This window comes from Setaria italica, chromosome III (genome assembly GCF_000263155.2).
Source record: "Setaria italica strain Yugu1 chromosome III, Setaria_italica_v2.0, whole genome shotgun sequence".
In the NCBI taxonomy this organism is placed as follows: domain Eukaryota; kingdom Viridiplantae; phylum Streptophyta; class Magnoliopsida; order Poales; family Poaceae; genus Setaria; species Setaria italica.
In genome coordinates, this window is record NC_028452.1 from 9001084 (window position 1) to 9057816 (window position 56733).

General features: G+C 43.5%; 5 protein-coding genes, 2 long non-coding RNA genes and 1 pseudogene across 11 annotated transcripts; 5 read left to right on the plus strand and 3 right to left on the minus strand.

The window, feature by feature from the left end:
- Positions 1-3785: 3785 nt before the first annotated feature.
- LOC101753079 lies at positions 3786-6066 on the plus strand. The gene is made up of 3 exons (XR_002677063.1): positions 3786-4285; positions 4644-4703; positions 5569-6066. It is a non-coding gene; the product is annotated as an uncharacterized LOC101753079 (long non-coding RNA).
- A 531-nt stretch (positions 6067-6597) lies between these two features.
- LOC101778109 (NDR1/HIN1-like protein 6) lies at positions 6598-7885 on the plus strand. The gene is made up of 2 exons (XM_004963503.3): positions 6598-6906; positions 7079-7885. Exons 1-2 carry the CDS (start codon positions 6598-6600, stop codon positions 7670-7672), a joined length of 903 nt encoding a protein of 300 aa, XP_004963560.1. The 3' UTR covers positions 7673-7885.
- Positions 7886-14794: 6909 nt separating this feature from the next.
- LOC101753359 (histone deacetylase 2-like) lies at positions 14795-16466 on the minus strand. Its single transcript, XM_012844467.1, has 5 exons — positions 16392-16466; positions 16141-16304; positions 15822-15886; positions 15684-15730; positions 14795-14869 (listed from the first exon to the last, which is right to left on the minus strand). The coding sequence occupies exons 1-5, from the start codon at positions 16464-16466 to the stop codon at positions 14795-14797; spliced, it is 426 nt and encodes a 141-aa protein (XP_012699921.1).
- A 5298-nt stretch (positions 16467-21764) lies between these two features.
- On the minus strand, positions 21765-24659 carry LOC101753625. Of its 4 annotated transcripts, none has more exons than XM_004961022.3 (2): positions 23160-24659; positions 21765-22156 (listed from the first exon to the last, which is right to left on the minus strand). In XM_004961022.3, exon 1 carries the CDS (start codon positions 24497-24499, stop codon positions 23171-23173), a length of 1329 nt encoding a protein of 442 aa, XP_004961079.1. In that variant the 5' UTR covers positions 24500-24659; the 3' UTR covers positions 21765-22156; positions 23160-23170. The 4 variants fall into 4 exon arrangements, with proteins under 4 accessions (XP_004961079.1, XP_012700429.1, XP_004961078.1 ...); XM_012844975.2 differs by having other exon boundaries at positions 23143-24659; XM_004961021.3 differs by having other exon boundaries at positions 21765-22160; positions 23160-24658.
- A 2264-nt stretch (positions 24660-26923) lies between these two features.
- Positions 26924-37145, minus strand: LOC101754965. Of its 2 annotated transcripts, XM_004961024.3 has the most exons (31): positions 36910-37145; positions 36400-36791; positions 35885-36025; positions 35666-35815; positions 35383-35535; positions 35130-35265; positions 34809-34911; positions 33848-33962; positions 33290-33452; positions 32909-33027; positions 32729-32826; positions 32559-32646; positions 32253-32442; positions 32107-32155; positions 31948-32029; positions 31775-31858; positions 31633-31701; positions 31348-31536; positions 31173-31275; positions 30979-31094; positions 30814-30899; positions 30633-30717; positions 30449-30521; positions 30322-30370; positions 30133-30214; positions 29961-30038; positions 29810-29881; positions 29316-29465; positions 28012-28944; positions 27781-27941; positions 26924-27377 (listed from the first exon to the last, which is right to left on the minus strand). In XM_004961024.3, the coding sequence occupies exons 2-31, from the start codon at positions 36757-36759 to the stop codon at positions 27143-27145; spliced, it is 4512 nt and encodes a 1503-aa protein (XP_004961081.2). In that variant the 5' UTR covers positions 36760-36791; positions 36910-37145; the 3' UTR covers positions 26924-27142. The 2 variants fall into 2 exon arrangements, with proteins under 2 accessions (XP_004961081.2, XP_022680737.1); XM_022825002.1 differs by lacking the exon at positions 35383-35535.
- A 6235-nt stretch (positions 37146-43380) lies between these two features.
- LOC101755375 lies at positions 43381-44657 on the plus strand. Its single transcript, XR_214820.2, has 3 exons — positions 43381-43405; positions 44149-44238; positions 44335-44657. It is a non-coding gene; the product is annotated as an uncharacterized LOC101755375 (long non-coding RNA).
- A 2466-nt stretch (positions 44658-47123) lies between these two features.
- LOC101779324 lies at positions 47124-50424 on the plus strand (annotated as a pseudogene).
- A 4537-nt stretch (positions 50425-54961) lies between these two features.
- Positions 54962-55878, plus strand: LOC101755645 (late embryogenesis abundant protein Lea14-A-like). Its single transcript, NM_001310054.1, has 2 exons — positions 54962-55293; positions 55416-55878. Exons 1-2 carry the CDS (start codon positions 55058-55060, stop codon positions 55690-55692), a joined length of 513 nt encoding a protein of 170 aa, NP_001296983.1. The 5' UTR covers positions 54962-55057; the 3' UTR covers positions 55693-55878.
- Positions 55879-56733: the final 855 nt, after the last annotated feature.

Sequence of the window (56733 nt, forward strand, 5' to 3'; positions counted from 1 at the left end):
AAGTAAATACATACTTTTCTTAGCGGTTTACAAGAACAGCCAAGGAAATGCACACTTGCCTTGGCCGTGTATAAGAACGGTCAAGGAAATATGCAATTTCCTTGGCTGCTTACAATGCAAAGACCACCATGAAATTACATTTTCTTAGCTGTTTGCAAGTACTGCCAAGGAAAACGCTATATACCTTGGCGGCTTCAATTTGCCACCAAGGAAATCCGTAGCCACCAAGGCAATTCCAGTTTGGTGTAGTGCACGCACTAGAATGTATATATCTATATAAGGCCCAGCAGCACACTCTCAGTTACCTCACCCTATCCTTTGCCTTAACCCTAATATATCCTTCCACACGCCGCCGCTTGCATCCTCTCCTCCTCCTCCTCCATTGTGGCAATGTAAGCGGCGGCCACATTCATTGGCGATGTAAGCAACAGCATAGTTATGAACTTAATGACCTTTTGTTCAGATAGGCTTATCTTTCAAATAAATAAGTACTTAGTTTAATCTTAGGTTCTTATATATGTGAACTTGATCAATCTTAGGTTCCTATGTGGACTTGTTTATGTGCGCTTGGTTAATATGATGTAATCTAGACATGTTTATGTGTGTTGAATCCTTGATAAATCTTAGATTATGTGGACCTATTAATCTTAGATTATATGGACTAGGTAAATATTATTGTCTGAATTCATAATGGACTAGTTTAGTTTGTGTTTATGATTATGAATTTGGTATTCTAGTGCATGATGAACTAGATCAAGTACTAATTCTAGTGCATCCAATGATATTAATGTTGCTAAATTTGATTTTTTTGTGATGTTGATGATGATATTTCCATGCATATATATAACGTCAAAAACGGACTCCGTATTATGATGCTATGATATTGATTCCGTTGACTTAGATGGAATTTTAATATGAGATCAGTACCATTGGAAAGTGTATCTTCTCAGCTTTTCATGCATATATAGCGCGTCCAAAACGGACTCCGTATGTGATCTGGGCATCAATTTTAAGGTGGACTGCTCCTGAACTCCGAGGTGGACTCGAACTCGATATAGTGTGGGCCTCCAACTTGGCTTGGATGCTTTGCTGGTTCTCTCCGCCTCCATGCCTCTCTTCAAGTACTTAATGGTCCTCTCCATGGTTCCTAATTACAATAATATCTTTAGATAGCAATTTATTCTCAAAATAACTAAAAAGAATACATTGGAACGAGCTCACCTTATCTTTAGCACGAATGGCCATATCTAAGTGTGTCATGTCCTCACCAGACAACTTAACAAACAATTTATATAATGGGTTGTGTTTTTAAGTTGTCTCGTAGTAATCCTATTTCCTTAATTATTGCATAGAAAAAATATTATGAGTTGCAGGACAACCACAACTCATACAATATTATGGTGGAGTAGTAGTCTCATAATCCTAAAATCTAGCCTATGAGCTGGTTGTTTCGCAAACAATAACCTCTTTCTCTTTCCTCATACTCTCTCCTCCACATCAGCAAAAGTCATATGTGGCACTGCATGAGATGACCTATGAGATTGTTGAGGTGCAGCAATGTACTTTCTAATTGGTAATAAAACGAGTTAACTCTCACTACTAGGGAAGTGACATTTTGTACCGGTCAGTAACCCCTTTAGTACCGGGCGCCTGACCGGTACCACTTGTTACTAAATGCCATGCCATTTAGTACCGGTCAAAATGCAGTAATAGTAGATCTATTGCCCACAAACTGATTATGGAGAGCTGTAATAGGCTTTTGTTTTTTGTCGACAGTTCGAGAAAAATATATAAATAAATAGACAAATAAACATATTGATTATATATAGGATTATACTATACAATACCCTGGGTACGGAATAATCTATTCCGTACCCGAGCCAATCGGTGCGGTCAGGCGGCCGGTTTCCGCTTCACGCCGGTCCAGTTTATTTTCGCGAACGTGATTTTCCGATTTTTTTTATCAGCTCCTCCGAACGTGGTTCCATTCCTGGAACTGCCCAGCCCGCCATCCCCGCCGCTCGCCATCCCTCCCCGCCGCCGCCGCCTGCCGCCGCTGCTCGCCATCCCACCCGCCGCCGCCGCTCGCCATCCCTCCCCGAGCGGCACTCCCAGACCCTCAACACGCCGCGCGCCGCCGCTCGCCATCCCCCGCCGCCGCCGCTCCCACACCCTAAGCACGCCGCGCTCCGCCGTCGTCGCGTCCTCTGATCCTCGCGTCACCGCCAGTCGCCATCCCTCGCCACCGCCGCCGCCGCTCGGCATCCCCCGCATCCGCCGCTCGCTCCATCGACGATCTGCGCCGCCTCGACCTCTGCTCGTGTAGAGCATGCCTATCCCCCGGCCGATTCGCAGCGTGGCTGGAGAAGGAAGCTCGAGGCCTCGAGCGCTGCCGCCCATTCATCTCCCGAGCCCAAGTGCCGCCGGCCGATTGGAGCCTGTCCTTCGCCGATTCGAGCCAGTCCGCGCCGATTCGTCGTCCTCCACAGGTGGTCCTCTCCTCCCCCGCTCGAGCGCGGCTGCCGCTGTGTGAGCTACACCCCCGCTCAAGCCCATCTCTGCCCCAAGCTTGACGCCGGTGTCGCTGCTGCCCACAGGCCCTCCGCCCCAAGGTTGTCAGGCTGGAGGTCCCGCAGGTCCACTGCGGAGCTCGCTCACGCAGGCCCGAAGTCTGGATCTCGCACGGATCCGGCAAGGACTGGTCCGGCAGCTCCCTGCTACGACGTTCTTATCGGGTGGCTTTCCATTGGAGGCAGTGGTGAGGTCGTTGAACTCCTCAGTCCCCTTCCCCTTTCCTCGATGTCACAGCTCGGTCTTTCATTGTTCTGCATACACGTGTGTGGTTCAGTGGACAATTCGATTGTTCAGAAAGTCAGAACCATATCTACATAGTCGATTTGAGTTGCTCCCTGAGATTCTGCATCATGGGTTGGTGCCGGAGCTTGTATTGTGAATTTGTGATCCAGATTATTGGATTCTTGTTTTTGTAACCTGTAAATGTCAATTGAGCTGGACAGAATATTTGGTTTAAGTTTCTATTTTTCTAAGTCTGAACTAATTGATGAAAACCAGATGTTCTACGATGCTGCTAGTGTTATAATACAACCTATATGTTTTCTTAGACATGTATACACTCTCGCTAGTCCAATTGCAATCCTCCAATGAAATCTCCCAGTAATGTAGGAATTATAATTGTTCTATATTAGTGTAGAAGAAACAGACAACTCTTACCTTGCCTTGTTTGTTTGTTTTGTTGTTTTTTATCTTGCAAGTGAATCTTCGGTTCATGGATGCTGTTGCCATTTGTTGATCTCGTGAATGACTTATTAAATTCTCAAACTCATTTCTCTTCTGTATGCCTGCAGATTGAAGCCTTAGGGGCTAGGTAAGAGGCCGAGAGCAATGAGCTTCAAGGGTGTACAAAGGCGCGGCCAGGATGACAAATGCGGAAGAGAGACCTGGACCGGAGAGATACTGCAGACTTCGGGCCCGCCGTCCCAGACCCTACTTCTTCATCCCAGTGCTGATTCCATTTTGTGCTAACATTGATGCTTCAAGCAGTCGATTTGCTTGTTTCGGCTGCGCAGCAACTGCTACATGGCGCAGCCGATGGCTTGCTCGGTGGGCAAGCTGCCTGACAGCCTTGCTGGCAGGGATCCTTAATGATGCGGGCAACACAGATCTAGCGACAGCCAGCACATGATTGATGCTAGTGACGCATCATCTTGTGCAAGACCAAGAACAGCAACATCGAATCCGTACTGGACAAAGCACGAGAGGTTCTTATTTTTCATATCCCTATTCTTATTTTTCATATTCCATAATTTGAGCTCTTTAGGCTTGTTGAACTTTACAATTGTTCTTATGTTTGATAATTTCTGGTAATGGGAATTGCGACCAGGCTCCTCAACACAGCTATCATCTTTCTAATGAATAGGATATCATGATTTGTGTCTGGATATGTTGGGCTTAGCGTGTAATCAATTTTGAATTGGATTTATAATTTTTCCAGTTAGATCTATTATTTCTCTTAAGAATGCTGATAGGAACCACTCTAGCCAGTGATGCATAGATTTCCTATTCTGATTTTGGTATTCTAATTTTTCTTCTCTTATCATCTGAGTGATTAATTGATTCCTACTCCTAAACTCTCATGTGAGTGAAGATATGTTCTGCAAACTCCTTCAAGAACCACTCCAAGCTAGGTCCTCTCCTTCGCATGGGTTTTCACCTGGTTCACCGCACGTCGCACAAAACTGACGTTGGGGAGACGAACAGACGTTTAGTGAGCAATCATTTGTTTTGTGAACAACCATATGTCCTTCAGATTTAGTGCATTAGTAATTATAATATATAAACAATTATTTGTTTTGTGAGCAATGTTATTTGTTTTTTTCGAAATGTCAGTTTGATTGCCATTTGCATTCAATACTTGATTTCTTTGTTCTCAGTTATCTCTGGCACTTGTGTGTACTGTGTAGTCTGAAAAATTTGTAATATTTTTTTCAATTCTCAGTGCAGATCATGAGTACATCAGCATAGGTGTCTTTGCCAGTACATTTGTTATTTGCAATGAGGAACCTAATTTAGTGACGTGCACATGATTACTCTATTATTCATTACTAATTTCCCTGTGTGTGCAGATTGGAGAGAGGGTCAAAGCATCTTCGGCAGGCATGACTATGTGACTGCTCAACTAGAAGGTCCTTTCTTCCACAATATGCTTCTGTTATTTAACATTATATTCATGAAATTGGTGTCTTGATAACCGCTTGATCAAATTAGGCATGTCCACATGTCCTTGAGGTTTTAGTGCATTAGTTAATACAGTATATAAACATTCATTTGCTATGTGAGCAATATCCACGTTTCCTGCTTATGTGAGCAATATCCATTGGAGTCTGGAGAAGTGGAATCAACAGAAAGGCCAGAGTTGATGCATTGAACATAAACCATTAGAGAAGACATCACATGGTACACATAGTAACATCAAAAAGTTAATGTCAGAACTCACATAAAAATTAACAATTATTGCCGAGAATATTCTTAACTGTTGCACCACATGCCTTGTTATTCCTCTTTGTCAGGGCTACTAAATTGCTAAGCATGGCTACCAGCAAATAGTAGTATAAAGTAGATCCCATCAAAAGATCAAATCCATATTTATAATTTAATACTCACTTCATCATGTTTGGAAGGAGAAAGGAACTACTCACAACACAAAAACAAAAGGAACTACCAAATAGCTAGCATGTTGCGGCTTCCTGTGCTGCCCTGTTTGGTGCATTAGATACATCTAAGTATTTGTATATAAAATCCTAGCACATGACTAGCTCCTTATAAGTTTTACTTGTTTAACTATTTTTTTAAAAGTGGGTCTTGAAGTTGGCAGAACTACCATAGGCTATTGTAACTGCTAAACATGAAACAGAAGAAAGACTGCAATTATGAACCTCACCAGGCAATGAAAAAGATCTTGCTTTCACGCACATTCTCACCAGGCAATGAAAAAGATCTTTTTTGGTATGTCATTTCTCACTTTGCATGCCTATATGTATTTAATTTCAGGATCGATCCAAAGAGCTGCATGCTGAGACATTGTACTACCTCACTTTTCATAAGCAGAACAAGATTGTCACGCTGCCTGACGAAATACTTCAATACCGTCGAGATGATCATCACCCTTTTTTCTATCAATTTTTTTTGTTTCATTACAACCTTTTCCTATTTCAATTTTTATTCATTTGTACCTCTACAGATTTCACATTCTATGTCTACTTGAATAGTCTTCTGAAATGTTGTGTATCTTGTCGGGGCAATTGGCGGTTCGCAAAGCTTATGCGAGAATTGGCTCGCGAGATAGGTGTGGCTGGAGTCATTTGTTACCATGTAGTACACTTTTGAGGAGACATGTCTTGATGTAGTTTTTTGTTCTGTTTTAAGCATGTATGCCTCTCCTACGAGGCCGCTGCACCTGGCTTTCCTATCACTATTGCTTTCCTCTTGCTACTGCAATGGAAATGTGACACCAGTAATGTAGCACAAGGTTTCACCTTTTTTGTCGTATATCTGAAGTGCCATATTTGTGGATGTACGCCTTTTACTTTTCGTGTTTGTGATGCTCTGTTACTCTAGATAAAATTACGCCAAATATTTCCACAGTAAAACAAGAGCTCGATTATTGCTAATACTGATTTTGTCTCTTTGCACGTTGAGGGACAGAGGGAGGGATAGAAACATTTTTAAGCCTCTAAGCAGCACAGAAATTCAAAGAAACAAACTATTTCAGTGAAAACAAGCTGCTACTGCATATGAGTGGAACCTAATCATCAGTTTTCTCATGTTAGCGTGAGTTGAAAAATGGCTGGGGACACATTTCCTCAGTCTGCAACATCACATTATCCATCTTGAAACAAGCACAACTGAAATCATGTACCGAACACTGCATAGGGATGCGATCCTTTAAGCTAATTCTTACATATTCTCACACCTTGTCCAAATTATATCAGCAATGTTTGGGTGTGTATGTTCAGGAGTGCGACCCTGGTTTGCAGGATGCTCCTGAACACCTTGTCACTCCCGGCTTCCATGTTGGCGATGCATTCGTCGAGTCCTTCCAACCTGTCGAGCGCTGCCATCTCCTTGTCCTCGTCGGAGGAGGCAGCAGCCGCCTTGCTGCTCCTCGTGACCAGAGAGATGAGGCTCGCTGATGGCTTCTTGGACGAAGACGCGACGGCGATGGTCGCGGCCGACGAGATGGAAGCGACGGCCGAGAACACGGCATCGAAGGCCGACGCGATGGCGGCCACGGACTCGGCGAGCACGCCGGAGACCTCAACCTCGGCGAGGGTGGCGGAGGATCCGGCGAGCTGCGGGAAGTACTTGGCGGCGTTGCGCACGGAGGAGGCGAGGCGGGCGAGGCGCTCGCACCGAAAAAAAACGCGACTGGGGAGGTGCGGAGACTCGTGCGGGGGCTGTGCGCGGGTGGACTCGGGTACCGAATAACTATTCTGTACCCTGGGTACCGAATAGCGGAGGCCTATATATATATATATAAATTATAATCCATGGCCCTGAGGACGAGGACAAGGGCGGCTGCTGCGGGTGCCTGTGCTGGTGCTGCTGCTTCCTGCTCCTGATCGTGGCGGCGCTGGCCGGCACGGCGGCCTACTTCTTCTTCGTGTACAAGCCCAAGGCGCCGTCCTACTCGGTCAGCAACATGTCGGTGTCGCAGTTCGACTTCAGCTCCAAGGACCTGACGCTGTACGTGAAGCTCACGGCCGCCGTGCGCGCCGAAAACCCCAACGACATGATCGGCATCAAGTACGGCGAGGGGTCCCACACCGTGGTCTCCTACCGGGGCACGCCGCTGTGCTCAGGGAAGCTCCCGGCCTTCTTCCAGGGCTACAAGAACGTCACCGTCATGGACATCTCCATGGAGGGACGCCAGGGGTTCGGCTCCGGCCTGCAGCAGGCGCTGGAGGAGAGCGAGAAGCTCGGGGACATCCCGCTCGACGTCTTCGTCAGCGTCCCCGTCGAGCTGCGACTCGGCACCGTCGACCTCCGGCAGGTCAAGGTCAACGTGCACTGCGCGCTCGTCCTCGACAGCATCTCGCCCAAGAAGAGGCCCACCATCAAGTCCGCAACCTACCAGGCCAACGTAGAGTTCTAATTACTTAACCTCATCCATATATGCTAGCTACTCCAATATATATTTCCAGTTGATGGGCACATGTCACTCTTGTATGCACGTTTGTATGTATAGTACTGATTGCTCGACCGCTATTCAGTGGAGCTGGGGAGGATTTAACCCTATATACATATGCATATGTGTTCGTTAATTGTATTGTAAGTTTTATTTGTTAACATTGATTCTAGTCAAAGGGATTGCTGCAAAACTACATTGTTTGGTTCATTTTGCATCTATAGACGTATGATTGGGCAAAATGGATTTAACCTTACGCAATCGTTGCAACGAATCAACGCCTGATGCACATTTGTTTCATTTCGTCGATGTACCGTTGTATTCACACTTTTTTTTCTTCGAAACGCATGGCAACTATACGCATGCACACACCCACCCTTATAAATACACGTATCACTAGTAGAGAACTGACTTTCGATGCGACCCCTTTTATCCCGATTTAAAGTAGACCCAGGAGAAAAGGGAGTGCACCATGGTAGGTAAGAATGGAGGGGAGATTTACTCCTGGTTGGTATTTGCAACCGGGACTAAAGGCCCCCCTTTAGTCCCGGTTGTAACGACTACTTCCGGGGTGTCGGGTGCACAAAAGGGTGGACCTTTTATCCGGTTGGAACCTCCAACCGGGAGTAAACTTCCAACCAGGACAAAAGGTGTTCCTTTTTATCTCGGTTGGAGTTTTTAACCGGGATAAAAACTCATCCCTATTATATACCAAGACAGAGGCCTTTCTTCCTCCTCCAGCCCGAGCCAGTCCACCACAAAGACAGAGAGTTGAGCTTCACCTACTCTCCGGTGGTGCCGAAGCAAGGGAGGTGCTACCCAAATTTTTTCCCCTCATTTTCGTGGAAATTTCACTCATCCAACACAAGTGTTGTGAAGGTTTGCTACTTCATCCTCGTGTTACGCTTTGATTTATGCTTTGGAGATGGATAGTTTATTTGCTAGAATGTCATGAAGTAGAAAATGGAGAGGTATTTTGAGCTATAATGTGAGGAAGATTGATGTGTCATTTATAGTATGTATTCTTGGAGTGGTTTAAGAATGATGCTACCTTGTCTAGACGGTTTATCTTGTTAAATTCAATATGATTTTTCAAATCCATACTTGTTGAACTTGCATACCGTGTTCATCTCGGTGAGAATGTTCTCCGCCGAGCAGCAATGTATGTCAAGGAGGAGGTCCGATTCTACGAGAAAGAGTGGATATGGACATCGTGACTGTGTCCCCTTTTTCGTAGAATCGAACCTCTTCCATGACGAAGTGTGGTGCCACCCAGTTGAGAACATGCTCGCTAGATGATCACGGTCTTCAAGTTCAACAAGTTCTGCAGGCATATCGTGTTCATCTTGGTAAGCATGTTCTCCGTGGAGCAGCAACGAACGTCAAGGAGGAGCTTCAATTTTACGAGAAAGAGTATCAACAGACATCGTGGAAGACTGTGTCCCCTTTCTCGTAAAATTGAAGCTCTTCCATGACGAAGTACGGTGCCGCCCAATTGAGACCATGCTCGCCGAGATGATCACGGTCTTCAAGTTCAACAAGTTCTGCAGTGCTAAGGTAAGAATTTTTGTACATAGATGACTTCTGCTACTGGAGGAAGTGGCGATGGTGGGGGTGATCGTCGTTCCTCTTTCGGCAAGGGTAAAAATCATAGTTGGCCCTCAGGATAAGCCGAAGAAAATGAGCACGTTGGAGAAAGCAATGCTTCGTTATTTGCAGAAATGTCATGAAGATGCTGTTGCAGCAGATCAGGAACCTCCTTTTGGTGGTCGTTATGCTCCACCCTCAGTCCCGGGTGTTTCACGTCCACTTAGTACTACCATTTCAGGCCTCACAAATAAACCACAGGATGAGGTTGGGTCAGCGGAACATTCGTCTTCACCGCCCAAGTATGCTTAAAATCCTCCTAGATAATAACCAATGGATGGCTTGTCGTGTTGTATCATGTTGTTTCGATCTTTAATTTAAATATGTGTATTTGTATCTATATCTAAACTTTCAACATTATTTGCACTACAACATTTGATATGCTTTCAATCGTGAATCCAATTTCATATGTAATCAATTTTCAAGTGTAATCTATTTTCACGCGTAATCCATTTTCAAGTGTAATCCTTGTTCATGCGTAATCAATTTTCACGCGTAATCTATTTTCAAGTGTAATCCATTTTCATACGTAATACGATGCAGATGGACCGGCAATGGATGTATAATGCAGACAGATGGAGCAAGGTGTTTATTGATGGCTTGCATTATTTTCTCGAAGTGGTCAAAGCGAACAAGCCAGAGAATGGGTTCATATGTTGTCCATGCTTCCAATGCAATAACAAGAAGGATTATTCAAAGGATTCCTGGGGGACTATTCATAGCCAGATACAGTTTCATGCCTAACTATTTGGTTTGGACATGACTAGTTGAAGGGATCTAATCGATCAACCACAAAAAAATCTACTACATTTTAACATTTTATCTTTTTCTAAACAATTACTTTTTCAAGCCCATGCTTGCTGTTCTTCCATCATCTTTACATTGCATGAGTACATTTTAGCTGTCCTACCAATTCTAGAGCAAGGCTAGGTGCACCAGCCCTGATGGGATCCCTCCCGCCCTCCCAAGCAGGATTTCATAGGTTTTCATGCATGATGAAACTTAAAAAAACTAGTCTGGCCTATTTTAGAAAACAGGTTGTGCCTATTTTTGTAGATTCACGCCAAGATCCATTTCTAATTCACAAGTTCTAGTACTTTTAGTATGTGACCAAATTTGCATCAACACACATTTTGGTGACTCCATTAGGAAAGAGGAAGAGGATACATTTGACTACAATGCCTGATGAGGATGACCTTTCCAAGTTCAACAACAAAGAATGTAATCAAGCTGATGTTAAAGCAACTTCCTAAAGAGATCCACAAGAAGATGGAGGAGCCCAAGAAGAAGCGCACTGGGAAGGACTTGCAATCAGTAATTGAAAGCTTTTATTTATTCAATGGCTAGATTCTATTTTTGTAATACCTTCTCCTTCTTCCCCCTCCCCCTCCCCCCTCCTCCCTCTGTATGTGCTCCGCGCCTTTTATTAATTTATAAAATCGAAGTGTTGTGAGGAACTCCCCCACAGTTTGCCTTAAAAAAAGCTTTGAAGTGGACCAAAGAGGCACTATTATTAAGATTAAGGAGATCGACTTCACCTCTACCTCCAATATTCCAACCAAATCATGTTTGCATTGAACTTCATCAGGTTTCATATTTCGTGAGGCCTTGGGAGTTTTGGGACCGTATACCAAAGTTGGTTATTAAACTTGTAGGGAGAGAGTAGAATGTAGTTGCCCATGAGCTCGCTCAACTAGCTAAATGCTTGGTCCATTATGCTGTATGCCGTGAGCATGTGCTGGTGTGTGTCGAGCAATTGGTTGCTTAAGATTGTAATGATACTCTAAGTAATCAATAAAATTATAAAAAGCACTCTCCTTACTCGGAAAAAATGTATATGAGGTTTTCATGTTTGAATTTCATGTATTGATTTATATATAGCACCAAATTTTCATGATTTAGAGAGGATTTCTTTGGAGAATCGTAGCTCCTACGTGTAAAATTTACATAGCAAGCGCGTGGTTTTAGGCTAGTGACATTGGTTGGCGCGATTCTAAATTTATTTTTCCTGTAGATGTAGCATTGCACGTGCATTAAATTAGTAAGCAGGAAGTGAGAATAAGTGGCAGTGGCATGACAAGCTGTGCGGAGGCAGTGAAATTGGAGCAGAACATGATTTAAGAAAGAACTAGGGTTGTGACTAATGACACCTATAGTCCTATATCTGATGGTTTTTTTCCTGTATATTAGATAACTTGTTCACAATGAGAGAGATTTCTATAAGCAATATTTCCTTGGAAATGGCAGGGGACGACAAGGAATTCGGCTCACATGGCCTCGAATGCCATTGACATAATGAAACAGGAAAATAGTTTGTATCAACAAATTTTTTTTCTAAATTTTTATAGCAATATATCAAGGGAATAAAAACAAAAAACATTATATTGAGCATATCTTCTGTGGGAACCTCCCTCTGGGAGTCCCGCTGATCACTTGTATTAGTCCTTGGATCAGTAGGCTCAGTTACCATCACAGTTCAGTATTTTAAGCAATAAAAGGTGTATAATTTAATAAAAGGAAGGTTTTCACCTTAGCGCAGTGAAGGGAAGCGTAGGTGCCCATCCACTAGCAAGATGGTCTAAAACACGTGGAGACTTATATGATGAAAGAAAAGCTGAGTACACTTATGGTTGGTAGCAAATCCCAACCTTAACTAGTATATTAAATACAATATGGGAGGTGGTTAAGGAATATGGTTGAGAGGCAAAACCTATGCCTAAAGCATCTCACATATGCAAGTAGATTTAAAATGGTGAGTTTTATAAAGACTCTCTAATAGGTTATTATTATATTATATAATGAAAGTTGTGGTCCTCAAGGCGGAAGACTACCTCCCCTACCAGTCCTCAGGTTTTAGTTCTGGAGTTCGGTCCATGACCTTCATCCAGCATATTTAGTACACTAATTCCCACCCAAAGACTAATCATGGGGGCTTTAACAAAGTGGGCTCGTAACCATGAACCTCGACTATCGATAGATCAAAACTTTGCACAGATGTGTACATATCCATACGTTCGATCAGTCCATACCTTGTTCCTAGGCAGTACTGACCTACGAGGCCCATGCCCGCCCGTGTCTATCTCTATATAGCATTCTCTAGGTCCATCCACAGATATATTGGGATCTAAACAGGGGCCACTAACCATCCGCTACGCAAATCCAATCCCGGAAAATGTGCACAAATATATAAAATAGGGCCTCCGGCCCTTAGGGTCTTCGACCCTCCAAATAGTCAACTCGTGCCAACCGAACTTGGGACTATGCAAAGTTCCTGCTCCAGCATACCCGTTGCCCACCTTGGCCCCTTAGGATGGATGACTAGGTTCAGCTAGCAGGGTTCGAATCAAGGCCTCACATGAATAGGCACTCCTGAATGTTGTACCTTTTTGGCACATATGCCAATACATGTCACAAGAAAGACTATCCCAATGAACCGGTCCTTACATGACCAGGTTAAGCGTCAGGGCAGCATGTCCTCCATAGAGGCTATCCTCTTACCCGCAGGTTCAATATACACCCTAGGGGTTTAGTTACTATCATTTTATAATTAACTCATGCATTCCCAAAGGAAAAACCCTTCATAAGTCTTTTTATAAAAACATAAATATTTAAGGTGGGGTGTTAGATCCTTAGAGAGAATCCAACCAGGTTTTATTTCCATTTATGGGACGTGACTCAACTTGCCTAGCATATCTATTATAGGGAGGGTTGGAAGGACAGGTGGTTTTTCTGGGGTGGTGTGGCTTGTGGCATTTTAATAGCAAAAAGGGGGAATCTAGCCGGCACGTATCCTAGAGAAATAATTTGGAAAACAATGCAATCCATTTTAAGGTGGTCATGTTATTACTCTTGCACTTAATGGGATAAAGTATGCCCTAGGAGTTCGGACTTGCCTTTATCGAAGAATCCTTAACGTCTCCTAGGGCGACAAGGGTTCTTGGCTTTGAGCCCTTCTGGATCCTTAGCTTGGGCAAAGCCTAGTCGTCTATCGTCTGACAAACGCATATAAAATAATAATCAATAAAACAATACTCCAATCAATTCCTAAGAAATGAAAAGAAAGGAAAAGGATGAATATTTTGGGAATTACCTTATAATTAAAGGTGAATTCTTGGATATTTGAAAAATAATTAATGGGTTGGGAGGCCAGATTTTTAGGAAATTCTAGAGAATTTAATGATCAATTGCCTATGGTTGTTTAGGGTTTTGGTCGAGCGGCACAACGGCTAGGTTTGGGCAATAATTGAGATTTTGATCAAGTTGCATAACGGCTTAGGTGGGGTGGTATCTCTGGTTTTAGATTGGGTGGCATAATGACTATGCCGAGATGATATCTGGGATTTTTATTGGGCAGCATGACGGCTATGTTTGGTTAAGGATTAGGCTTTTAATCGGGTAGCATCTCAGCTAGAATGGACCTTAGATATGATTTGGGTGCTGGGTGGTAGAAATGGAAACTTGTATGATAAACTTGGCTTTGTCTCGGGGCTCAGCCCTATGGCCGGTGGAGTTCGGCAAGTTTCTTTTAGGAGCAGAACTTGAGAGCTTGCTTGACGGACACCGCTTCGACCTGACCTGGTGATAGTCACCCGGCAATAGGTGGGGCCTATGAAAGATCAAGCAGGTGCGTGGCAGCGATAGGGTTAGCGACGTCGATAGGGTAGCGAGGAACAACCAGCTTGGTGCTATTGCAGTCGTGGGTAATAGTGGCTAAAGGCCGCACGACGCACTTGACTTCGACCCGAGGCCTTCAGCCTTATGACGGGTGGAGGCGGTGCGGCATCTCTTCCTAATAAAGTTGGGCTCTAAGATCATAGTAAAAGATAGAAGAGGGACTCATATAAGGTGAACTATAGAAAAGAAAGGTATGAATAGGCTTGAATGGCTTTGTAGTATTTTTAGGAATTTTCTGGGAATTTTTGGGAGAAGAACGACCAATGCGCAAATTCTTGTGTACACAGAAGAGGAGTTTTTCTATTGGAGAAAATGAGGAGTGTATGGATAACATGATTTGAAATGAACAGTGTCAAAGTAAAGCATGGGTAGGTTTATGATATCTCCTAGTATTTTTGAAGAATTTTGGAGAATTTTTGGAAAAAGAGAAGGGCTCTAGTGAATGATTGTGTACATTAACTGAGTGGATCTAGCAAATTCACACAGGCTTACACGTGAGGTGGGGTCTGGCCTCGGCACTTTGCCGTGGATCGGTGGATCAGGGCGGTGGACTGGGGGCGCTGCTGTGTCATGGGTTCATGTGGACCAGGCGCACGCGATGGAAGAGAGGGGTGGATGACGGCTGATGGCGTCAGGCTTGCTCGGGCCCACGCGTCTGATGGTGGTGAACGGGCGGTTGGAACAGCCCGGCTCTGCGTCAGCAGAGACAAGTTTAATTTTGCTTAATTTAAGTGGGATAAATAAAAGAGTAACATATTTCCATAATTCTTACATATGCATAAAAATTATGTTAATTACATCTAACTTGACCTTTTGATCAATGTATTTCTTAGCCACATGATCCTGAAACAAAATGATGTCCCTTTATACTAAAAAAGAAAAGGAACAAAAATGGACCAGGCACATTTTTTATGGATAGGCCTTCATGCGCTCTGAAGGTTAACAGTGCATCTGCTGAACCTCCTAAGTTACAAAACTGGATATACTGCACCCAAAACTTCCAATAGGTATGCAAATACCCCCCCCCCCCAAAGTTGGATGAACCCCACCCGAAAACCAAAATAGAGCACAAATACGGCACAGCCCTCCATCCCGCTCTCCCAACTCTCTTGCACCACTAACGGGGGAAAGTTTAGGGTATAGGAACTATGAAGCACAATTCTCAATTTTGCAGTTCAGGCTGAGACCAGATGCAATGTAAAAGTTCAGGGAATTAATATAGCATTTTTTGTTTATTACAAATGAACATTTAACTTCAGTTTGGAGTTAATTGCAATGCAGAAGACTGACTTGAAAGATACAGAATTATCAATGTCAGTCACACAGACAAAGCTAGCTGTCCTGTTCTTATGTCGTACAACTTACAAGTATTAAGTTCCAGTGCCCTGCAGGATGCAGAACTTGGTATGCCATATGTGGTAGACAAAATCCCATGATAATAATTTATATTTCTCAGAATGAAATATATGCACTATCAGCAAGAAAAAAAAACAAGAAATTCAGAAGGGAGGGGGGGTGCAGAGATTAGCTAAATATCAAACAGCAGTACACATTTGTTATTTATACTTTATAATAAGTTAATGAACAGCCTCAGGAAGGAGGTATCATGGTGATAGATGTAGGAACCGTTTCAGGGTTAACAGGGTTAAGTACTTACAAAAGGATATATTCCAGAATTGTACATGTCCAAAGTGTAAACCCTTCCTGCAAATGAAGAATAAATGCCAACGAGCCATGAAATAGTAGCACGTACAAAAGTATGAACAAGAAAATAATAGAGCACTCAGCCTCTCACCATCACCGCCAAAGTCTTTTTCATGACCATTTCCTTGGTGAGCATCTAGATCAATGATCATTACTCTGAAAATGAGAAGAGTGAGTGAGTGACTCATGAAATAAAGATAGCTCTATCATAGTCTCATATCAATAGTTTCCATCATTCCTTAGAGTACTTTTAGCAGACAGTGATAAATTATAATGCCAAGGGAACTGCCTTTTTTGCATTACAGAAAAAAGGAAGCATAATGATAGGTCAACATACTTATCAGTTATCAGTGCATATAGTTACAGGAGATATGCTGTAGATGTCTAGTACAGCTGAATAGTTATCCTACCTTGAAATATTTAAACGGACGAAAGCAAAATGGATGCACAGGGAAATATCAGCATATGCACAAAATCCACCCCCTTCCTCTGCTGAACAGTGATGGCCTCCACCAATGTTGATAGCCCATCCCCTTTCTAGTGCAAGTTTGGCTGATAAAACAGAGCCACCCACCTAAAAGGTAAAAGCTCACTTCAGCATGCTCTTTGAACATCCCAAATTAAGAGCCAAAGGAGCACCAAAAGACAACAAAACATTTACCTGCTTCCGAAATGGGTAAAGAAGTTTTTGCTGAACAAGCAAGTTAGGGAGGTCGCTGATGTGCATCCTCTCCATGGATCGATAGGGAAGGCCGGAGTCGGGGCCCCGCCGCGTCGCCGTGACGGCCACGAGGCACGACAGCCCCGCCGCCCTGGTGCCCCTGTCAAGCCCGCTCTTCAAGTCGGCGGAGCCGATGAGGCGAACCAGCTCCGCGAGCTGCGGCTCGGCGCATCACGCGTGCCAGGGACACCGCCGTGGATGCGGCCGCCGTGTTATCCTCCTCGATGCAGTCGGACGTGGCGACCACGCGCACGGCGGCCTCCGTTGCCTCGAGGCCCCTCTCGTCCTCATCCTTCTCCGTCCGCCAGAACACGTGCCCCCCGGAGACAGGGGCGCGGCCGCCGGGCACCGGCGCGGATCGAGGCCGGGTCGGCTCGAACCGCTGGAGTCGCGGCGCGGCAGCGGCCGCCGCCGCCAATCCACGCCGCCTCCCGCGCGGGGGCGCCGAGGCCGAGATGGAGCAGGCGCGATGGAGGGAGGGGGGAGGCGGAGACGGGAGCGGAGGTCGCGACGCCCCACCGCTGCCCCACCGCCGTCAATCTCCCACCCCGCGCGCCGCTCACCGGGGGGGAGCGATGGGGCACTCCGATCTGCGACGGCACCAAACCGTGGGTGGCGCAGATGGGGTGGGTTTGTGGGGGGGTGGCGGCGTAATTTAGAGAAGAACTTTCCCTATAAACCCCCTCTCTTTCCTCCTTTTTCAATCCGACACCCAGACTATTCATAATAATGGACTGCGGGTTGATTACATAAAACGTCAGGGGTTTTTTTGCAAAATGACCACGACGTACGAAAACCCAGGCAGAGGCGTTACTTGCTTTAATAATAGGTAAAGATTCTTTTCATTCATTCGACGAGTGTCGTGTAGATTGTTTAAATTTCTTTAGTTGACTAACTATTTAGCTAGCCATAGAATTCTTGATCACATGCATATGTCTACACGTGTAAAGTGATGGTATATCGATTGGTCGTATACCCCTACCGCTAGTCTTAGTCATGCGTAAGCGGTACATATACTATGCTACAGTTCTTACGACCATACATGCACATATTTTTATCTCTCATGGCTGATATGAGATTATATTGATTGATTTCATAGTTCTTTATTTATTTCATATTTAAATGGAATTTAGCTATCAATATTATTTTATTATATTATAATTCATGTATCTTGGGCAAGGCCAAAACCCGTGTCAAAAGCGCTAGGTTAAAAACCGGCGGGGCGGCGTGGGGGGGAGGCAGGTGCTGGCGGAACGAACGTCACCGGCTGCGGCGCTGGGCGAGCGGGGTGCGGATGAGCTAGGCCGGCTTGCGTTAGTGGGCTATAGCGAGGAGGTGGAGCAAGCCAGGGCGGAAGGATGAGTGGGCCGTGTGGTGAGATGGGCCAGGCAAGCGGATTGGGAGTCCGGGCTAGGCCGCAGCGAAAAGTGGAGGAGAGGTGGGTTGCGAGCTGGGCCAAGTGAGAAGCGGGCTGGAATTCGTGTTGCTGGCCCATGAGAGATAGAGAAGGGTTTTTGATTTATTTGATGCGGGTTTTAGATCCAATTTAATTTGGATTTCGAATTTGGGTGGGATTCAAAGTATGGGCTTGAAATATAAGAATGGGGCTTTTGAAAGGGTTTTGGAGATTAGAAATAGTTGAGCATGACTATGATGGCTAGTGTTTTTATGGTGTTTTGAATAGAATTAATATTCAAATTAGATTTGTGTATTAGCTTCGGGTTTTTTTAAGAAAGGGAATATTTTTAAAAGGTTTCTAGAACTTTTGGGGAGGTTTAAAGGGTTTAATTGATGAGAGGAAATGTTTGAATATTTCATAGGTTTTAATGGAGTTACTATTTGAATAGAATTCGAATATTGATTCAAAGGGTTCGGAAGGAAAAGTTTAAGAGGGATCGCTAGAGCAATCAAACGCAACATGCCAGTATTTTATGCAAGGTCTATTTATAAAAAGGTTTTGGTATTCGGGGAAGAGAGGATGTGTTTAGTTTAAGAAAAATTTCATAAAGTCCTTATTTTTAAGAGAAGTGATTAGGGGTAAGTGAAGAGCCTATACACATATTATGCCATTCTAAACTGGCTATTAAGGAGGACCCTTACACCTAGAGATGGAAATACTTCTGATGTGACACTGTTCCAAAGGAACTTAATGGTGGCTTTGAAACCGGGAGAACCTCAATTTAGTGTGGGTGACCTTATTTGGCAAGAAATCAAGAATTTATCAGAAAATCCTCAAAAGATTTGCAGCTATAGTCCCTACATCATGTATATGATTGAGAAGATAGCAAAGACTAAATATCCTAGGGACATGAAGCACAAGCCAGTGAGACCTCCTGTGAGCAAGACACCTAGAATTCCATCTCCTCCAGCTGAAATAGAACCTGAGTAGCAAGGACAAGGGACAGAAGAGCTTGAGCAGCAGCAGTTTCAGCAGCCGGCTGTGACCAAGGCAGGGACCGGTCTGACCAGTTTGGGTCTGGGCAGCGCAGCCACACTCATAGGTAGCATGAGAAGCCCTCGTCTCCAATAAAGAGGTTCATAAATTTTCTTGTTAGCATGTATAAGAGTCAGAGGGACATTGAGGTGGAACAACAACGATAGTGGAGAGCTAGCAAGAAGGAGCGAGATTCCATTAAGATGATGCACAGTTCCATGAATCTTCAACCTCCTCGCTCTCCCATGTATCCTTCACCTCCAGACAGATTCCATCAGTTGAGGCAAGAATTGAAGGATACATGTCATCCGGGTACTTTGATAAGTATTACAGCATGTTCTATCTGGATACTGGTGGTTCATCTTTGGCTCCTCCACCTTTTCAACCACACCCAGCAGGAGGATTCGATGCATTTGTCTCATATCTGAGTGTTCATGAAGGTCCTTATCCTTTTTATCCGGCATCTGCCTTTGGGTCTTTTTCAGGAGCTTTATCTTCAACAGCAGCTAGTGGCAGTATTCCGAGTTCTTCCTATGCAGCAGCTCCTCCACCTGCTTCGGATACGGCCGAGTTTGCAGTACAATCTATCTTTGGACCTCCTCCTCCTCCTCCATTCACTCAGGGTATGTTAGATAGCACTCTTGCTCCTCTCTCTGAAATCACAGTGCCGGATTCTACTTATCTTATCTCTCCTATAGATTGGATGCATGAAGGCACTCATTGGGAAGGGCACCCACCAGGAGGGAGTGGACATGGACATGAGGATCAGTGACTGCAGCTACATCTTCTCCAGGCCCTTTTATGGATGCTTGATGACAAGATGGAGAAGAAGAGGATTAAAGCTTCATCTTCAGAACTTGGCATAGTAGAGTAGGTTTGACTGGTCAGCAAGACCGGTCTGACTGGTCTGTCAGTTGGCTAAGAAACTTCTCTGTAATAATTGGAATTTGAACCTTTGTGGACTTGAGAACTTGTAGTGTGTGCTAATGTGTGTGTAGACCTTACTTATGCACTTAAGTGACTTTGTGATAGTTTGATATGCATGATTGGATGATGAATGTTTTATGTGTGTGCTGACCCGTCTAGCCCATGATAGCACGCATACTCTTATCTCTTGTTGAGTGTTTTCATGTCATATGTATCATGGATTTTATTTGTTACACACACTTGTTGCACCCCACGAATTATAAGATATAGGGGGAGCTTCCATGTTCTTCTTGTCTATGTGTGTTGGTGTTTCATACCGCTGACTAGTGATTATACGTCGCGCTCTTCTCACTTCCGATGGCTAGCACACAAGATCCAAAGAATTATACTAGTTCGGGAATGTCCCTACGTCCAGCTTCGGTAGGAGTCATGTTCCTTGGATTGTATGCTTAGGGGCTTACAACGGGGTGCTTGCAAGTGGGTGTTCGTGCGAGCGAATGTTGTGTGTTGCGAGGGTGTGTGTAAGAGAGTCTATCTATCGAGAGAGAAGGCCTAGTTCCCTTTATATAGGCCAGGGATCGGGTGACAATGTTTTTAGAAGAGGAGGGGGTCCCCAACCTTAGAGGTCGGGGCAATGCCGTGGACGAGGTCTTCCTTGTCATGTATTCTTGGCTTGGTCATGGGCTTCGCACGCCCTTGTAAGACAACTCCTGTGCGGCGTGGGCTGCCTACGCAAGGCCAGGCTTGCTCTGTGGCATACTCCTTATCACAAAAGTGAATCGTCAACTTATATACCAAACATTAAGAAAACCTTCACCAGCATAGGCTTAGAGGTTTAATGCTAACTATTTCCACAAGCTTTGGTGAAGTATTGTATGCAGGACCCATAGGTGAATAAAGAGAAGAAATGGGCTAAAGTAAAGAAGAAACACATCACTCAAACAAGCTCATACACCCCTAACGGAAAGAAGGCCCACAAACCAAATCAAAACAGCCGAAATCCACAAAGACCAAGGACAAAGCCCTCCAAGAGGCCCACCTGCCAAAGGTGGTGGCCAGCTGGGCTAGCCCAGAGGTACGCGCACAACGCGAGCCTATCTGAGTCAGAGATCTCGCGGGTGCTGCGGACGGTGGTGGGGCCTAGCAAGCAGGCGCGCACACGATTTTTTCTTTGGACCAAACCAGTCCGTATTTTATAAGTAGTGTTTATTTATGTATACATGTAATAAATATAATAGTAAGCCACAAACAAAATAAAAGATATTTACACAACTTTTTAATAAGACAAATGATCAAACGTTACGAGAAAAAGTCAACAACGAATAGAAATTTGGAACGGAGGTATTACATTAGTATCACAGATTGAAAAATATGAATTATTATAGCATTCTCTAGCTCGATAATTCTTAAAAGCTTTTACTAGAATTTTAAGTACCATTTCTTTCCATCATCTTTGCCATGTATTTAGTTACTGAAAATGTTTCTATTATTTTCTTGCAATAGTTTTAGAATGATTTTTTTTTAATTTCGCGTAGCATCGCATGGACCATCACCTAGTCAGAAATAAATCCTAGGATCGAAGTCAACTGTAGATACACTGATGCGATTCTCACGAATCACAACAGCTACCACCGCATCTTGGATCATCACCTTACCCTTGCACAGTTCGAGCCAGTAAACATCATCTCATCTTTGCCTGACGAACCCAGGTTATTTACAGGCAAACGGGCCTAAAATGCTGTACCAGAGACAGAGAGGGGATTGCTGAAGAGCTTAACCAACACCACCAGGTAGTCAGGAACCATCAAAATGGCTGACGAACTGAAGCAGCTAGCAGCCGTCATGCAGGTAGGGCGGCGGTGCTTGCTATGAACCGCAGCGTCATATATTATAACAGCTTTTGTTTTGAACTGCAGTATCAACAAATAAATGTAAATTGAGGAAGTAGTACATTTAAATCAATAAACCATTAGATAGACATTACGTGGGATGCTAGGAACAAAAGAGAAAATGTGCATACAGAAAAATTTAAAACCAAATCATAACACATACAAACATGGTTCAACCAAAACATTTAGCCCACACAAGTTCACTGGTACATAATAAAGTACCTGTATCTGCATACTGCAAGCAACATAATCCAGATAGTTGCATTACACATAATTTTCATAAATCAACTCAAGAAGTTCAATCTCCAATGTCTGCATCCAGATTCTTTGTACCATGTTTCAACAAACAGGTTGACGCTTCTTTGTCCTAGCCAGTTCTTCGCATGCACCTCAGATGGTTTACCCTGTTTAGTTTGTTTGATAGCTACTTTTCAGCTCACTTCAGTGCTTCGCTTCTATCTGCATCAAAGAGAATAGCTCATGTTTTGAATGAGAAAAAAATTCTCTACAGCAAGAATTATTATTTTTATCCAACAAGAACAAGTCTTATGTTTATCAGTAACTAGCACAAAAAATAGAAAGAAACATAAAAAAAGAACAAATTATGCATGTTTGTTTTGGTCAAATATAATATTCTTGAAGTGAAAACCCAGAGGAACTTAGTTTCTGTCATAAACACAACTCAATACCATGTCCAATAAGAATGCATTTGGTTCCCTGCAGATGCCCCAGCCAGGCTCTGTGGGTGCAGCTTTTGGGCGTTTGGTTGCCTGGGGGAAGGTCTAAGCCTGTCCCATGGCATACAAAAGTAGCCAGCGAGCCTGGCTCCCAGGAAACGAGATTGAAATCCGTTTCTCCCAAGCCAGGCTCGTGAGATGCAGGGTATTAACATGCCAATGATGGTATTAGCAAATAATTATCATGTTTTAAGGCATATTAGTATATTTCAAAGTAGATTAAGAATTAATGACACAAATAAGTATTGTACGGACGATTCAAGCAAAATAAAAATAATCTTAATATTTCTTTTTATTTCAATATAAGCTGTTTAGTATTGATTGACAGAACTCCACCACAGTTAAAGAAAACTGAGCTGTGGTCTTGTTTACTTCCATAACAGTTTTGCTAACATTTCACAGGAAGGATCGCACACAAACAACAAAAATTCAGCTTAACACAAACTTATTTTTATTGGATTGCCAGGATTTGTTTGATCAACTGATATACAACATCAACAACACTGTACAGAACAAGTCATATCAATAACCCTCCATTGAATCACACTGTCATCAAGCCATAGCTCCTGAATTAGATGCACTAACTTGCTAAGCTCTAGACCCTACTGAAACCAGAATGGTACCAACACAGTGATTCACTAGTTCTCATGGCAAGCATGGCATTCATACATATAGTCGCACATAAAAACATAAAGGGAACTTACCAGCATACAGAAGTTACCTTAATACTGCTCAGGTACCCCTGCAGATCTCACTTGTGCAGAAGTTCGGGAAGAAAATGGTGCTCTTCTGGACATCAAGCTCAGCCAATCCTTGCAATGTTGCCTTCCTCACATCAATAGCAAATATCACTGCCAACTTGTCCATGTACCTGGGTCTGGTTTGAGAAAGCAAGTAAACGACATCATCATCCATGCTTAGGATGGGGCATGCCACTGGAAGTTCCTTCCATGTTCGTGTGGTCTTGCTGCTCAGCATAGCCATGAGATCAGAAAGACATGGGTCACTAGCCTCCAAGTTGACGTCTTTAACGTCAATTACACAGTCACGGTGCCAGCCCTCCCCCAAACCAACCGGTATTGCCATGTTCCATGTTGTGGACTTCCAGCCATCACGGATGACCTGGGATTTCCTTGAGTTATTGCACACCCAGTCAGTGTGGGAAACAGGGGTGGCATTCAGCTCTTCTCGGTACAAGAATTCCAACTCTACATACTTGATCGAGTCTTTGTTTCGGCTGATAGTTACGTCCCGCAAATAGCTGGGGTTACAATGTCTGAGGCGGCAATCCCAGTCACCCCTTGCCGGCACTGGCAGTGGGACATCCTGGAGCAGTGGGCATTCCTTGAGCACGTCGCAAAAGAAGATGCCACGCCAGAGGTCCACCCAGGCGACCGTGCCATGCTCACCACCAATTGTGATGGTCTTCTCCGTCTCGTGGTACAGCCTGTCGACTGCTCGAGGTAAAGGGATAAGCTTGTCCCTCTCGAACTCATTCACTGACAACCGCTTGGAGATCCACCCTTTGGAATCTGAGGATCTGTACAGGTGGAGGTCGAAGTCCCACCTAATGAGCGCGCGGCCATCGTACAGGGGGAGCCTAACACCGAGAGCAGCAACGACATACCAAGCGCCGTCTTCGCGGCTAATGAGGGCAGTTGCGGAGTCGTCGAGCACCCTGGGGTGCGGGTTCGGTAGCAGATTTAGCCACTGGGCGCGCGGCCTGTAGACGAAGTAGTCCCAGTCCAATCCTCTGTTGGTGCTGTTGGGGTCGATGGGAACGCGGAGGAGGACGAGATCTGCGTCGGTGGCGACAATCTTGGGCCCTATTTTGCGGAAGTCCAGGCCAGGGCAGTGGACACAAAAGTGGGAGAGAAGTGGCGGGCGGGCGGCGCGGAAGGTCACCTTGATAGGCAAGCCGCTGCTCGTGGTGCTCTCGGCGGTGGTGTTGTTGGGGAGGTCGGCGATGTAGCACCACCTGTCGAGGAGAACCAAGCCTGAGGCGGCGGCGGACTCGGGAAGAGAAGGTGGAACGCAGGAGGAGACGGTGGAGGCAGCCATGTCCGTGAAGGGCGAGGAAGCAGAGGAGGTGAACAGATCCAATCCAAGTAGAGGCAAGGGGATCGGATGCGATGGCAGCAGGCGGCGAGATTTGGGAACGAAATTTGGGGCTAGGGACCTAGGGTTCACCTTTGGGTTTGGAGCCGCGGCCGCGTCAGGACGTCACACGTGTGCGGTTAGTGCTTTCTGCAGGCCGGGCCGGGCCGGGCCGCACCGATAAGGCCCGAAAACTTCCACGAAGCTTCAGATCCAAAAAAAAAAAACACACCTCAGCTAATACGAAAAACAACAAAACCCAAAACATCACTTGGGCCGAGGCGTCGACACGCCGTGCGGCCTGGTGGCACGGCTCTGAGGTGCGCACGCCCAGTCCCCCACTCTGACGAAACTGAATCAAAGGGGTTCAGTTATAATTGCTCGGGAAACACATATTCAGGTGGCCAAAACTTTCATAAACAATATACAACCCGACCCTAGTAGCTATATCAAAGTTAGATCTAGTATATAGGACTTCAACTTTTAGTAAGGAAGTTTGGTCAAATTCGAATTTGTTTTGGAGATAGGAAGGCTCAAAGTTGAGGAAAACTCACTGAATCCTAGGTTCAGTTAACTGGTTTCAAAATTGCTGTTTGACCAAATTTTGACTAAGATTTTTAAACCTTTAAACTTGGAATCACATAACAAGGTTACATACTATGAAACTAGATAGTTTTTTATTTCCATTTTGACCATAAAACGTATAGGTTTTTTGAAGGAATTTAAATTGGCAAGCACTCAAACATGGCTAATTTAAACATTTTGCTCCTATAAGAAAATTCAGAACTCCTATTTTCACATATATCACGTATATGCTTTCTAATAATCATGTTTATGAGAAAAATAACATTTCAACAATTCACATCCACATGTTTCTCATGAACTTTTAGTTTGGCTTTTAAATTTAATTTTCAAACTTGAAATTTGCAAAAATTTAAACATAAACATATAAGATGACCGTTTGGCTTATGAACAATATGAGATGCAATGACACGTTTAATTTTAATTAAACTTGCTTAAAGTTTTCTAAACACCAGAGGTGTTACATGCTGTCTCCAGTGAAGGCGGACTTCATCTCAAGATCCCTTGCACAATGCTACACTAGCTCCCGCAGTCATCTTCTGAGAATGTGCTTGGTACCCTGATCGAATTCCACACGAAACACAAGAAGGGAATGAGTAGCATGCCGCCCAATCTCGCAAACTCTAAATCTCAACACCCCTCGCGTCAAGCCGTAAGTCTCAATTTGTGCTTAGCATGGAATGGAATGGGAGAACATTGGTTTATAGGACATGCAGGGCTGCCATGTCTGTTGGACGTCGGGTGAAGGAACAGCCACACTGCATGGATAGGCAGTGTAGGCGCATTGCAGGTGTTCCGTTTTTCCATTCTCCTTCAGGGGTGTTTGGATACAAGGTACTAAACTTTAGGAGGGTCACGTCAAATATTCGAACGCTAATTAGGAGGACTAAACATGAGCTAATTATAAAACTAACTGCAGAACCCCTGTACTAATTCGAGAGACGAATCTATTAAGCCTAATTAATCCATCATTAGCAAATGGTTACTGTAGCCCGCCTCTGTCCTTTCACTGGCATCACTGTCGAGTGTCCAGAGCCTTCTCTCCTTGCTTCTCTGTTGCTGTTGAAAGGTTGAATATAAGCTTGCCAGTTTGGTTGAGTTCTAAACCACTTCATACTCCAATCTGTTTCCAGTGATCAGTTTTTAACCTGGAAACCAGTGAACCTGCTCAAAACCAGTTCCACTTTTCTGGTCTGGATTGGTTTGCGGGTTGAGCTGGTGTCAAACCAACCCATGAAAACCATTGATATTCAGCAAAGCTAAGCCATGCTTCAGTTACGGTTGCAGTTATTATATACTGAGTACTACCATTGAATTCTTTGGAAGTATATTGTTAACTAGGGCTGTCATTGTTTAGAAATTCTCTTAAAAATAAGAACATAATAATGGGTCACTGGCTTGGTGCAAGCTTGCTGATTGCAGTGGCAGTTTGTCGAAAATAAGTTCCCGTCGGCAGCCCTAGTATTGCAACAACCGTGTGCGGAGGGACGTGCGGCGGCATCAACCGCACACGCGTCGAGCAGCAAACATGAAATACTTGAACAGCAGCAGTAAAGTAGCAATAAAAATCTCCAATAATCTTCGGTTAAACAACCCAGAGCTTATTTCCCTCCGGCTTATAATAATAATCAACCACCAATAAACTACGGCAGCTAATAATAATAATAATCTAGATGGTAAACAAACAGAGCATAAGAAATCTGAACAGTACAAATTTTCACATATATTTTCAATTGAATACCTAGCATGCTCCACCGCTTGTGCGGAGACCATCAATTTCTTTGAGTTCCAGTCTGCGAACGTGACTAATGGTAAACAAAGAGGACATAAGAAATCTGAACAGGGTAGATTTTACACAGATTTTCAGCGATTGGGAATTCATACACGAGGAGAATTTGCATCAGGGTCAGGACAGCTCACCTGTCTCAGTGATAGTGATCACCACAGTTCGCCGGTTACATACACTATGAATATATGCGGACGATCACACTCCATATCTCGTGCTAACAATGCTATATAACACGTCTACAATCGATACTTCACAGGAGCTGCTCCGAAACCACGGGCACGACCACGACCACGGTGTCCGAAACCACGGGCACGACCACGACCACGACCACGTCCGAAATCACGGCAGCGGACACGGCGGTGGAGGTTCCAGGTTTCATGACCATGGTTTCTGAAAACACGGCGGCGGAGGTCCCAGGTTCCACGACCAAGGACTTCTGGTCGGGTGTAATCCTCCAGGACCTCTTTCAACCTGCAATCCAGATTTTATATAAAAAAATTAAGATTTATTGGAAGTTGCTCAAACGTGCTGGCTGTAGCTTGTGCTACAGCTGCAGCAGCCAGCATCAGCCAGGGCTTGCTTGGTTGATGCCTTGGGAAACCTGCCTGTACCAGGCAGTATCAAGCAAGCACAATCAGATGCCAGATGATGCTGCCTGGCGCAGGCAGCTTTCTCAGGATTCAAAGCCAACACGCCCGCAAAGCAGTTGAGCTGTCAAAAAAATATTGAAGGATATGGAGCTGCAGCTGCTTAGACCAGTGGACGAGCGACTGGGCCAAGCAGCTGCAGCAAGCAGAAGTGAAGAGGCTGATTAATCCTAACTTAGACTAAACTAAAAGCTAAGACAGTGCCATAAAAATTTATTGGCCCTTACCATTCCCACAATTTAGCTGTCATAAGATGATCAGAGCATAGCAATTTTTCCAAGATAATAGGAAGTCGGTCTTCGAGATAATGAGAGGTTAGAAGATCCAACTCTGAAAGTTTGTTAAAAGGTTCTTTCCCCTCTTGTTGCCATTCCTGTCCCAGACCCCCCTTCACAGCAATAATTCTGGTATCAAAATCAGTGAAACAAACAGAAAACAGAAAAAAAACAAATATTCACCTTAGACTTTCCATGTTCGTTTACTTGTCTTGGAAAAACAGACAAGCTAACATCATCAGATTGATAAATCCCAAACTTCCTATGATCATCTTCATTCTCCTGAAGCTTTTCATTGCTTCCATCTAAAACACCAGGTATGTACCGTAAAACCTTTTTGAGGACTGGATGTCCTTCTAAAGCAATTCGCTGTCTCCAATCTTCTCCAAGGGTCTGAGGACTTGTCAATACAACTTTTAGAGGTTGTCTCACTTTCTTTGGCGCGAAGCGGCGTATCTTATGTATTCCAGAAAATAATCCAGCTCTCGCCAATGAGGACCTCAGCGCCAGAGTGGTCAATACACAATCCCAGAAACCATGAAGTCGATGTCGGAACCCCTCCAGTTGAGATGGGGTACACACTGAAGGTCTGACAGGAGGGTTTGACAGCTTACCGGTCAAATGGGTAAAAAATGCTGGCAGACCAAATCCTTTTATCCGAAATAGCTCAACAATCGTATAAATGTAACTGCTGTAGTCATTCAATCTTGCCTTTTCACAGAATTTGCTACAATACGGTGCACGTATTTCTGCACGGACTCCATCAGTGATAAAAATGGTGCTCAAGTCAAAGTTCCCGTTCCAACTTAACCCCGCATCATGAGAAAAAACAAGTTCTTCCAGTAAATCCAATCCAATAACTCTCCCAATCTTCGTGGTATCAGCAACATCTAAGGAAGTGCCACCAGCAAATATAGTTTTTAACTCAGAGAACTCATTACCAGGTATTTGAACAAACTCCTCGAGTGATATTTCCCTTGTTTCAGGAACAATTTGACAACCAGGCACAGACTTTTCATGTGATATATCCTCTTCTGTATATGGTCTCATGGAATAGGTACATGATCTTGGAGTCCATGTTTTAGGAACAAAGTGAGAGCCATGAAGATTCTCTCTCTGAAAAAAAAAACACAATTTCAGCCTTCGCATAATACAACAATGAGGACAAAATGCATTGCTTATTGCCACAACCGATTGTACACTAATTTTCTTCAATGTAAAATGCACTTTCAAACAAAAAACGTGACATGACTTGCAAGAAAGATAAGATTTCATGTATACAGTAATAGTATGTATACAGCATACAGATATCACCGGTAGAAATAGAATGGAAAAAGGAAGATCTGTTATAAATCAAATGTGATGGTAACATAGTAAAAAATGAGACACAAAGTCATTGCAATTACAGATATATTTGATTTCGCCAACCAGTAAAAAATTGTAACAAAGCATAAAATGATTCATTTTATGGTCAATGTTTTGCATACCAAAAGAGCTGCATCGGGTCCTGAATACAATCCTGTAAAGCTGCAGTCCAAATATAATCCATCACCATGTGATGTAATGCCTTCCGAATCTGGCTTCATGAATGAGGTAGATGCTTCGGAGGTACTTGTTTCAGGAACAAAGTAAGAACCCTGAAGAGAGAGCACACAATTTAATCCTCAGTATAATATAACAATGAACAAGACAAAATGCATAGTTTATTGCTATCATCAATTGAAATAATGCTAATATTCTTCAATGCAAAATGAATTTTCAAACAAGAACAAAGGCAACATGACTTGCAAGGAAGATAAAATTTCATGTATATGGGGAGAATAAATTGCATCTGGCTATGTCTACGGCATACATATATCACAGATAGAAATAGAAATGGAAAAGGAAAAGATTACACGATGATAACAAAGCATTGCAGGTATAGATACATTTGATTTCGCCAACATAGTAAATGATTTTTTTTGGTCCACATTATACATACCGAAGGAGCAGCATCAAGCCCCGTATAAATTGGTGTGAAGTTGCTGTCCAAATATACTCCGTCACCATTGACCTAACAAACCACAGCTAAGAATGGTCACAAGGTAATTTCAATCACACAAAGAAATTATGAAAAATACAGAATAGCATACCTCATGAAGCATCTGCCAAACTGCACTAGTTCTTAAATAGTTTGAATCAGTGACTAAAGAAAGTAATACTCCATTAATCTGCATAAGATCAAAACGGGTCAAAAAGGAAAAATAGAAGGCAGCTAAACATAGCTCCTAAAGTAATAAAATACAGCAAACGTTGAGTTTTCACCTTAACTATAGTATTGTAATGATTGTTCCAGTACAGAATGTATGGAACATTTTCAACAAGGTCTTCTTGTAGGGAAACCAAGCTGTAGCATTGGCACATGGTTATTTAAAATATTAACCAGTGGCAAACAACAAATAGTTTCCAACCAAAAAAGACTGCACATAGAAAAAGGAAAATTAGATATTTTACCCAATGAGAGTAAGTTGAGGTCCCCTTAGAAACTTCTTGATCGCCTCCGCTAAAAACATTGAAAAAAAGCAATAAGAGCGATGGAAAAGGTTGTGCAAACAATGTGTAGCTGAAAAATAAAACTAACAATGTGGAAAACCAGGTTCATTTGCCACCAGTGTAAGACTTTCAAATGAAACTTCGGGTCCAGGCAACAAATCCTAATAATGAGTATCATGATATTAGCTGGCCACGTCATATAAATTGCTTGCGCACTGAATTAGAAAATTTGCACTAAAGACATAATCAATGCTCATGATAAACTTGCTTACCGTAGGAGCAATCCAACCGTGTCGAAGATTGAGATCTAAGCAATCAAGGAGCAAACACTCTGGTGTCATCGTAAAACCATCTGTTCTGCAATGTCAAAATTGCAAATATCAGAACGCCAGCAGCCAGCGCAAACAACAAAGCAAAGAGACAACCAATATGGAAAGCTAGAACTACAATCACCTGGTGAAGACAACGTCCACATCAAATCCGGTGGCCAGTGTCTGCACCACATCCCATATCTTTCTTTGTATTTCAGAACAATGGGCCTATTGAAAAAAATATATCCACAACCTTAGGCTGAAGGCCATGAATGCAACAAAAATCGAGTTTGCAAGAGTTGTGAACCTGCATTTTCACACTTTCTTTAAGAAAAGAGACGACAAGGTTCAGTAGATATTCTATTGATACCACAGTTTCATGTGGTTCAAAAAAGATGCTCCCCTTGAGCAGTAGAACATTGCCTGTGGTAAAAAACAGAATAAATCCAAATCATGAGGAAATAAAATACAAAAATTGAAAGTAAAGCCAATTTCACTTACAGACTGCAATAAGGGCGCATGGGCCATCATTTATCTGGTGGATAACATGGGTAGATCGTCCGAAAAAATCAATAGGCCTTATATTCAAGTTGCCATGCATGCCCTGCAAGAAACAGGTTTGAGGGGCAGCATTTTCCAACAATACATGAAATCATTCTAGCAATTTTGCGCTTACAGATATATTTGCTTTCTCCTCGATACTCCAATCATCTTTCTCCTCAGTCTTCTCATAATCTCTGTCCTCGTTCCTATCCTCCTCTCTGTCTTCGTTCCTATCCTCCTCTTTCTCCTTGGGTACTAAGAGCCCCTTCAGACCCATCTTCTCTTTTTTATTCCTCTTCTTTCTTTCGCTTTTCGTTAGTGGCTAAATCAAATGCATGACTTCATTGAGTTAGCAAAACATGCCTAAAAATCAAATAGAGCAAGAACTTGCAATAGCACTTCAACATTCTGCTCTTACCAGTATTGATTGAATCTTTGAATCTGTAGGCACAAAGTCACAATCAACAAACAATCCATCACCATTTTCCTAATTAACCATGCAAAAAAAAACAGTTAGCATATTATAATCACATGCAACATAAAAAGATCAACTAACATACCTGTGTTAACCTTTCCCACACCGCATTGGTTTCAGTACTTAACAAAGACAAATCGTTCAGCAACACATATATTTTCTCTTCAAACTATACAATAAAAGGAATATATTAGGAGGAAAGGTTCACTCACTTTAATAAGGGAAGGGTCACTGTCTCTGAACAAATCAATAGCTCACCTTAGATATTGTAATTAACTTTTCATTCCAAAGCAGGACAGTGGGCTGTCTCGCTTTGAGGTCATCATGTAATGAAGAGAATCTGCACCCAGTGACATAAACCGAGTTTTAGAAGCAACAAAAAAAGTAACACTTGAACATATATAAACTTCCATTTACCCATATGGGGTTAGCTGAGGGCCCCGCAAAAAGGTTGAGATCATTGCACCTAAAAATAGTGAACAAAGAAAAGAAGTATCAGGAGAATCACTTGCAAATACAGTTTTGTGCCAGAAAAATTGAACACTTGTGTTGTCGAGATTTACAAGAAGTAGATTCAAGTTCTTCTGATTCAGTTAAAGAGAACGCAAGTGCTGAATAGAACATGTCATCTTTACATCCACCATGCTTTTGAAGCCCTGAATTTGTGTTGGATAGAATCGATTCATACATAGCAAGATTATATGAAAGTTTGGAGTAGGAGCTTCTAGGTATTGAGGAGCCCAATTCAACATCCTAATGAAATATCAAAGTATCAGCCTTGAATTACCCCAATAAAGATCTCAAATCTTACAGAAATGCTGATGCATTGAAGGAACTAATATTTGAAAAAGCCCATGTACAATGGGTACCTGGGGATCAACCAACCAGCCATGGTGTAGAGGGACACCAAGAAAACCAAATAGTGCAGTTTCTGAGCTCTGCTCAAAGCCACAAGAGCTGAAAAATGGACATCATAAACATTATACTCTGAGAAGGACAATCACACATACTCACACAATTAAATCAGTATCACAATCACCTAGCAAATGTCACATCAAAGTATAAACTGCCTGGAAGCTTCGGCAATACACCAAGAACTTGTTTATTGAACTCTGATAGTTCCAAGTTCTGTTCCAACTGCAGTATAAGTGGACAGTAGCTTAGCTTTGAGTTAATGAACATTCATTTGCAAAACAATTGCACCTATACAGTTGCATACCTGCATTTGTGTATTGCCATACAAAAGATAACGCTGGACAAGATAGATGAGATGGCCCTCTGACACCTTCTTGATATCTAAATTGAGAGTTATCTTCTCTGCAAGCAGGAGAACATTGCCTGCAGTGGCACAGAAACAAGGAGTGAATGAACTCTGTCCTAGGCATTTCCAATAAGTTCAGTGAAGTGAGGGTGAAACCTTTTTTGAGAGGGAAAATACAGTACAAATGATATTCAATGTCAATTTAATCTATGAACTTGTTGGATTGTACACACATATGTAAAAGTAAGTAAACAGCGCGAATTCCAGGTAACCGGCCAAGCCACTAAAGTAGATAAACAGAGAGAAAAAAAAACTAAAAATGCAGCCACATTGACTTACATAGTGCTACTAGGGAGCAGCGTGTATCCTTATTCTTGAGGATAATGGGTGTGCTCCGACCTAGAAATTCAATGACCCTTGTTGCATACCACACAACAGCAGTGACATCTTTCTTCTTTTTCTTCTTTTTCCCCATATCATATGGCTGTTCCTGATCCCGTAACTGGGGAGGAGGGTGCAGAGTTGGCAAAACATTCAAATGAAACAATGAACATCCACAATATCCAAGAGGCACAAAAAAGTATGCTAATTTCTTTATCAAAGAACACAGACAACTATGAAAGATGACAATACTTCATGCCTATAATAAATGTAATATCAGATTTGAGTTTCAAATAAGGGAATACAGCTCAAAGACAAACTTGAAACACTGGTACGTCAATATGATCATATAGCCCAAGAGTGAAATTTTATCCTAGATGGGTTCCTATTTCATGTGTTTCCTTAAAGTATGCACCAACTTCTTCTTCACACTGAACTTCACATTTAATTATTAAAAACGCTTCAATGAATTTTAACTGTAAAAACTTCAGTGGATCATCTTGAAACCAATATTACCTCCGCTATGGTTTTTTTGTAGATCAACACTTCATCTTCGACTATTCTCTCCATTATTGTCCCTTCAAGCTCGGTACATAAATCAGGTTCATTTTGAAGAATTCCATAAAGAATACTGTTCAAGGAAGATAAATTCATTAGAGTACAAACTCACATGCAGTAATCATAGATGGCATGTATTCTTTCTATATACCCACTGTGAGTATGTTTAACCTACTCGGAATAGAAGTTGCATGACAGGCTGGCAAGAACTAACAAGAAAAGGCAGAAGATGGAGCATAAAAGACACAATGCCAATGTTAACAGAAGCAAAAACAGGTGGGTCAAGTAAAAAAAAATATATCTTGTCATCCAGAGATCTACAGTAAACAGTACTTTATAACCATTTGACTAAACCCAATCATAGAATCAATATCCTGATCATATTTTACAGGTTTCATCTTGAATGTTATTTTCACTTGCAGTAAAGAAGCACACAGCAAAAGGTAGAAGTGGTAACTGCACAAGCATGCAGCAACTCCAAGCATAAGTAGTCTAACATAAAATTCTTGGCAAGATACTTCTGGAGGAAAGACAAAGCGGAAACTCAATACAGCAGGGTGCAAGAAAACAGATATGCAGCAACACCAAGCATAAGTAGTCTCAAGACGTTCTTGGCAAGATACTTCTGGAGGAAAGACAAAGCGGAAACTCAATACAGCAGGGAGCAAAAATACAAAATTTGTTAACGACGACTCATACTGAAAATCATGCAGACTGACAGTTGACCTAACTGGATGCTCTGTGAGTTGCTATGGTGCATCAAATAAGCCATACTGCCATACCACATAATAAAATTCAAAGTTTATAACGTGTGAGAATACATTATTCAAAAATACGACTTTTGTAAACAGGGAAAACTGTTTTTGTATAAATACATGTAAAATAAAGCACAGCTTCAAATAAAAGTGATTGTTCTTACACATCGTAATTCTCTTGCTTTGTCTTGAGTACTTCGTGGCCATATTGCACAGCCTGTTTATCGGCACACTTCAGGAAATACTCGCGACCTTCATTTCCTAACCCTGGTATTCATAAAGATGCATACCAATTTTATCACAATAGGAACAATGTAATAACAAAAAAAAAGAAAGTATTGATGTAATAAGTCATCCCACAATCATGTTGGTCTGATTATTCCTTAATTGTATTATTCATGTGTTCATGACAAGAAAATACACAACCCATATGTTGATGTTGTAATTATTAACATTCGTGACCAACCGAAACGTAACGCCCTTACCAAGCTGAGAACCAGGAGCATTAGTAACAGCGATCATTCTTATGTGATCTGCAAGGAGGCGGTATGCCGTATCAACTCCATCTGTATCAGCTGCACCAATTTTACCAGAGTAGTCCTCAATTCCTTGACCAGCACACTGCATATATGCATATAAGTCATTATTACATGTCATTGACCAAGGAAATCAATAATATTACACAGCCAGTTATCATTTGCAACAAAAGGTAACTTGAAGTGGACATGGAAAACTTACATAGTAGATTTTAGAAAGTACGTCAGCGTAGACATCTAAGTCATAGTGACTTTTTTTATTTTGAAGAATGGCAGCTAAACATTCAAGATTAATCCCTGTTACGACATGCTTAGCTTGCAAAGGCCCCAAGACGCCATTTGCTTGCCTATCGAACTAGAAAATGAAGAAAAGATATAGGTGAGTATAAGCAGAGACATTGTGTAGCAATAGAACTTAACAGTTGATTAAATATAAGCTTCATTTATGCATGCAAAAGATCTTAACAAAAGAATAGAAAGCCAACCTCGACAAACACAAGACGGCATATTTCAACAAATTTGTCATCCGTTATGTTCATTACGGAACCAACACCATCTTGGCTGTCCGAACAATCAAAGAAAAATCCAATACATGGCCCACAGGGACCAGTTTCACCGGTCATCCAAAAATCAGCCTATTCAAGCACTCAGTCGATAAATGTCCACATAAATTCAAAGTAAAATTGATAAGACATTACAGGTACCTTGGACATGGAAGGCACGATTCTTTCTTCCCCTATATATTTCTGCAATGTATTTTTTGACTCGCTGTCTGAACTCAAACAAGAGGACATATCACCACTAAAGTATGTGGCATATATTCTACATTGAGGTAACTTGTATTTCTGCATATTAAAGAACGAGCCATCAATAGGTAATAAGAAGGTGGCCTTAAATCGAACATCAGACAATTCTGGACACTAATTTTTCCATGCAGTAGCTTACAGGAGCAACTCGCGAGCACACACACACAGAAACTTTGAAGCATGTCCTAACGCCGCTCCCTCGAATTGCAGAGATATAAATGTCATCTTTTAAGCAGGCTTCCATCATATCAAATAAAAGTAGACCCTGGCACTAACACTAAGTTTGAAATGACCTATAGACTGTGTTACAATTCCTACTTCATAAACTATACCCAAACCTTTCACTATTGACACAACTCATGAAACAAGACTACACAGAAACAATGGGGGAGCAGAAGCTGTTACAGTGTTACCTTGCTGAGAAGACTGAATGACAACCCGATAGCTTCCTCCTTGAAGTAGTCCCCAAAAGACCAACTCCCAAGGATTTCCGTGAATCGATGGTAAGTCGTGTCGCTTCTGAAGTGATCAATCACGTCATCGTCACCACTGGCAATAATGCACCTCAGCGAAAAGCAGGTGCGATGCCTCCCTCTGCCATTAAGGGTCCCCTTGAACCGGTTCAGGCACATATGAATGAGGGGCAACTTGGGGTCATCGACGGGGATCACCGGGGTCGATGACAACCGCGCGTGCTGATTTTCCCCGAAATAGGAGAAAAACGTCTCACGAACCGTCTCCACCGGCCACTCCAGCGACGGCGCTATCGCCATCACCAGGGATTAGAGGAAAAGCAAAACAAGGGCTGCAGATCAAGCACCAAACAACGTATCAAACAAAAATCAATCTGCAGAACAGATCAAGGCAACCTTGCCTCGAACTCGAAGGCGGGGAAGTAGAGAAGAAGAGCGGCGTGGGCTGACCCGTGAGTCCGGAGCACGAGCAGTCGAGGACGGCGACGAAGACCGGCGCGGAGCCGAGGACGGGCGGCGAGGAGGCGCGGAGCCGAGGACGGGCGGCGAGGAGGCGCGGCTTCCGGCCTGGCGGTCTCACCGGCCGTGGGGCGGCGGCGGCGGCGGCGGCGGCGGCGGCGGCTTGAAGGGGGTGAGGAGTGGATGGATTAGGGTTCGGAAAACGGCTGGAGTCTCGCTGCCAGGTGCCGTGGGGGAAGACGGAAGAGGAGAAAGGTAGACGATGTTAGCGTTTCGTTCGATCAGCTCGTGATATTAACCGTTGGATCGATCCGACGGCTGAGCGTTTCACCTACGGCCTCACTTTTACCCAACCACCCCCTCCGTCCCTCGCTCCCTAGCGGAAGAAAATTGGATGGACCGTGGGTCCAAACTCCATCCCGTGAGCCACCAATGTAGATGAACGACGCGTGGCACCTAACAAAATCACGCGGCCACTGGGTGGTGGCTCCTCCGCAGCGTCTGGATCCCTTCGTTCCTAGGCACAGCTTTTCTGCAGCCCGGCTCAGCTCACGCGACTTCCTGCTCATCTTCCTCCCTCGCTCCGTGTGCGGCATTCGTGATGGTGGAGCGGGCGGTGGTGCTGACGACGAACTCATTCTTGCTATTCGTGAGCTCGTTCGTGCCGGAATAAGTCGTATCGTCAACCGATACTTCGGTGTGAGGGGTCGTGGAGCCATTTATACAGCATCCGGTGCTTCGGTGTGAGGGGTTGTGGAGCCATTTATACAGCATCCTAGTTATTCAACGAAATACGCGTCCTAGGAGTTCGATGAAATGCGCGACCTAGGCATGGATCCACAGGTACCTCCCGTCCTGTGTCATAGCCCTCGGTGCCGATGGTTGCATGGCCATGTTGTCCCTACAAGTGCTCCATTCTCTCACCTAACGTGCGCTCGAACCTCGAAGGGATTCACGCAGGAACTCGTGTCGTCTATTTCCTCGCAGGAAGAAATATGTGCGCTCGCAAGAAGTCCCTGCTCTTGTGCTTGCATGGTCGCGGGTGCCACCACACTCGTGTATCTTATCGGTGACCTAGGGGCTAGTGACCAGCGACCAGGGTACGTGACGAGCCGATGCACCTTTTGTGAGCTAGAGCCGTGTGTAGTTTGGACGAGCCGTGCGTCCGCCTAGCTGCTACAGAGCCGTATTTTCTGTATAGCATCTGATCTGTTGGGATGCCACGTGGCAGCCATCAAAGGCCTGGGCACACTGACGAAAGTTTGGACCCTGGTGTCGTTGTCAAGATTAGCGGATCAAGACTACGGCTAGTAAATTTCTTTTATGCGCGTAAGGCTTCGGATGGTGGCGTGGGAAGACACGGGGTTAGACTGGTTCGGGCAAGGAAGGCCCTACGTCCAGTACGAGGAGCTGCTCGTGTTGCCCATGCGAGATCTGTAGTAGAGGCTACAAACGGGCGAGAGAGGGAGCCGGTCCCAAGTCTCTTGGGTGTGCACTGATGCTCTGGAGGTAAGTGTTTGGGTTCTGTTGGCTGTCCAATCCCCCGTCTCAAGCCCCAGGTTCTCTTTTTATAGCGCAAGGAGAGCTCAGGGTTACAGATGAGCTAGGTGTGAGGAGAAGTAAAAGAGATAAGCTAAGTAAAGTAAAATACAAGGGGAAGGACCAAGTCCTCGGGTCGCCGCCTCCTGCTCCGACCTTCGGCTCCTGTCAGCGCGTCCACCGGAGGAGGGCGGCTGTCTTCGGATCCTATCGACGATCTTCCTGGCGACCGCTGCCGCCAAGCATAATGATGGCGTACGGTCATGGCAACTATGCACGTTGGGAGAGACGACCGACCCCTATTGTCCTGCTTGCGGTCCGCAGGACACGGACGTCGCATCCCTGTCGCCGGATACGCGGGGCGTGAGAACGGGCGGAGCTCTCTCCTATGCCGGGCAGCGCATGTCATGAGTGCCCTATGGCAAATCAGGGGGTTTCGTGGCCACTGTAGCCTGTGCGGTCGTGGCTACAGTGTTCCGCTCGGGTACTTGTGGCGGGTCACGTCGAGGGACGCGGGCGCCTTTCTGCGCGCCAGAGCCGCGATGCATTTATGGCGAGATCAGTGGGGGGCCCACGAGATCCGCGCCCTCGTCCGCCGATCTTCGCCCGAGGCGGATAATTATCTTGTGGAATAAATATGCACGGCCTCGGTTTGTATCTTAGGGACCGAACCATCGTTTGTGGCTTGTATCCGCTAACTAGACCAAACCGTAGAGCTCATGCTAAATCACTTGTGCAAAGGCGATGAGTAACACGATTTTCCTAGACTCAATTTGTCATGGAGAGAACTGAGCCTAGACTCAATTTGTCGTGGAGAGAACTGAGCCTAGATGATAAAATAAACGTGCACGACCTCAATTTGTATTCATAGTAGGGACCGAGCCAACATTCATGACTTGTATCCACTAACTAGACCAAATCGTAGGGCTCATGCAAAGTATGATGGCAAGAACATGGATAATATAAGATGGAGCAAGATTGCACTTTTGGTTTGTATCGTGATGACCAAACCGATGGCAAGGAGAGACCGATGGAGTTTCTCACGTTCAAGCAGTGATTTCTTCCGGCGATGTTGATGGAGAGCGCAGCAGCCTTTGAGCCTTCTCTCCTCTTGTCGATGCCTTGGCGTCGATGCCCGCCGGCGCAGTATTTCTGCGGCCTGACGGTGCTTATCGATCGGCGTGGAGGGGCAGGAGCTTGGGTCGCTCTTGCAGCCTGACGGAGCCTTTGTTGACTGGCCGATGGATTGCTCTTGCCGGCAGCCTGACGGAGCTCTCCTGGTGTTGATCCGGCAGCCTGGCGGTGCTTCTGTGGATGATGATCGGGGCGCCTGACGGCGATTTTTTGGATGATGAGGCGAGGGCGCGTTCCTCTGCCGATGACTCTGTATATATAGAGCCGAGGAACCAGACGATGGCTTGGGAGGTTTCGAGCGGCAGTCGCGCTGGAGCCGCGTTCGTGCGCGCAGAAAAAGCGACGTGCGTCTCGTGGAGAGTCGCCTGGACTCGGTCAGGCTGACGGGCGTTTTTGACCAGAGCCTCTTAGTTTCCATGACTGATTTGTGGACCCTGACGGTGAAGGATAAACCAGCTGGTTGGCCTAGGGTGCGTTGGTTTGTTGAAGTTAATGGTTCATGGATAGAATGGTGCATTTTGGATGGGATCATCCCGCATAGGATGGTACACCCACATGTGTTTGGTTGCTTGTATATAAGATGTACATGTTCATACATGTTCTTGTTTGGTTGGATGGATGTACAAGATTGGCCTTGGCCTTGGCATAATCTAGCTAGCGTTCGGGCCACCTCCCAGCAGCAGGGCGATTGGCGCGGCGTGTAAACAGGGGATATTGTTTAAAGACCAACTCACCTTGCCAGCAATATTAGGAGCAGAACCATGAACAGCTTCTGCCAGACAAATGCCACCTTCACCAATATTGCAACTGGGGTGTCACCATAAAGAATGTCACCACAAATGCCCAAGCCTCCAATCAAACCAGCACATAGATCACTAATAATGTCACCATAAAGAACTTAACTTGATAGAAGCTAGTCTACCTGGGTGTTAGGCCCAAGCCTCCAATCAAACCAGCACATAGAGCACATAGTTTAAGTAATATGTCTATAATATATCCAAAAGTTCAAATACATAGCTGAACTAAACTGTTTCAAATACATAGCTGAACATGTAATTTTTGTTTATGGAATAGATTAGAAGATAACTCAACTAAAAAACATGTTGAACTAAAAACCTGGAATGTACTCCTTGATATATCGGCCAATCCATACCATTTTGTTTGACACCGACAACCTGTTGAACGCCCTTGCTACTGAAGGATGGTCACATAAGTAAGCATAGTAGTGGACCAGGTAGGCTTCATCGAATCCGGGGACAACCATCAGATTGTCATATAGGTCTTTTGGGAGCTCACTGTCTACAGAAGCAGTAGCAGTTTGCACAATATCATCTGAGAGTTTTTCAAGGCCACTGAGTAACATATATCCCAAATCATCATCACCACTTATCCTTGCCCTCCTTGTTGGTGGCTGACTGGTTGAAGATTGTCCACCGTCATCAGCACCTATCCTAGCCCTCCTTGCTGCTGGTAGTTTACTAGCTGAAGACTGACCACCAATATTGCTTGACATTGTGGCTTCACCGTTGTTGCACGATTCTGTGGGAGCTTCACTAGCACATCCTTGTTCATTTGCAGCTCCATTACTTGCCTCGACCTTTTCCAAATCAATGAAATCTGTTCCAAGAGCTTCACTGCTTCCCTTGGCATACTTTCCAGTAGCCATAGCATTGTCAAAAATTATTTCCATCTCTCGGTAGTGCTCCAATGGTGTGTTTAGGAAGTTGGCATCATCCTTATGATCCTGCTAGGTCCAAAATAAGTAGAACAGTAATATCAGCACAATTGAACTCAAGTGAACAGAATATAGGAAATAGTGTTTTGCATTAATGGCTACTCCTGCATAGAAAAAATGTAGTAAGAAATTCATGCTCAAACAATTCATGCTGCTTGAATATATCTGCCAGCTCAAACAATTCAAGTGAACAGAATATAGCTAAGACAGCACACCACATTAAAATGGGGCATGTCCCTCTCCAGCCCCTTGATTATATCTGCCAGCTCAAACAATTCATGCTGCTGTGTTCAGCTAGCTAGGGTTAACATCGACACAGATCATGAGCATTGGTAAGCTTCCAGATAATCCCAGCTAGTTGCCCGAATTTGCAGTATTGTGCGTTGGTAAGCTATGGGAGTATTGTACTACTTGCATAGCTGTATATAAACCTTCATATCATTATCTAAAAGAAAATATAAACCTTCAGATACAACAGGTAGCTTGATCTTGGCAGAGAAAAAAATATGTGTTAATAACACACATCATGATCTAGACAAAAGCACTTTAGAGATATGGCTCTATACTGATTTCAAAACCTGTAGAAAGACATGTAATATGAATATGCATGAAGAAATGTGGAAATATGACTACAGAACGAGAACACCGCCCATCATTGCGACAAAGAACTAATCATGAGCATCCAAACAATGATCTCATGAATGCTCATGAACAATTAGTTCCCTACAGTCATAACTCATAACTAATTACATTTCATTCCTCTACTTACTGACAAGCAACAAGAGAGCAGAAATTACTAGAGAGCAGAAAGACAGCACACCACATTAAAATTACTAGAGAGCAGAAATATTATATAATCTTACCTTGATGTATTCTTGGTAGTGACCTGCATCAAGAGTAATTGTGCAAGTATCTTCATCCCAAAGAGCAGCACTGATATTCTGGAGCCTCTTCATCTTTTTATAAAGTTTTTTCCACTTCCTCAGATGGTTACTAACTTGGGTACCAGAAACTTGACAACCCAGACTCCCATTTAAAGCCTTAGCACAACCATTAAGGTGGACTTGCTTGCACACAAAGTTGGTGCGATTGCCATTCCTCACTAGATTAGACAAGTAGGTCAGCACAAATGTTGACATCGCATTGGTCCATTGAATATGGCCCCAGCAGCATCCATTTCCTACCAAGAAAGTGAAAAAAATATAAGGTTCCAACAGCATCGCATTAGTCCATTGAATATGGCTGATAGCAAACAATAGTAAATTGTTGCAAACAATATGTAAATCATAATAAAAATAATCATACCAGTATAATAATTTAAGAACACAAAAGGTTCTAGGTACAAAAAATTGCAAATATTACAAAGTTCTTGTTACATAAGGACACTATATTTAATGGCCATAGTGGTTTTGTCGATCTTGCCACATCCTTTCAGCAATTAGTTGCCTCTTTTCAACCATCAACCTATGGTCATTTGACTGTGCACTAGCTGAAGTATGGGGACTAGGTGTCAATGTGTTCTTCGGCAGAATGAAACAATCAGTGCCTTGAGAAACAACCCAGTTATGGAGGAGACAACATGCTATGACAATATCGACTTGAGTAAGGTATGGGAAGAATGGCGTAGCATCATCAAAAACATAGCCACCATTTCCATCCCCCCACCACCCCACATTTATACCTCTGCTGGTCATTTATGCATGGTCTTGGGATATCCTTATGCAAGTTGCTGGTCTCATTCTGCCACTGATATAGAGCAAACAATCTTGTGGGGGATGATGAAAATCTGCTTCATGAAAAGGACAGAGTGTGTAACTTGTTATTCTTACCCTAAATCGTATTCATATCCTGTGAAACCCAATTGACCTGTTAGTGGTGTTCCCACCTAAGATTGCACACAGACTGCCACAGCTTGCAGATTGAATGACATCTGTAGCAGTAGACATTTTATTGGTGTGCTGCTAATATATTTCAAGGCAGAAGTCGCTATTTGTGTGGTAACTAGGATTTGGAGCATATCTCAAGATTTTACTGAAGAAAAATGAAAAGAGATGCTCAAATTTTTAATCCCTCAAATTCGTAAGTGTTTGTTATTTCGGTATTCCAATTTTCCTGTGATTTTAGTTTGGTATCAAATCTTGAGCGCCAAAAAATCAAGGATTTGTATCTTTAGTTCATAGTTTCATAGGAATATTTGTAAACATACTCCCTCCATCCCAAAAAGAATGACTTTGTGGGATTTTTCAGACAGATTAGGGGTGAATTAAAAAGATGCATGCACCCTTAGTTCAGTTTGCTTATAGAAAATGGAGAAAATATGTTTCCATTCAATCATGCATGCACGAGATCAACCTGCCAAATTATGCATGCATAAGATTTAAATCTTAGAACGTTATTCTTTTTGGGACAAATTTTGAATCCCAAAACATCATTCTTTTTGGGACGGAGGGAGTATGTTTTAGCTTGAGACGTTTTAGAGGTAGGCTTTACTTGCATCATCCTTAAGGGGTTTCTCTAGGTCATGTCCTTAGTGCTGTTTCCGTTGGAAGAGTCTGGTTTTGAAACCCAACATCCCCTGCTCTGGCCCAAGGTGGGGTGATGTTGCTTTGTAATTTGGGCCATTTTTCCTCTCTTAATGCAAAGATACGCAGCTCTCCTGCGTGTTTGATAGAAAAAAAAAGAGTTTAGTTCCGCATTGAGCATTCTTTTTGTCATCTGCTTTGTTGTTTCCATTCCTGACTGGACAAAACTGAAGATCCGGTGACCCATCTAACAAAAGTGATTGCATTTAAGCTAATTCTTTCCGAAAATTGAAATTGCAGGGTGCTAGCTGATGGCCATATACCTTGGGCCTGCGAGGCATTCTCCCAGTCCCATGGACAGCAACTTGTACAGAACCCTGCTCTTCTATGGTAAGTGGCTTGTTTTGGAGTATATTACTCAATATCATCTGTACCGTTCAAGGTTGGTTATGTATCTGATTTAAAATTTTCTCGGTTCACCAACAGGGGCTGGCGTTTCTTCATGATTAAACTCTGGAACCACAGCCTTCTAGACGCTCGCACCATGGACACGTGCAACACAATCCTCCAAGGTTTCCAAGACAAGAAGTAATTTCAATGCTTCGGGGGGAACAACTGTTCGTAAAGCTGTTCCTGGGGGAAGAGAGGAGGGTCATTGTTTCATTCATGATTGATGTCAATTGTATTAATTGTTGCTGAAAAGAGATGACGTAACAGGGGCACCTCCCAAACTGTAACAATATAATGTATCCTGGGTGATACTTGGATTTGATGAATATTAGTGATGTTTCCTTACTTAAGAGTTGTGACATAGGTAGGCCTCTCGTGACAAGTTTTTCAATCTTGACTAGATATAGAAAAATCCTCAAATTCACAAATTTTTATAACCATGGTTCTGATACCGGTTCGAGGGACGGAATTTAAGCGACTTCGAAAAAAAATCGGATTTCAAATTTCGAGTTACTATTCATCGTACTATTCAAATTCAACGGATACTATTCAAATTCGATACCAGTGCCTAGGACGAAGGAACGAAACGAGGGAAAATCAGGCGACTTCGAAAAAAAATTTGGATTTCAAATTTTGAGGTATTATTCACTACACTATTCAAATTTAACGAACACTATTCAAATTTGTGGCACTATTGAAAATCAGCTCACTATTCAAAATGGGAATATGAATAGTACCCGAGCACTCACCAGGGAGTGGGTGGAGCACCTCAGGGTGGATGGAAATGTGGCGGAACTATTTGCTTCCTATTGAGCACTATTGAGCTACTATTCGGGGTCGCTTTTAGCAACTATTCAGCAAATATGGTACGCGCGGGTGCGTGAATAGGTATATTCTCTGATTATATCAATTCTCAGGATCTTTGCGGGTTGGCGAGACCGAAAAATTCAACCGGACGTGCTGCTATGCGTGTGTCAATCCTACTCGGTACTCACCGCGTGCCTCGCTGGCTCGCTTCAGAACCTGGCCAGCCCGGTCTTCACCCTCATCGTCCCCAGCCACGCTCACACAGGACTCAGGCTCTACCGTCTCCCCAGGCAGTTCCACCCGAAGGGAACACTTCTCTGCGCACACAGGGTTCTCCTCAAACGTCGCTACTAGGGCTAACACGAGAACGACACACGTAGAGGTTTCTCCTCTAGGGTCCCTAGCGTAGAGACATCGCCCCATACAAACGAGCTTAAAGGATGGCAGGGATGCTATCAGGACAGCTTAATCCATTTCCACGGGACAAGCTTACACGTGGCTTTCCCTTTCGGGAAACCCCAAGCACTTAGCACAAACCTTGATTACCTTACAAACCGAGGGACGAGCTCCGACGGCCTCCCTTTATTCTAGTAGTAGTACAGAGGTGGTGGAGTAATACAACAGTAGTGGGGTGATTCTAAATATGGTGACTAATTTTTCCTCAGAGCACTTCCGAGGTGGTGGATGTCTTCATGGAGTATGAATGGAGTGTGGGTGGAGGTCTTCGATGATCTTGCTTCTTCGGTGATCGCTTCCGTGATTTGGTGCTTCGGTGCTCGATGTCCCGAATGCTTCACCCGGCAGCTCCTTTTATAGCCACGGCAGAGGCTTTTGGAGTTGCATCGTGCTTAAGTCTTCTGGTGCCTTCAACTATTCTCCTCTTCTGTTGCCTGGACACCTGGACAGCGCTCCGCTCCTCAATAATTGTCCTGGCTACAGTAGAAATCATTGTTTATTCCTTTTGCCTTGTCCTCTATCGCGCACTGTCTTCTCGTGATATTCTGGATGCTGCTTGGTATGGTCTTCCACGTCCGAATGATTGACGTCGCAGACTTCAATCACAACATCATGGCATGCAGTATTATTCTTCTATTCTTCCCCCGGCCGAATTGTTGTTAACACTTTAACAACAGAGGGAATTCATCTTCTTGTGATACAAGATATATTTTTGATGAGAGTTATATTTTTATTCTTCTTCTTCAATATCAGGTTCCTCTGGTTGCCACAGTTCATACCATGACAATAATTCACGATATTCCTTTCTTAACTGGCATTCCATTCCATAATTCGGCTTAAGTAGCCTTCCTACTTCTTTTGATATTATACTATTCTTTCCATAATATTCTCGTAGGAATATCTTTGTTATTTTGTTTTGATACATCATATGGTATTCAGGATCAAATTTAGTATTTCCTTCTATTTCTTTTGCTTCACTGAGATTCTCCAATTATCATGATTATTTTTGGCACGTATTTCTTCATAATTTTGCCATGTTTCTGACAACCATATCGTAGGGAATTTATATGAACCTTTTATAATATATATATATATATATATAGGATAGTACTATTTGGTAACCTAGGTACGGAATAAACTATTCCGTACCCGAGTCACCCGCGGATCCGGCTCGCACCTTCCCTGCCGGTTTTTTTTCTCCAGCTTCCCCCGTTTTTTTTCCCCACTTTTTCCTCCGAACGTGCGTCTTCGGTCGTGGGTGGTCCGTTCAGTTCCCGTAGCGGACGCCGCAGCTCGCCAACCCCCGCCGCCGCCATCTCTCGCCAACCCCCGTCGCCGCCGCCGCCTCCTCCCAGTGTTGTTCCCCCTCCCGGTCCTCGTTGCGTTCTTGCTGCCGCTCCCCATCCGCAGCCACCGTCGCCTCTCCCCATCCGTAGCTGCTGCCGCCACTCGACATCGGAACCGGCCGCCTACAATCGCCATCCGCAGCCGCCGTCGCCTAGCGGACGCTGCTGCTCGCCATTCGTTGCCGCCGCCGCTGCTCAACAACCGCCACCGCGTGATTCCGTTTGCGTTTGGATTCCTCGTCATCCTCGGACTCCGACAACGACGAGCGGCCGCGCCCCTCGGCGCCCGCCGCCGAGGTCAAGCCCTCCTTCTCCGACTCCGCAGTTGCAGCGGCCGCCAAGGCTAAGGCCAAGGTGTTCCGCCTCTTCGGCCGCGAGCAGCCCATCCACAAGGCCCTCGGAGGAGGCAAACGTGAGGCTCTGCTTCATGCTCTGAATCACGCTGTTTTTTTAATGGTTTTGACTTGAAATCGGTAGATCGGATCTGGTTGCGTGGGATCTGGACGGGATTGAAGCCTTAGGTTGCAGGTTAGATCTGATAGGTTTATGCCTTGGATTCAATGCAGCTTGATTGCACAGTGGTACACGATCTGATCTGTTGAGCTTGTCTGAAACTAGCCTTCCAATATTTTTTCAATTGTCTGGTAACAATAGAATTCTATTGCCTATTGCATTTGCAACTGCTTACATAGATGACGAGGATCCCTTGCTTATGAATGCTTTGTCGTTTGGGCCAGTGCATTTTGGAGGTGTTATATGTTCTTGTATGGGGGTCAATACTGTTGGGGTCTTTTGGTTGCTTTGCATTAAGATGGTGACAAATTGAAGTTTCTTACGAAAAGAATCGATCAACTGCTTTATTTCACATTGTGTTTGTCTAAAACATAAGGCCTTGCCTTAGAGAGGTTGTGATACTATCTTATTGCACTGTGTCTTTGCACCTGATTGCATATTTACTTAAATGACAACCAGAGCACTCTTTGCTTGCAAACATTTTTCTTTGTGAAGTTAATTGTCTGTTGATTGAGCTATAATGGGAATTGTTTGACCTGATTTCCTGATTATCTACCATTATACCTGCCATATTCATATTGATTGCTGTTCTTTATTTTGCAGCTGCTGATGTATTGCTGTGGAGGAACAGGAACATCTCTGCTGGAGTACTTGATGGTGTCACTGCAATCTGGATCCTCTTTGAATGCCTTGGCTACCATCTTCTGACCTTCAATTGCCATGGTCTCATATTCTCTCTGGGTGTTCTCTTTCTCTGATCTAACGCCTCCTCGTTCATCAACAAGTAAGATTTCAGCTTATTGTGATATACTGCACAGACTTAAAAGGATACAAAGTTTGTTCATCGCAAGTTACATGGATATAGAATTAGTTAATGATGTGAAATCCTGCCCTTCATTTCAGGTCTCCCCCACGGATCCCAGAGGTGATCATTCCTGAAGATCTGGTTGTCAACATTGCACTATCTACTCGCTATGAGATCAACAGGGCCTTTGTCAATCTTCGCCAGATTGCTCTTGGCCGGGACATAAAGAAGTTCCTTATGGTACGTCTATTATGTGATTGCCTGTGCTGATCACTGGTACATGCTTCTTCTTTCCTGTAGCTAGTGTATGTATCCATTTTAGGATTATCTCGTATGAATGCAAACATACCCTATTATCTCGTATGAATGCAAACATACCCTCTTTCCTGTAGCTTTAGAAACGTTGGACATTATTCCTTTTTGACAAGGTTATATGCAGTTTTGAGCTCTTTCGTAAAATTGGAGATTATTCCTGAACTTTGCACTGCTCATTTTTCTTCAAAAACTTAAGCAGAGGCGAGCTTAATTGCCTAGTAAAGCCAGCCTGTCTGCCTGTGTTTATAATTTTATATCCATAAGAATGCTTCTGATTTCTCAGAGCTATATGTCATGCCAGTGTATTATCAGTTTGTCTTTATCTTTGCTCCAAATCAATGCCATCACTGTTGTTTCTCGAATACTGGAAATACTCATTAGTGCAGAGACAAATTTTATTTTATTTTGAATCAGGATGCCGCAGCAGGTGGCAGTACCATGGAGATGAGGATGCGGAACAGTGGGTGTTCGCAGGGACGTACGCGGATGAGCTCTTTGAAAAAGAGGTCAGTGAATCTGGGTTCCTCCCAATGGTCGCAAACGATGATCCTCTCTTAATCACCTATCACACATGCCTTTATCTGTGACTATGGAACTAGCTGGCTCAATGCTACAATGGATAGAATGAAGATTTTATGTTCCCATGAGCCACATTGCATAAATTTGCAAGGTAATGTTGACTAAATTCTGTTCAAACATGAACCAAGATTTGAAAGGTTATAACTCTTTTGCTCCTATAATTTTGTAGGCATCCATGCTTTGGAGAAGAAGGTTGACTGCACTAGCTTATGAATTCCCTGACATTGAACTCATGTTACTTGCAGTTGGTTCAGCATGGAGTTTACAACCAAGGGATGGGCTACATGCAACCACAGGTTATGTATCCTACTTTTATTTGTTAGTGAAACAATGTTATAGTAAATCTCTGATACTAAACATGTCACAAAATTTCAAACACTACATTATTTCACTGGCAATTTTCTCCCTGTACACAATCAGTATCACAATGGCGATACCTGAAGGGCAAAAACTGAAGACAGAAGCAATTTATGGTAATCTTATTGTTCCCTGAATCCTTTTCTTTTGTTAGAGATTCTGTACACAGATAATTTTAGCACATTAGTGCATTTTTATTTTCATGATAAACATAAATTTGCTACCTCTCCCTCTTAAAATCTGTATCTGTTTATCAAGGGAACCTAAGATGCATATTTAAGCTCCACAGCATGGCTCCTGCTTTTTTTTGTTCTGACAATTGCTTCATTCTCTCCTGTGGACTCCGGTGAGCTAGGGAAGTCTCTACATTGCTTCCGTGTTTATTGGCAGAAAACTGAAGGCACCTAAAAAGGGTGTTTTAACTTTTTGCTATGGCTACCTCTCAGATGTAAATTGGCTTCCAGGAGAATAGTTCACTTATAATGGTTTAGGGCTTGCTTTTGTCTGTATATTCAGAATGATTTGACCGTTGCTATTTTGACAGCCTTTTACATTCACATATCTGTATTATGAAGCATAAATATAATGTTAGTCCTGCTTGGTTGTCCCTCTCTTTTTTCTCTTTGCACCATTTTTATGCACATAGATAATTTTATGATCCATCTATTCATATTCTTGTTAAAAAATTTCATGCAGTTTTGGGTGCATTGAGTTTACACAAGGAGTGCATGTGGGACTCCTCTCATCCAGGGGGAGCTGCTAGACTATCAATAGCCATCGGTGTCTACATTATGTTCTACGAGTACTTTTGTTTTCATTTCTTAGCAATGTAATCGCCCATGCTATAACCGTATGTTCCAAACTCTTTCTTCTTAAATGAAAGGCAGTGCTCCTGCCAATGTTTTGAAAAAACTGTGGAGCACCCTCCTGGAGTCCTTCCCAGTACAATGCAATCTTGTCCTGTCATGCTCGTGGGCACTTTGATTTTGCGATCTTCATCTGTTGAATGCTAAAAATTTCTCAGTGGAGGTTCTTATATGTTGGACATGTGGTGTCACAATAATTTCAACATGAGCTGGCAATCACAAAATCATTGTATTCAAATAGCAATATGTTTGTAGTTGAATTAATTGTCAGTGAAGCTGGGCAACATATGCTCACTCGGAAAAGGGTTTGAGCAGATGACAGTTGGTGCGGGAAGGTTATATGGTATCCAAGCTAATTGTATGGTCAGCTGGCTGATTTGTTTATTGGTTTGAACCCAACGAATTGTTTAAAAGTTTATGCATCTGGCATTGCTCATCCACGAGACATAATTCTGAAGCTGGGATTCGCTCAGATATATATGCTAGTGCACAGCTGCAGCTGCTGATGGCGACCGGAAAACCAAGAGCTACTGCGGAGGGTCGTCCATCAGGATCAGGCTGGTCCGTGGGGGGCTCGGGTACGGAATAGTTATTCCGTACCCTGGGTGCTAAATAGCGGAGGCCTATATATATATATATGTATCTCTCTCTCTCTCTCTATATATATATATATATATATATATATATATATATATATGCTTAAATACTGCTCCATATTTGATCTATGTAATTTGTGAACCTGTTTCAAGGAGTTATTGATCTTCTGTGAGTTGAATTTTAATTGCATAAGTTATGTATGCATAATTTGTTCTCCGGATTTAATTGATGTAGCATATAAGCCTCTAACTACTCGGTTGATCCACTTATCAGTGCTGTACTATATAGCACATGGGCTTACTGATCAAGTACTGCATATGGCTAGCCTGTGTGCTCTCTTGGCCCTGTTTATGTTTTGCAGTTTATGTTTTGCATCATATAGACATTTTGGGCACAATTCTAGTCAGTTCGGGTCTGTGTTATATGAAAAAATTTAATGAAATTTACCTTTTCTTTCAGTAGAACATATCTTCTCTACTTCATTATGCAGTACTGAAGAATGCATATGGCACTGCAGGGCTCTGTAAAATAACTTGTTTATTGTACTATTTTAGAGTTTTAATAGCAATATTTTAATGTAACAAGTGATTTCTCTACTTTTCATCTCAGCACATCCATAGCAAATATCTTGAAGTTTGAGTTGATGACACCCATAATAAATTGGCCGCATCCATATATAATATTGGGTTCCTTAACTAGTTAACTTTATATGCCACTTTCAGTTTGCAATCAGGTGCTTGTTACTCATGAAAAATGAACTGCGACGTGCTCATTCTATGAAGGGATTCCCTTCCTCTACATGTACCGTCTGTCTTATAATGTATATGTGCCATTTGTTTGCGGTCTTGAGGCTGATAGGTTGCATGTCTGGGGAACAAATATGTGACCTACTACATTGGTTCTTTTAAGAGCGCAATATACTTGTTTCATCATAATCCGGTATATTGTTATGGATTAATGTTTTGTGTTGCAGATGATGGATCAATGTTGTTATTTATTACAGTTATTTTCTGTTCTTTTCTTATGCTTGTGGATACTAAGTTTAGAATTGGCTGGTCTTTGTTCAGTTTTGTATCATCCTTATAGTTTCTTGTTATGGTTCTAGCACATAAGTCGTGCTTGCATTGTCCATCTTGAGAATTCAGGTCAGTTTTGGAGCGTCTTGGGTAATTTTCATGCTACACTGTTGATATGCCACTCCATCTATTATATACTGTTTTGGTCTCGATCCACAACTCATCCTACACTTTTGAAGCGAACCGAGCACCTTCTCCCCCCGCGTCGCTCCCCTCGACGGTTCGGGCGGTCTCAAACCCGCCGCCGCCAGGCCTTCCCCCACTTGCTCTCAGACCTGCTGCCACCGGAGCTTGACGCCAGAAGCCCGATGGAGGGAAAGGATGGCGGCGGCAGGGACCTTACTCTCCTTTCCATGTCTGATGGTGGGGGTTCAGAGCGCGGGCTGACCCATGGAGGAGGGATGTCCGACCTTTCGGTGCTGCAGATCCGGCTCCGCTGCGGGCGGATCTAGTGTCCCCCCGCCCGGATCTGCGGCCCTCGTGCCCAGAGCTATCTGACGGTGGACCCGCTGCTGCAGGTGCGTGCAGTGGCGGATCCAGAAATGAGCTCCGCCCCGGGCTAACTAATATAAGGCTTAAAATCTTACTGGCCATATTAGATAGGACATATTTTTCGAACAACACAAATAATTATATAATTATATTGATTTCAAGTATTCAACCAATAGACTCAAACAATACGTAGAACATTGAAGATAGAAAAGTACCAAATTAAGAGTCTTCTATGACAAAAGAAAACCATACATGTCCTCATGATTTAACACCATTTGTACCGACATCCTCAATTCTACGTAAAAATTTTAAAAATCTCAGCTCTTTATAAAGCAAGATAATATTATGTATTGAAATAGACTAATACAAGTAAACGACACGCACCTTGAGCCCTCGATTGGCAAATTCATCTTACTATTTCTTAAGCCTTGAAAGCGCTTTAGAATTGTTTATCTTCAATCGATGCAAACAAATCCCACTCAATATAGCATATCATGCTACTATTCATACAATCATCATTCATTTTATTTCTTCATTCTATCTTGATAATATTCATAGTAGAGAAGGCTCTTTCAAATGTTGCGGTTGCCACCAGCAAACTCAAAGCAAGTTCAATGAGACGATACACTAAAGGAAAAGTTGTATGTCTATCAGTCTGAACCATCTTCTCAGTAAGGTTACCAAGATCAGTACAAGTGCCAAAATTATTATCATTTGTGACTTCATCAATGAATATAGGAAGGTCACCCGCAAGCTTTATGCAGTCATAATCAGAGAAGTCATCTTTATAAATCTTAGCAAGCTCAACTAACTTCTCTACCTCAAAGTTGGTAAAAGAATCCCTCGAATCAAGGCAAGCAACGCATCTCAAGAGTTGAGTTGATCTTTCTGAAAATCGATTGTTTAACTCACAATAAACTTGATCAATCACAGCATTAAAAATTCCATGATGAAAATAATGGTAGTAACTCACCAATTTAGCATCACGACATCTTAAACGACCTCTAACTGGTATCATATCTTCCATATTAGGAATGTCTATGTTGTTGAGGAGGCAAAACTCATTTACCTCTTCAAAAAGAGCATCCCAACCATTTTCCCTCATTTCATTCATATTTATCATCACAGAGCCAATTAATCCTATTGCACGAACAATATTTTGATTTTTTTTTGCAAACATTGTGACAAGTCTTGAGTCATCCCCAATACTCTAATCATAAGATGTAATATGAACACAAATTCAAGTATTTGTTCGCAGTAATTAGAACTAATTATCAGTATATAAAAAATATTACCAAATATAGTGAAGTGGAGTATTGTTTTGAAGATCTCGTCGCAATAAAGATAATGTTGCAACTAAAATTTAATTTGGATATTCTGTTTAGAAGTTATGACTTTTTTTAGTGTTTAGATTTGCATACATGTGGATCCGTCATTATTTTTATCTTTTCTGCTTGCATGCAAGCATACTCTCACATCATGCAAACCGTTTGGAACTTAAAAAATATAAATCTTACAGCGAGCATCAAAATTAAATTCCGATTGCACCATTAAATTTATGACAATATAAGCTTTACAACAAGATCCCACTTGACTATATTTAGACGATTTTTTTTCATTCATATTTTTTAATCAAGGTTGTATATTCTGTGAGGCATACACACGTGGAACAAATTATATAAACTCATGGAACAAAACAATCGTACACATCGAACGAAATATATGAACTCAAAGAATATATTTAATTTTTTGTTCGCAGAAAATAGTTATTTGTTCATGGTGTTCAAGCACTTGTTCGCAGTAGTCATAATTAATTAATCCGTATCTAAAAAATATTTTTTCAAAAAAATATTCTCCAAATATAGTCAAGTGAGGATCTTATTATAAAAAATTTAATGGTACAATTGAAATTTGATTTGAAGGTTCGGTTCAAGAGTTATGACTTTTTTTTTATTTTCGGATCCTCTTGCATGTGCATGACATCACCAACTGTTATATGTTGTTACTCCACTCGATTCTTTCATCTGCTCAGTCCAATAATCATAATGCAGCCCACCAATCATGCCGCAACAACGTATCGCCCACTGCGATACATAACCGCACCCGCGGCGAGATGCCGATTCAGCACCGTCCGTTTGGGGGCATCGCGCCGCGTGGGGCTCCGCGTCCGCGCCGAAGCCGAACCTTCTTCCCTCCTCCCTCCTCCCGCTTTTCCCAAATTCCCCTGCCTCGCATCAAATTCACGGAACCCAAAAGCTTCGGGTCCCAACCAAACCTTACGCGCCTCGGCTCGGGCACCGACGCGGGATATCGCAAAGTTTCACGTACCCGGACGGCAACGACCCACTGGGATGATACGGATTCCACGCGGCTCTGCACGTGGTGCCCACGCCGCGCGGCCGCCGCCCGTGTCCTCCTCCGCTTGATATAAACGCGGCCACTACTTTCCTCACCATCTGCAGAAATTTCCCAGCCATCCTGTCGCGTTTGGCCGTTGCTGCAACCACCGCGATCCATAATCCAAGAGAGAGTCGAAGAGCAAGGTTTGCCATGGCGAGCGAGCACGCGGAGCCGAAGCAGAAGCAGAGCCTGATGGATAAGGCCAAGGAGTTCGTGGTGGACAAGATCGCGCACATCCCCAAGCCGGAGGCGTCGCTGGACAGCGTCTCCTTCAAGAGCATGAGCCGCGAGTGCATCACCCTGCACAGCAACGTCAACATCTCCAACCCCTACGACCACCGCCTCCCCATCTGCGAGGTCACCTACACCCTCAAGTGCGCCGGAAAGTAAGCCCTCCATCTTCTCGGCACCTCTCTCGAATTCGAATCAGGGCTCATTTCTTTGTGGCGGATCGTATGGATCCAGGGTGGATGCTCAAATAAATAATCAAACGTGTTCGTCGTCGCAGGGTCGTTGCGTCCGGCACCATGCCCGACCCCGGCTGGATCGCCGCCAGCGACAGCACCAAGCTGGAGATCCCGGCCAAGGTGCCCTACGACTTCCTGATCTCGATCGTCAAGGACGTGGGCAGGGACTGGGACATCGACTACGAGCTCCAGGTGGGGCTCACCATCGACCTCCCCATCGTCGGCAAGTTCACCATCCCGCTCTCCACCAGCGGCGAGTTCAAGCTCCCAACCATCAAGGACATGCTGTTCAGTCGCACCCCATCAGAGGCGAGCTAACTCTGTGATCTGATCCGACGAATGTATCCTATCTTGCAAATAAAAGGCAGCTCCTCTGTTTCAGTTCCACATGCTACTGCTACTGCATTGTATCAGCTGTCAGCTCAACTGAACCTCTGTTTCTGAATGCATGCCTCATGGTTGCAATAAAGAGCTAGACGCCTGCATTTCAGGTTTCTTTGGAAACTGATTGTGATTTTTAATTTGAGAATGAACTGTTCTTGTTGATGCGCTCGATTTAATCTTTCCGCGAGAATTGGAGAGAAGAACAACGATATGCGGAGATCACAAGAACAAAATTAACAATGGAGGGGCTAGGTGGTCTGGTTATCATACGCGCGCTAGAAATATTTTCTAGATCAAGGAATGCCTTTATTTTGTCTTTGCATGAGACAGACACTCAACCATGTATTATTATAAGTTTTAGCCATTGTCTGCAAGCAACGTGCCAGCACGTATCCCCTCCTTTTTTTTTTTACAACAAAAGACCAAATCGGATCTAGTGCCTGTCCCCTAAGATGGCATACACAAAAACATTTATTTTTTTGGGTCAAATACAAAGCAATCTCCCAGTTCAAATATGGAGCTACATAGCTGAGTGTGTTCCTTAACCATCTCCAAAACAATCCAGCTAAATGCAATATGGATGATAGTTCCCCAATTGAATTTTGCCAATTCCCCTAGCCCCCACAAGACCTGCTAAACAAATCCTAGCCCACCAAAATCCATCTAAGCAAAACCAAAGTATATAATCCCACATCTACTCCTGCTTCGTCCCCTCCCGGCTCGTAGCTACTGCCTACCAGGGGGTGACACCGCACCCTTCTCCCCTCCGCCTCCATTGTGACCTCCCGGGCCTCGGCTTGCAGCCCCTGACGGCTGACGCCTCCCTCCTGCGGTCCTCCCCTCCACCTCCGTTGCCCTGTGACTGCACGCCGATCAGCTCGTTGTTTGGTACTTTGGTCGCTCGGGTGCCTGGCCGTGCAGCCATGAGGGCGGAACGGAGGCAAACTGCTATGTAGGGGCGGATCTGCAGGGGGG

What these genes read in the sequence shown, in the direction of transcription:
- LOC101778109 (XM_004963503.3), top strand. Translation starts at nt 6,598, where the DNA reads ATGCATTCGTCGAGTCCTTCCAACCTGTCGAGCGCTGCCATCTCCTTG. An exon ending in CGGCGTTGCGCACGGAGGAG is followed by an intron (nt 6,907 to 7,078) that starts GCGAGGCGGGCG and finishes CATGGCCCTGAG; the next exon opens with GACGAGGACAAGGGCGGCTG.
- LOC101753359 (XM_012844467.1), bottom strand. Translation starts at nt 16,466, where the DNA reads ATGGAGAGGATGCACATCAGCGACCTCCCTAACTTGCTTGTTCAGCAA. An exon ending in TTTACCCATTTCGGAAGCAG is followed by an intron (nt 16,305 to 16,391) that starts GTAAATGTTTTG and finishes TTTACCTTTTAG; the next exon opens with GTGGGTGGCTCTGTTTTATC. An exon ending in AAAAGACTTTGGCGGTGATG is followed by an intron (nt 15,731 to 15,821) that starts GTGAGAGGCTGA and finishes CTTCATTTGCAG; the next exon opens with GAAGGGTTTACACTTTGGAC.
- LOC101753625 (XM_004961022.3), bottom strand. Translation starts at nt 24,499, where the DNA reads ATGGCTGCCTCCACCGTCTCCTCCTGCGTTCCACCTTCTCTTCCCGAG.
- LOC101754965 (XM_004961024.3), bottom strand. Translation starts at nt 36,759, where the DNA reads ATGGCGATAGCGCCGTCGCTGGAGTGGCCGGTGGAGACGGTTCGTGAG. An exon ending in AGTTAATTACAATATCTAAG is followed by an intron (nt 31,859 to 31,947) that starts GTGAGCTATTGA and finishes TTTATTGTATAG; the next exon opens with TTTGAAGAGAAAATATATGT. An exon ending in CCTCAACTTACTCTCATTGG is followed by an intron (nt 30,215 to 30,321) that starts GTAAAATATCTA and finishes CCAATGCTACAG; the next exon opens with CTTGGTTTCCCTACAAGAAG.
- LOC101755645 (NM_001310054.1), top strand. Translation starts at nt 55,058, where the DNA reads ATGGCGAGCGAGCACGCGGAGCCGAAGCAGAAGCAGAGCCTGATGGAT. An exon ending in ACCCTCAAGTGCGCCGGAAA is followed by an intron (nt 55,294 to 55,415) that starts GTAAGCCCTCCA and finishes TCGTCGTCGCAG; the next exon opens with GGTCGTTGCGTCCGGCACCA.